Raw genomic sequence first — 50,576 nt, forward strand, 5'->3', positions numbered from 1 at the left:
TGTACTATCCAGTTAGGGGGGGTCTTTCAATGGTGGAGGTGTTCCACTTTTACATACATGTTTTTAAAGACTTTATACATATATTTTGATAAAAAATAGTAATGTTTTGAAACAGTGAAAATTTGTAATTTTCAAAAAATAAAACACACTATCATCAGCTATGTTTGCAAATTCAAAGAGTTTATTAGGGCTTTGCATCTGAGAAAATACTATTTAAAAATCAATAGTGATCCCTTAGCTTGGGATTCCTAAAATCAAGTCTACAGCTGCACAAATCTGACTAAATAATATTGACTTGATTCTCCTTTTTTGCCCCCCATATCGAGTGAACTGGACTCTACAGTTTTATAATAAAGGATAACAGGAATGCCTATTAAAAGGATTTTCATTGCCTTGCCTTCACATCAAGGCAGTACAGCATAACTGAACAGCTTCACAACTGAGGGTTGGGGCTTTTTATAAATTAATGGCTATTCTATTTTTTTTATTTTTTCAAGTGAACGGAAATTGACCTTCATTGTCTCTTTAGTCAATCCAGCTCAGAATCAAAGAGCAAGTTAATTATTACCATTTAAAACTTAACAGTTGAAGCCTTTTGATGTAATATCACATTCATTTCTAATTAACTGTACATATGTCTTGCTGAGTTATCCAGTAACTCTTGATATCTGTCAGTATAAAGCTTTAATAAAAGCACGAACACTTCAGGATGAAAATTAGACAACCCTTATATAAGAAGGAACAGAAGATGACAGGGAACAAGACTGAGTATAGGAAGAAATGTCTGTCTGTCTGCTTTCCCTAATATTCTTTAAAAGATGGCTACTGCTGCATAGTGGCTCAGTGTCCTGAGAGCCTGGGTTGTCATTTTTAGTTTCATAAGCAAAACCAAAATAGCAGGAGCTTTATATTTCAGTCTTTTTTATGTCCCACTGCATAAAGTTTTAATTTAGTCTAGCATAAACATTTCCTTTCTGTGGCCATTTACTACCCTCTGTTCCAGGACTTGGTCATCAAGTCATCCCAGTATTTCACTGGACTGAGCTGAAGTCAAGGAGGCTCTGCCTCTCCACATAGCAATTGCTTGATACAACACTCTCCCAGTGAAATTGTTCTCTCCAGTAACCAGATTCACTGAACATGGAGTATGAGTTGGTTGTTGATTTTGCAACAAGGAGCCAGGAGTGTACTAGAAAATTTTAGGATCTTAGTTTTGTTTCTCTGAAAATAAAGCTTCACTGTTTCTTAGTTCATCAAGTCATTTTTCTTAACACCTTTACTCCCAAGAATGACTCTTCTTGAAGAAAGACTTCACAACTTGGACCTAAATATGATTTCCATTTCCGATGACCCTCAAAATGGCAATGATCTTCTAAATAGTAGGGCTCAGAAAAAGAACCAAAGTCACAGTGTGACTTTCTTTGAGCTGCTTTCATAAGCTCAGAGGTTATGAAGTTTTTTTCTATTTGGTATGATGATAGGAGGACATTGATCATCTACTCTGCTACTTCAGCTTTGAATCCGGTAATGGGTTAGGAAAGCCCAAACCAAACCAAACAGCACTGTCCTCAGAGCTCTGCTAACACCACATGGCACGTGTTCAGGGCTGAGGGATATAAGACGGAGTGCAATCTCTCTATTCACCGTAGTGAAACTCGGGGCATAAAGGTCTTCATCAACAGTGGTCACTGTAAATCAGAATAAGAAAGACCTTCATGTGGATGGATATTAGAAACCGGAATCAAATGGCTGGAAACCACTGCTGAATCGTTTCTTCATTTCTGATGAAAAGCAGAGGGAGGATGCTGGAAAGATCAAAATATCAAAACCAGGGGGAGAAGAAACTGTGTTTAGGGATTTTTTTTATTATTTAAGTGTTATTTGGAAGATACTGTGGGAGAAAAGTTTACAACACATAGCTCTGAAGAAGGTCTAAGATAACTGAAAAAAAGATTATGAATCCACACACAATTTATTATGGGTTCTCGTTACCTTCGAAAGGATGAAAATGAATATGTACTGGATACATATTCAGGAAACGAAGCAAGGCTAGGCTGACAGTAGGCAATGTTGGAGGAAATCAGTGTATTACAACATTTTCATGTACAAAAGTGTGACACATCCTACTCTGCCAAGCTCTGCTGAAATCTGTGAAGAGACAGGAGCAAAGAAATGTGAAATACACTCAAAGTGTTTCCATCTTTTTTCCCCAGAAAGGGGCCTTTCTTTATTTTATTTATTATTAATCTATTGTGCTAAGTAGATAGGTGCAGCATTTTGTTTTTACTTCATTGAATTCACTGAAAAATTGTAACCAGCAAATTTATGCTTGCCAAGGTCTGGGAAGAATCAGACAGAAGGACTTCTGTTGCATAATTCTGTATCCAGTTAGACTTAAAATAAAAGTATATAATTGACCACAAAACTTCGTTTTGTCCTCATAAAATCCTTCAAAAAATACTGAAAGGAAATTATGTCACTGAGAATATTTTGTATTCAGATGTTTTTGTTTAGCTTCTCATCACAGCCAGCTAGTTGTCATGAAAAGGTTTTTATGTTTACAATGTGTTCTCAGCTTGAATGATCCCCATTTTTTCTCTCAAATGGGAAAATATTCATGACTGAAATGCAGCCCCTCTGGCATGGAAGGAAGCAGGCTGCTAAACAAATAGGATATGAAAAGGCAAATGAGATGGAGGAAATTATGGCCGGCACTTGTAAAAAAGCTATACACTATGAAAGAGTAACCAGAACAACTTTAATATCCATATGCTGTTCCTATTTCAAGGGTCTCTGCTGAATGAGGTCTGTATCCTGAAACAAAACTTAATGTAAATTCACCTGGGAAACTTGAAGCTGTTGGTCTAGGGCTCTGGGATATATGAAACCTGATTTATCAGCCTTTGAGTTCTCATTGCTCTTGGCTTAAGCAGATGCAAGTTGAACTAGGGATAAATTAGAATGTAATCCTCCAACTTGTACTACTTGTAGTGCAGGAAATAATTATAATTCAGCAACATATTGGCCATTTCCTCAGTGTAGCTATACTAGATATCTGGCAAATGGACGGTATAATTTAGGTTTCCTGGATCCAAGAGAGTGCACTAATGGCTGAATCAGCTGGACTTTTAGGTTCTTTCCAGCCTTCCAGCTCTGACAACAGAAGCCAAAACACTAACTCTTCATGTCCGACCTATAGCCTTTTATAGACATATCTAATTTCATTTTCTTCTTGCTTCTAATAGATTTAAATCTCCACTAGAAATATTCCACTCAACATGAGCAGAAAAGCAGGCCCTATTATTTACAGTGTCCAGGTTTAGCCCAGTCCACCTTAAAGGACAGACACATCAATCACTTGTGAAATGCAGTGGTCACTTTATTGAACAACTAAAAGCTGCATCCAGCAAGCGCTACATGAAATCCTATTCACAACTGAAATGAAGCAGGGATCATCAGCTTTCATGATCAGGAACTTTCTGCACAGAAACAAGCTCTACACAACAACCCAGCAAATGCTCATTATGAAAATCTGGACCATCATGATGACAGAAATGAAAATCCAAAACAGGAAGAAACTTCTTTTGGAGAGGAGTTATCTGGATAGTCTTTATATCCAATGACTATGAAAACTCCACTTTGTAGAAAAGAGCTGTGAGATGTTCCTTCAACTCCTAGTCTTTTTAAGGCAATAAAAGGCAAAACTGGTAAAGCAAGCCTTGGATCTAACCATCTGCTATGACACCCTGCCATATTATTCTTTTCAGAAACTCAGTCTTAAACATTAATGTGTCTTTTGGTCTTTGTTTTTTGTACTAACAGGTTATTTCAGAGCCTCATGGTTCTGCTGGTTTGAAGCCTCCTTCTGAATTCCTGGCTGAACGTGTCAGTGGCCAGTGAACACATACTTGTTTCTCTACACTCTGGCATTTATCTCACACAGTTCCTTTCTCTTCTTAGCATTTACTGCCTTGTTGTCTTTTTAGGCAACATACCTACCCCCCTCATCCTTTTTTTCCTGAGAAAAGCAAGCCTAACTCTTTTTGTCTATGGAGTTAGCTCTGCTGCAACTACAATAACACAGGTCACAGGCGCCTTCCCTGAAGGCAAGGGAACAATAGCACTTCAAAACTGAGAGGAGAACCATGTTTCCTAACTTTCAAAAACTCCATATATGTTTTTTCAGAATGATGCGGTGAACTCAACCCCAGGAGATACAAACTGGCCTGAAATGGACACTTGTGATGTCCCAGGAATCTGTTAATCTGTTAACAGCTTCTTTGACAGGACACTGCCTCATTTGGGATAGCATTTATCTCACTGAGTTCTACACAGCTACATTAGTCAGATGGGCCCATCAGGATCTAATATAATCAAGATCTACTTCTGAAGAAAAAATAACCTTCCCCAATCGTCTTTAAGAAAGTTCAGTTGAAGATCTAAACATTTCACCCTTAGCTTCCTATTTGCATCTGCCTGTCAAAGGCCTGGAAGAATTTCTGTTTTCTACAAAAGGAAATACAGAAGACCCTAGGGACCAAGATTAATTCAAGTCTCTGTTTTGGGAACTGAACGTTATACACCTAGCAAGGAAGTCTCCTTATCCAAAAGCTTATAAATGCACAATAGAAACAAAGCAAAGGACAGATAACAGAGGAACTTAAAGACAATATTTCTTATACAAAATTGTAGGGCAGACAGTGTCAAAGTTAGCAATACTGCTCAAGAATGACTCTTGATGAAGTGTCCATCAAATCAGAGACACCACAGATCTAAAAGAGCTTACAAGCCTCAAAATAAGAAAGAAGGCAGCAAAGGAAAAAAATAGCCTCAAAATAGTGTTCATTCAACTTAGATCTTTTCAAATTTGGGTGGCCTTATAAAGTTCATTCTAAGATGCCAACAGAAAAGGCTATTTCAGTATGTTAGAAGTTATTTCTAAGAACTTGTAAAGGTATGGTAAAGTACCAGAAGTCTGGAAAAGAAGAAAATAAGGCCTATCTTTACAGAGGAGATAAAAGACCAAGTCAATATAACTTCAAATCTGTTTCAGACATCAGACAATAATGGATAACAATTAACTACCTGGAAGAAAAGAAAGAGAGCAGGAATTTGTCAAGAACACCTTGTTTCAAATGAATATAGTTTCTTTCTAGGACAACGTAATAACTGATATTTTATATCTTGACTTTATCAAAGCTTTTGATTCCTACCTGTTCCTGCTGAACATATTATATCTATAACTGTCTATAGAATGGAAAAAAAACTGGTTAGATAACCATACCTAAATAGTATTTATTTGTGTGACCCTGGGAGACTGGAAAGATGTAGTGACTGAAGCTCTATAAGAGTCTTCCTTGGGTGCAATATTAATCACAACCTGAATGATGGAATAGAGAGTACACGTATGACAAATACAAGCAGCACAAAGCTGGAAGGTACTGAAATTATGTTAGCAGAAAAATAAAAATTCAAAATGATCTTGACAAAATTGGAAAACTGTTCAGAGAGAAATGTTATTCAGGTAGGAAAATGCAAGGAATAATTTATTGTAAACAGACAATAGGAAGACCTCCTAGGTAGCAGGTCTGCTGAAACTGACGGGAAGGTTACAAAGAATCACAAGCTCAATACAAGTTAAGAATGACATGCCTTTGCAACAAAAAGGCAAATGATACACTGGATTTCTAATTAAGATTATAGACTGCAAGATTTATAAAGGGATCCTTCTGTTTTGCCCAGCATCAATAGGAGTTCGGGTATGAAGTACAGTTCTTAACCATACTTCAAGGGAGATGCAAAACAATCAGAGGAAGTCAAGAGAAGAGCAACAAGAACAATGAGGGAGCTAGAAAACACACTCAGCCTGGACAGATGGGCAACATCAGAAGAGAAACTGTTGGGAGACAGAGTAAAAGTTTTCAAAAACAGAATATGCTAACACAAACAAGAAAGGATTAATTCATTCTGTAGTGTCATTTTGGATGTCCTAGTGTATCCCACTCGCCCTCAGCTGCCTCTCCAGGATAGCATCCTCTAGGACTTATTCCATACCTGCCAAGCCTCCAGAGATGCCTTAGGGCATCTGAAACATCACCAGGAACCTCTGTTTAAGCCTATCTATCCTATGTGAGGGGAAGATGACTGGCACATTAGGTTATGCTATGGCCAAGAAACTTCACAGCTTACTACTGGGCGGTGTGCCTTCTGTCTAAGCTCCAGTCATGTTTGGGCATGACTCATTTCATCCTAAAGTCTACATCTAAAATAAATTAGATTACTTGCACTCTAGAAGTGTTTATTTGTCTCCGTTCTCCACAAAGGGAGAGTGACTAGGTCAAATGTAGATGTTTATATTGTAAATATCTAAAGTTATATGAGATGAAATTTCCACACACTGTACAAAAACTGACTCCCAGATCATCCAGTATTTTCACTCAAACATAAATAATGGTCTCAACAAAGGAAATAGAGACTGAAGTTCTATGACCCATGCTAAAAAGACAGTCAGATCATAAAGCACCTCTTTATTCTTATAACGGACTTCCTATGAGCAACCACTATTCTTCTGTACAGTGTTCCACTAAACTTCCTGAACTCTGGTAAAAAACACCATTACAAACTGCAGAGGCTATAATTCATGAAAATAGCATGCCTGCTCTGAAGGTAGTATAATTTCTTAAAACAAAAGAAAGGGAAATTTTAGCTGGTTATTCATTCAACAGAGAAGTCAACCACTGCACTGTAATATGGTTATACTTGGTATTTTATCTCTATAATGTGTTTTTAATCCTCATTGTGAAATGTATCCAAGAAGATCAAATGAAGATCATATTTCAGCCTCAGTAAAAGGCAAAATGTTTTCCATCTCTGAAAATGGACAAATTCATCCTCAGTAATTGGCTGTCCACCTAGCAAGAAGTAATCCTAAGTATTCCCAATGGGTATCTTTCAGTTTCACCTTTATTCTGAAGGAGGGAGGAGAGTATAGAAGAGAAAACCATTCATTGCTTCTCTGCAGAAACCTGTTTTCTACCTTCTGTCTCTCTTTATTCAGACAGTGGAGTAAAGGAATGGTGAGACCATAGCCATGACCTTTTTCTTGTCTTCTGCAATTAAAGGAAATAAAAACTAGAACATCTGGCAAACCCAAACTGCTACAGGCAACAACTTTTTCAAAAAAATTCTTGAAGTAATCTACTGTAAAAGCGTAATTATCTGTGACCCTGATTTGCTTAAGCAGGACTTTGGTAATAAAATAATAGCCTTTATTTACATGAAATTTTCACTTTCCTTAAGCAAAACAACACAAAGCATCTCTAGAACAGATAGCACTACAAACTTGTCCTGGATAAAGAAGCTGTATAAGTCTGCAGGCTATTAACTTGCTTGGTCCCCTACCCTGTGACTGCTTGAGAAGTCTTTAGTAGAGACTCACTTATTAAGGAAATAAATTGATGTTTTAGCTTGCATCTTCAGTTTCTGACATGTTAAATGGTGGAGTTTACAATGTTTTGATGATTCTTGTAGCATAAATGCATTATGAAAAATACAAGCAAAGAAATTAAAAGGAACCAAACGGATTACACATGCATATCCCTATCCAAATATGCAACAGATATATTCAAGATCTAGATCTTCAGAGCCTAAATTGAATTTTGCACTTCCACCCACTACATGAGCTGCTTCAGCAACATGCTATATGCAATGTGATATTCAAAGATAACTTATGTTTGACATGAAAAATAGCTGAAAAGTTCAGACCAGTATTTACAAAGCTCACTTCATATGTTGGAAAAATTCACGCACAAATAACTGTGAATGCTGGTTTGTGCCCTTCCTTTATATTACATGGCTATCGATATTTCCAAGCACAGCCACAGTGTAGGCAACTTTTTGCAATATTCTGGTTGCACAAAGCTCAATGTGAAACTGTATAGAAGGTGATGGTAATTTAAACAAAACTGATTTCACTAGCACACCTTCTCTCATGCTAACATGCTCATAGTCACACCAAGACGTGTGTGTCCAGGCAGTCTGTCCAGGGTTACTTCAGTGACAAGGAGGACAAGGGACACTGGTTATTGAGTATTCATCACATCAGCCAAGTTCTTCTTAAATTGGCAACCATGTGCTGTTTTTCTGATGTACCTTTTGGACCCTATAGGACTTGACAGTAATATTTTGTCTCTTCATCCTGTCCCACCCCTGTAAGTCATTTGGCAGCATTGATGATTTCCTCATTGCTCTTTTGACTCCTTTTCTTTGTGTAGTCTGATCTTTATCTTAGCCTGTCCTTTGTTTTACTGATGTCTTGAGAAGATGCAGGTAAATGTGCTCTGATCTTGATAAGCTGCTATCTGAGTGCCATCAACACATGCCATTCTTTTATCCCTTCTTTTTGTTTTTTTTTTCCTGTTGCTTTCACATCTAGATATTCTCATTCATACCAATTTTAACATTTCTGTTAAAAATATCTACATCCTTAATGTTGGAAACTAGTAGGAAAAGGTAAGTAAGAGTAATCTAGCCTTTTCACTGGCAAAAATTCTTTCCTCACCTGAATGCATAATCCAAAGAGCATGCTATAGTCTAAAAACAAAAAATATTCATTGAATAACAGGATCAGAATGAGAGTAAAATTCAGTTCAACTTCATATTTGGAAATTCTTTTGACATTAAGTGGAAAACACAGGGGAGTTAATTCTGAAATGTTCATCACAATCATTAACTGAACAGCAGTTCAAAATCTAGGATAAACAAACTTAAAAAATAAAACATCAATGACAGTGATCAGAATGTCTTTACAAAAGCCATTACCACTCAATCAGGCATGGTCATAATACAACCACTTTTAGTATGACCACCATCACTTGCCTGATATACCAAAATGAGATCAGGCAAGCACACACAAAACAAAAGCCAGGACACCTTGGCTAATTTTACTACTTCTGACACAATACTACTGAAAACACAATGAGCATAGTCTTGAAAGACAGGTTTTCTGCCTGTGGCTAGTAATTCACAGCATCTCGCAATTGGCCGAGTGCATTATGATATGAATTTCACTACTTCTGCACATCAAATCAACAGCCATTTTCAAAGGTAATAGACTAATGATGGCCAATGGTCTGATATGAACTAACAAATCTTATGAGGCTTTTTCCCATTCTCCATTAACCCTTTTTGAAAGGCGCTTTTGTGCTACCGCTACGGCTTAGTTACAATGCATGTACCATTTCAGTATCTAGAAATCTTCAAAGATATTCGCAAATCGTGACTTAAGAGAAAGCATGCTGCTTTTCAGAGTACGACTATTTTTCAAGTAATGACATATTTGAGATAATTATGCCTCCTGTTTCACAAGCCCAAAGGTGGGAGTTTCAAAACAGCCCATAATGAATTTCAGTGGGTTCCAGTTCCCATAGGTTCTTTGGAGAATCCCAGTCTAAAATCTCTCAAGAAATTTTTCTTTATGTATCAATTTCTTTTCTGAAAAGGGATAAGTATATATAAAAAAATTATGTTTGTTGGTTTAATTGCTACTCTTATCCTATAAAAAACATAACCTTAAGGGAAAAAAATTTCATGAAGTAACTAAATCATCCTAATAATTTATAAAATGTCCTTCATTCAGAAGGATCACAAAATGCCTTAAAAACTGTGTGTACCAAAAAGCTGAATTCTCCATTGAAATAGATCTACTTACAGTCATATTCAGGCAATATACAGAACAGAAAGATGTTTCAAATGAGTTTCTGCATAATTCTGTCTTGCCTCTGGTATTATTCAATAATACCATTAATATTTTGGCTGATGGAGAATATGCTTACTACATTCAGAGGCAGCATAAAGCTAAAAGGATTGCAAATATATCTGAGGAAAGGTTAAATTTCAAAATGTTCCTGACAAATTGAACAAGAAAAATCAGAAAAAGTAGAATATTGTTCAACAGAACAAGCGTAAATTGCTATAATGCAGCAGGAATAATCAATTGCACAAATTCCTGAAGTGGAAAAACTGTCTCTCTCCTGAGCAGCAGATCTGGAAGATACAACAGATCACAGGCTGATCATGAGTCAAAGGTGTCATACTGCTGACTGGAAACATGAATAAGAATATCAGTTGCAAGACCCGTTATGTAATTTTTCAGTTGCATTCAGCATTCGTAGCAAATGGGATACTGTGTTCAGATTTAGAAGATGTTTAAGGAAGAACATTAACAAACTGATGACAGGCTAAGGGAGAGCAAAGAGAATAGGTGGAAGTCTATAAAATATCTTTTATGATTAAAAACTGGAAGAACTAAAGGGAGAAGAGGGGAGAGGAGAGGAGAGGAGAGGAGAGGAGAGGAGAGGAGAGGAGAGGAGAGGAGAGGAGAGGAGAGGAGAGGAGAGGAGAGGAGAGGACTCGTACTCAACTACAGAAAATGACTATAAATAAGATGCCCATGGTGAAAACAACCATGACCTTATGGAAGTTCTTAGTGAATATAATAAACAGCAAAAGGTTTACATAACAAAGAAGAATCAGATGAGACATTAAGGAGAAGGAAAAAAATGACAATGCAGTGGAACAAAGAAATGTTTTTTCAGGGCAGACTGCATTTTCCATCACTAAAAGTCCATCAGGTATGGCACAGATGTATGCCATGTATCTTGAGGAAGCATGGTCTTGGTGATTGGAGATGGACTGTATTCTCTCCTTCCTTTTCCCAGCTGTCAGTGCTACTCTTTTCTTTCTACTAAAATGCTAGAACAGGGCTAGAGAAAGTCTGCTATGTATGGGATCAGTGGAGGGAGAAAAGGTGCTGATTTTGAGAAAGTGAGGGAAAGGGTCTGCTGGCATAGGGTGTCCTATAGCATAGAAGGGCCATAGGGTGGCCTTGTTGCAAGTGTTCATATTCCAGCAGGGAGTATAAGGGGGGTGGTGCAGAAGGAGAGAAACCTACTTCCTTTAGGGATGACGGGAAAGAATGAAGTCCCGGCAAGCCCAGCATCACTGTGAGCTGCTGTCTCCACCGTGGTGTGAAGTTCTAAGAAAACAGGACCTGACTGCCCAGAAAGCCTTAAGGACCTTGGCCACCAGGGACATGGTGTAGCTTGCAATACTTGGTGTAGCTATATACTTTTCTTCATCATTATTGCAGAAGATTCAAGTGGTATTGTACATCTTTTTTCTCTTTTTTCTTTTTTTTCTTTCTTTTTTTTTTTTTTTTTTTTTTTGCACCCATGTGTACAAGAATGAGCTGATACAAGAGATACAGGTTACCCTTTCTAGAACATTATGAGCAAAATATGAAATGAGATAACTTGAGAAAACACAAGCGTTAAGAAAATTCTTTATTTTTGAAAAATAAAAGAAGGCATAAAACTGTAAAGTGTCAGAATCTAAGTTTTAGATCTTACCTAAAATTTATCCCAGTACTAAAACTTGCATCAGGAACAGGTACATGGTCTTCAAAGGCATACTCTTTGTACTCCTTATCCCTCATAGAGATAGGTATCCTTGGTTCCTTGAAGTGACAGCTGGCATTCACGTGGAAGGAAGGAGTTTCTTTTTTCGCTGTTACCTCATTGTATATACAAAAATGTTGTTCTGAGATAAGATGTGATTTGACATAAAGTGAGGCAACAGTAAAAAGAATTCTTAGAAGTTTCTTTCAGCTTGGGTGATTCCTGTCAGCTTATGAAACCACCACAGAGCAAAATGTTTTGTGAATAATTAGCAGGTTAATTACCCATAAGCAGTGAGTAATTTGTATTACCTGTGTGGTTAGATCACCACACAAAGACCCATGCTGATTACACATGTCTGTGTTGCCTTGCAAATTAAAGGATCAATCCTACAGGGCACTATTTGTCCCCAAGCCCTACTGTCGTTCAACAGTGCACAACAGCTAAGCCAGGAGAGATTCCTAATGTATGACAAATGTTTTACGGATTTCAGACTGGATGCCCTAGGATAATGTACTTTAGGATCCCTGGAAAATAAATCAGTCAAGAAAGGCAAAGAAAGAGGGAAGTTTAAATAACTGAGCCCCCTCTCCTTCCCCCCCCCCCCCCCAAGCAATGAAATATTTATCAGTTGTAATGTCCCTTTATTGTCTGTTCAGTATTCAGGAAATGACAAGAATTATCTGCTGTTGGAGGAGCTGAGACAAATATTACTGCAGGAGTGGCCAATGCTGATGATCCTAGGACGCATCTGTATGCCCAGTCTGGACCCGTCCCATAGTGGGACTCTTGGAGAAATATCTCATCTCCTTCCAGAGAAATATTCCCAGAGCTGCCATCAGCTCTCTTTGTATGTATCCATAGTTTTTAGCAATACAAAGGCTTCAACATGCAACTTGTAGCTCAGCAAAGCTGGCTACCCCTTATTAAATAGACCTCTCTGATTAAACTTTGAGAAATTTGTGGAGTTTTACCACTGACCACAGTGAAACCAAGATTTTCCCTGCATCACTGTACCTTCAAGTCCCAGAAGAACCCATGAACGACAGTTCTGTGTGAAGGGGAAGCTCCCTTGATGTTCACCCTGATCTAAACCAGTTGTAGTACAGCACCCCACATAAAACAGACGTCCAGGCAGGAGCAGGTTCACAACCTGTCACCTGTCCCTGCTACCCACAGTCCTGCAAGGCCTCCTGACCCATTGCTCCAAGGAAGCTCTAAGGAAGCATCAAGGAAGCTCTCCTCGGCCAGCCACTTTGGCGCAGGGGCTTTTGCACAGAGTAACCCTGGCAGGAGGTCCCTAGGGAGAGCTGAGCAAGCCGGCCAGCAGGGACACGCCAGCGGTCTGATGTGTGGGTGCCAGGGGACAGGAGCCGGGCTGTCCATGCATCCCGTCACCTATCCTGCTCCAGCCTGCCCCACTGCACCAGACCAGGCAGAGTACAGAGGACGAACTCCTTCCTGGGATGCTAAACACGGCAAGTTTAAGGCCCATCTTTACCATCCAGCTGCCTCTTCTCTCACAAGACTGTGCAGCCCAGCTATCATCTCATAAATATGCCGCTGCTTGGAATATGTCTCCTTTTAATTTAATAAAGATATCAGGTGAACTGCAGGAAAACCTACTGGGCTGTGCCTCAACTGGATCTTACAATGCTAAAAAGAAAATTATCAGTCAGCAACAATGATGCAGAAGTGAATTTCAGCTTTTCTGCATCTGAAAGTTAGTAAGCATCAGAATGCCAAGCAGCCTAGGCTGCCAAACGAAGTATGTACGAATAAGGCAGGAGGAAGAAAACACATTCTAGATTATGTAGAAATCTTATACCGCAGTCCAAAATCTTACATGCAGTACATGGCTGGATGAATAATCATTTTTTCTTTAATATCAAAGAACAGATACTGTTTTACAGTGAGCATAAAATAATGCCAGTTCCTTGCATTTTCTGCAAATTATACAAAAAAACTCTTTCAGTAGAAAGTTTTGGGCTGTTTTCTCACCAAAATACTCAACTAAAGGCTTACACTTCCTGTCATAAAGAGAATTGTTGGTAAACAGAACTATGACTCTAGTGTTATGGATACTACAATATGAGAATTACAATATGCTATATATAGGTAAAGCAAAAATTACAAGCTGTAACATTATAAATATCAGCTCAGTCATTATATTAGTAGTTGTGTAAGATGATGCTCCAAGTAGTGAGTAAACTAATATCCAACATGCCACAACTCTTTGACTCAACACTTGCTTAAAGATGGTTTTTCAAACCCATTTCTGAAATGATTAGCTTCTGTGGGTTTGAACAAGACCTTTAAATGTTATTTGAACATAGATTTATGGGTGATTCATTTACCAGAAATTAAGTGTGTGAATTCTCTTCATTTGCAGATCACCAACATGAGGTCTGTTGAATAAATGTGACTCCCAGAACTCAAAAGCTGTGCACAAAATGCTTTCACTGCTATTTGAAATATTTCTTAAAACTATAATTTTGACCACTGAAATAACATTAGCACCACCTAGAGGCATACATTAAAACTGTGCTTATATTTTACCGAGAAAGATTTAATTTGAAAATGTCTGTATGTTATACCACCTTAGTTCAAGGAGCTTCCCTTTAGCCTATGTCTTTGGGGAATATTTCTGACATAAGATTACACTCCAATGTCTTCATCCAACACAAGATCTTTAATTCCAAAAAGCACATTTTATTTGCTTGTTTTCAGCCTGCAAAGAAAGAAACAAGGAAAGAAAATCAATTGAAAAGTTTATTTCTCATATTACTGAAATGGACAAAATTTCCTCAGCAATGAAGGAACAGGAAGAAACAGAAAGAACAGGAAGAAACAGCACAAATGGTAAAATCAACTCCTTTTAATTATTTTTAAACAAATTAATAAATTCCTATTAAAACTCTAATCTTAGTACATCTGATTTTGAACACAGCTCATCCGTCTACAAAATGAGCTCATTCCCTTGAGAATACTCCCTTCTATAACCAGCATCAGCATTTCTTGAAGCCTCAGAAATACCTTGTCTGATTGCATCTGTCTTTTTCTTGGCTCACATCACGTCAGTGACTCATAGCTGTCCTGTGCTTGCCTAGTATATCTAGGTCCTTCACTTCTTACAGATGATCTCAAATGTTGTAGGAGACTTTTGTAGCTGATCCCTCAATATATGAACTTGCATTTTGTGTTATTACTTTTTCCTCATTTCTATCATCTCATTTTTCAAGGCTAATTTTTCTTGTACAATATTTCAATTCTACCTCCTCTTGAAAAACCTTGCAAACTTATTTCATCAGATATGTCATTAGCAGATGACTAACAGGTTTACATCTCAACTTTGAATAGTTTCCTACATTTCTCAAAATGTACCCTTTTGAAGACAAGACCCTAAATATTTGTCTGTTTCCTTTTTATATTTTAAACTGAATAAATTCATAGCTACTGTATTCAGCTCTTCCATAGTGTCCTAACTGCTTATCAAAATCTAGTTTAATAAAATATATTATTTTTGTTGAACTAGAAACTCTTCAGTGAAGAACTCTGTTAACTTTCACACCTAGGAGTAATTAATAATTTGTTCTTCAACTTGTACCTCGGAAATGAAATTGAGCCATTGTGAGAAAGTACCTCACAGAATTTATCTTTCTAATAATATTATGTACTCAAGACACCCCTAACCAATTAGACTGTAATTAGACTAATATGATTGCTCTGTAAGCAATACTGTCTTTTAAATTTCTGCTACAAAGTGAATTTGAACCAACTCTATTCTATTATTTTATTTATTCTAGTTGGCAATACCATTGTTCTAGTGTTCTGCAAAAAGTTAAAATCCTTTTGGTTACACATGATTTGAGTCATCATAGGAGTTTAAGCCTCAGGACAATGTCCAGATTTTAGTTGTCTAGAACCAACTCCTCTTCCTTTCAAGTATGCCATCTACTCAGTATTCAGTAGTATCTCACCATCATGCAGAGTCTTTATTTCTGACTTCCTTGCACAGCAAATGATTTTCAGTTGATGTTTTGTGATCCAAGATTTAATATTGCTATTCCACCATTTTATTTCTAGAAGATCCACTTTCATAACCTACAACAGTAATTCCTAGTCCTTTGCATTAGTGTGAAAAAATGCCAGTTGTTTTTCTCTCTCATACAATATTCCAACATTAGATTAGGTATAAACCCTTTCATTACATGTATCATCTGACTGCTACCAGTGTAATTTTCTTTTTCCTTGCTACCTTACTTTTTCTAGTAGATATTTATATATAGCTTGAGTCTACTGTGTATCCTTTTTGATACATGAATGCTTCTTTACATAGTCATACCAGATTACAGGTATTGCTCATTCTGGGCCCCTGTCTCTGCATTCTTGTGCTGGTGTTTATCTGAATTGACTGAAGCAGAAAAGCACACATTAGGTAAATATTTTATCCAGGTTCCAGGTTGGATAGTTATTCTTCATTGAAGAACTTGCCTTAGAAGCTGTCCCTTTGTGCAAAAATCTAGTTTGGAGGCAGAGAAAGGAGGAGCATGATTTTGCGTATCGCAGTTAACTCAAAAAGTCTAGCTCTACGGAAATATATATTCTATTTAACTAAAGGTGGGAATGTGAAAGTGGGATTCCTGATCCTGAGAAAATTAATTCGTAGAATCAGGGAGGTCATCCAGTCCAACCTTCTGCTCAAAGAAGGGCCAGCTTCAAAATCAGAGCAGATTACTCAGGGCTGTGTGCAGCTGAGTCTTGAATATCTCCACGGCAGAGATTCCACAACGTTTCTGGGCAACCCGCCCCAGTGTCTCATCACCTTCATTGTGAACTATTTTTCCATATGTACAATTGAAATTTTTAAAATACAATTTTATACTGTTCTTAAGGCTAAGATTGCAAACCAGGTCTTCCTCTCTCCATCCATTCAAGCCATCCTTTGGTTTTCTCTGGCCCTATTAACATTGAATTAGTCCATGCAAAGTGGAATAATTTTCACAGAAGAGAAATTTCATTCTCTAAATATCCTACAGTCTGCTGGTCTCTGCACTTGTGAAATGGACTAATACAAGATGACATTTTAGCTAAAGGAGGCCAATCCATATGCGTGAGTGCACATGATGAAGTGGGAAGACGACAAAGAAAACAGTACACTACCCTCTTCTCCTTCACCATCATCATCACCACATCCACCAGGCTGTGCTCTGTGAAAACAGAACAGGGTGGATTCTTATTTCCAAAAAAGCTTAAAGACTGCAAGTCCTGATCAGTATACTGAGGTAGCTTAATCTGCCATATAAAAGTGTTTAAAATCAATAAAATAGTGGCATTTAACACACAGTTTTCCTACCGGCTAGATTACGTAGCTCTTTGCTTAGCATGTTGTCTTTTATAGTGCCATTCACAAGTGTTTACTTCTTAATACAACCTTGGCAAATAACTTCGACTATTAGCTTTACTATGTGGCAGGATGCTGAAAGATGACACAATCAAAACTCTGTCCATTATCTGGGGCAGCACAGGCTGAGAAAGACAATGTGCTTCCTTTCTTTTTTTTTTTTTTGCCATGCATCCACATCGTCAACCCAACTCTTGTAACACGTGCAGCACCACCAAACACCGCAAGCTGAGACATCCTAGCAACCCCACAGCCCTGGTAGCACTGGCCCATCTCAGGAGGGAATCTGCTGGCAATTTGTTGTTTCTGTATCGTGTGTTTAAGTTTATGGGATAAACAACGGAGAACTTGTGCCAGGTATTCACGTACCTCAGGTCACCCCACCTGCACGTGTGAGCATGCGATTGCCCACTACCAGCTGAAACAAGAGGCAAGTTTGGGCTTCCTGCCTCTGCCACACGACTCCCACAAACAGCAAACGAAGAGAGCTGCATTATCCAAGGCTTTCTGTGGGATTTTCTTTTATTCATTTTTAGCATCAAACAATTGCATACATACTTATGGTCACTGATATGCGGAGGATGCAAGAGCCATGCAAGTCCCACACTTGCCAGAAAAGGAAAAGGCAATGGGGGATAAATTGAGAGCAATCTCTTAAGTAATCAGCCACAGAAAGGATATAGGAATAAAGGAAAACGAATGTATCAGTTAAAATAAATGGCCGGGGGGGGCAATAGTAAGGACTTCTTTAAAGAAATTGGAAACTAAAGAAATTACAGCAATTGCGTGTACCCGTGAGCACGCAGAGATTGGGGGAAATACCTACACAGAAATAAAGCAGACGAGCTCCACACCGCCTACGGCGGCGCCATCTTAGTTACGGGCAACAACCGTCCCTTCCCTCGGGGAATGAGGGAAGAGGCGGATGCTACGGAAGTCCCGCCCTAGCCCGACATGTCTGACTTCCTCTCCTTCGCTGGGGGCGCTCTACCCTCGGTTCGCGCTCGCGTCTATGGCGCGGGAGGCCGCCAGGGCGCGGTCACGTGCGGCGGAGCGGGCAGCGGGCAGCGGGCGCGGCATGAAGCCGGGCGGCGGGGCGGTCGTGCCCCAGTTCCTCAGCAAGATCTGGGCGCTGGTGGAGGATCCCCAAACCAACGAGTTCATCTGCTGGAGCGCGGTGAGTGCGGGCGGAGCCCGGCAGCGGGGGCGGCTCGATGAGGCGCAGCGGCCCGGCCCGGCGGGCGCCGTCCCCCGCGCGCGGCGGCCGTTGGCCGCGGCGCTGCTGCGGCTGCCGGAGGTGACGGGGGCTCGGCCCGCTTCGTCCCTCTCCTAGGACGGGCAGAGCTTCAACGTGCTGGACGAGGAGAGCTTCGCTAAGAAGATCCTCCCCAAGCACTTCAAGCACAACAACATGGCGAGCTTCGTGAGGCAGCTCAACTCCTGTAAGTGCTCCTCGCTGGCGGGGCGGCGGGAGGCTGTGCACCCCGCACAGCCCAGGGCTCCGTGCCGTCTCTGCGCTGAGCCCCTGCAGGGCCTCTGGGCATGACAGCTGGTGTTTCAGCCTTGTTTTCCTGTGGGTAAAACTACTCCTGCCCGTCGGAGGGTGGCTGTCACACAGGTGGGTCCAGAGCGCTGTCCTGTTGTGGCCGTGTGTGGCTTACCTGTGGGAGCAGCGTGCTGGAGGCCTTGAAGATGATTCATCGGTACTTGGGTTCGATGCTACCACAGGCAAAGTCTTTTCTCTGCGTTGTGCTGAGGTTTTCATGGTTACCGCAAGAGTAGTCCTAGTGATACCTGGCTGAATTAGTGTAACCTGTTGGGCTTTAAATTTGGGTGTGAATGTAGGAGGGCCTGGAGCTAAATCCTTACCTACACTACTATGAGGATTGCTAATGGTTTAAAGTTAGAACACATCTGTGCAGGTCAAGAAAGAGCCACTTTTCAAGGCCTGCCCTTGCAGAGTTGTGGTTTTGGTTAAGAAGGCTATACCAGGGTATTACAGTCTGTGTTCAGGTAATACTGTGAATTCTGTATTTCCCTATGTCTCAGAATAAGCAGATGCTTTAAAACATCACAAAGAGCAGTTAAGTTCTCTTGCAAAGTTCTGGTGATTCTGGTTGGGACTCACAAAGAACAGCTTTGGGAAAGGCATATTTCAGCTCTTCGCGATGAATTTCCTGTGCTCTTGGAAGAGCTTAAAGCTACCAGAAAGGAATTACTACTATTTTCTCATAAATCATGATGTCTAACATGGAAACGAGAGTCTTCTGAGGCTATTGGTTTCCAGAGGGGTATATAGTTGCTTCTTCATTTTTTTTAAAAAGCATATGAATATTATTCTCTAACGCCTTAATTAGGTTAGGGTTGTTTGTATTGTTGAGTGACTACTTATTTAGGTGAAAAGATATAGCTTTACAAGTCAACTGTAATTCAGATGTCCAGGTTTAAGTGTAGGAGAGAAAATGCACCAATTGGTGCTTTATCTTTTTATGTAAAATACTGTGTTTTTCCTCAATCAGATTTTTTTTAAGAGCTTCCTTTCATAGTGCGGATTTTAAGGTTTCTATGATTGACCAGTTTTGCTGACAATCCTGGGTAACAGTTGACCTGGAACAGTCCTGTGCCTTTGTGAAGTTTATACAGTTATGCTGTCTGTGTGTTCCTTTGTTTTCCCAATAACTTTCCCCTGGCTGGCCAACTCCAGTGAAATCTGAAAAGGAGTAGAAGCCCTCAAGGTCCTCTGAGTGTTATGACATCTAGTGACCCGGCGGAAGAGAAAGACACAGATTAATGGTTGGACACAGGGAAAGAATTCAGTTTCTTAGCTGTTGCTAGAGGCTGCTGTAAGTTGGGCCGTCATCATGAGCTCACTGCTCAGTCTTCCAGCGTCTGAGTACCAAGTCAGTTGCAGCACATCCTTCCCCTAACCAAGATGAATAAATAAGGGAAAGTAAGAAGTTTGGAGGGAGGAATTTTGGCAAAATAAAGGGGAGAAAGAAAGAGCAGGAATGTGCAAAGGATTTTCTTCTAAGAGGCTTCATCAAGAGAAGTGTGGATTCTGTTTGATTTGTTGATGTTAAATGTATCTTGAGAAATGAAGAAGAGATGGCATATTTGTGAGGCACAGTTGGTTTTTTGGGTTTTTTTTTTTTTTTTTTTTTTTTTTTTTTTTTTTTTTTGCACATGTAGCTTGAGCACTGCAATACAATGGACAGCCTCAGCTGAGGGTTCACTTCAGAAAGACTGTAGTCTTGGTGACAGGTTATGGGAGTTACTGAAAGCTTTATGTGAAGCCAGTGTCTTGCAGGCTCATGTTATATCCAGGCTGTTAAGTGATAATGGACAGTTCTGGCTGACAGCAGCTTTTTATTCCATGTCTTGCAGGTACATGACAAGGGGATCAATAAATGGATCTCACTGTGGTCTATCACTATTTTGTGACTTGCATGCATTATGTTCAGTTCATGCGAACTCGAACTCATGGCTCACTAAGCAAGACTGCAAACAGGGAACCTGCTGATCATGGTTCTCTCTGGCTGCTCATAAGATTATTAGGTTCTTTTTTAATTATTTTTGATGGTTTTGATGGATATTTTTGACTTCACATGTCAGGGTTTGAGACTTTTGATTCTTTTCTTAATATTAAGAAAATAAATGCGTCTCAGTATAAAAGATTACTATTTGGGTGTCTTTGAGGCAGAGTGAGTTAGGAGAGTACCTTGTATATAAGGTTACAGATGTTATGTGTCTGTGGGTTTTTTTGTTAGTTTTTTAATTTGATTTGATCACTTTCAGAAATGTCACTTTGAACTCAGAAGTAGTCTGGCTATTTTAGTCTGGTCTGTTTTTTAACTATTATCCTATCTCCTTTGTCTTTACAGCCCTTTGTGTACTGAGGAGGTGAGAGGAGTCAAAAGTATTTAGGCTTTTTGTTTGTTGTTTTGTTTTTTGTTATTGTTTTGTTCTGCTTTCTCTTTTTGTAAGAGGCTGTTTACTTGTGAACTGCTGATGAAGGTTTCTCTGACCAGTGGGTTTTTCATGGAACATAGCTGTTGAATTATTCTGATTCCAGAAACCACGCCACATGATGGCAAATGTATTGTGTAGGTTTTAATCATATTAAGTGTTCCATTAAATCAAGTGAGATCAGGAAATTCAATTCCAAAAGACTTCTGAAAAATAATTCATGGTATTAATCACTGAAATGCTAGGGTCATTAAATCTTAAGTCATAAGAGCTTCTAATATATTGAGTTTGTGGCTCATTCTATAACTGAAATGTATTTGGGACCCTCTGTGGGGTGTGGTGGGTTTTTTGTTCTTTTTTATTAAAAAAAAGTCTGTTACAAGTTAGTGGTGTTTACAAGTTCTTGTCTGATGTGGTGCTGTGGTAGTTTTAGTGCAACATAGAAATATATGGCTAATATGACAAGTATAGAACATTATTATCTATGGCAGATCCGCTGGATAAATACAAATCCTCTTTTTGAAAAGAACATGGAGAAGTTGCCTAGAACATCCTTTTTGTATTGGCATCTCTTTTAGTGTTTGTCCTGCATCTCTCATGCCTTCTCTCTTGCTCCATTCTGCCTTCTGTGCTGTTTTCAGTGGAGTGTCCCTCCTAGATAAACTTCAGGGACCAGGCTTAACTTTCCTATTACTTCCCTATTAGTGATGATGGGATCAGTTAAGGCTTTGTCCCTTAACCTGCTTAGCTCCTCTTAGTGACAGAACTAGCCCCTGAGACTCTCTCTGGCTGTGGACAGGTACTGATGATGAGCTGAGAAACAGGTGAGAGCGAGCAAACTGACTTGCTGTATGTTTTGGTGCCCCTGTGCTGCCTTCCAGGGTGTGCCAGCACAGCTCTTGGTAGAGCTGTGCAATGAACTGGGCCAGGGAATTAATATGGATTAATGATTGCTTTGTGGCTGGGTTGTCTTCCTTGAGTGGAAAATTGTGTTATAAGAATGCATTCAAAAAGACAATACAGAAAGCAGCCATTGTGATGTAATAACAAGTATTTCTATGGAGGTTTAAAATACTAAAACTGAGTTACAAAACCAAGATATCTGTAGTGAGCTTCCTGCAGAAGCATTAACTAACACGTTTATTCACCTCGACAGTTTTTTAAATACTGTTGTGTTACTGATAACATTAAAAATAGATCTTCAGTTTGATACAGTCTCTCCACTTTCTGTGCATAATAGCTCCTCGAACAGTGCAAGACTAACAGGATGTCCTAGTATTGACTGACTTTCCTGCATAGGAAGAAATGTAGCTAAAGCATGCTCTAACTTGCTTTTACACCGTAATTCATAATGTCAAGAACACTGAAAGCATAGCCTAGTAATTTAGCCTCTGTATTGGGAAGGGGAGAATTAGTCTTCCCATGTCTCCTTTTAAGAAGTGATAGCCTGTCCCAAGAGAAATTTTCCATAGAAAACTTATGCCTGTAATATCAATGTGACTGTAAGCCAAGGGGTAGGAATGAAAAAGCAAACATAATTGCCTATTGGATTGAGTGATTGTAACACATCTTTTAAGTAACTAAAGTGCAGAAGCCTAAACCTGTTCTTGTGACTCAAAAGACTGAAAACTGAGTGTGTTTATTAAAACAAATGTGAGATAAAGGCCCAAGATGTTGCATTAGCAGTGTGCCATTTTGGGTATTTGTAGTAGTAGTCCAGCAATTTCACTGACACGTAGAGCAGAGGAGTGTTCAGAAAGCTGTTTAAGCTTCCTAGCAGGTGGAGAACATGAACGAAAGTGCAAATTTACTTAATTTTGCAAATTGCTTAGCAAAGTATTGACGGATTTTAATACGGCTATTTCAAACAATTTCTATCAAAGGAGTGTTACTTAAAATTTATTCTCTTTACCCCATCTCACATATATGTTAGCCTTCACTCAGCTACTTTTTCTACTTCTCTTTTTCCTGCTGAGGTTTTTTGTTTTTTTTCCCCCACCCTTTCTCTTTAAACTTTAAGCTCATACTTGCTGAAATCTGGGATGTGGGAATTTGTAAGAGTCTATGCCCATAGACCAAAAAATACATTGGGCCTTACAAGTTGTGTTTCTATCAGATTTGCTGTGGTTTAATAATATCTGTCTGATTCTGTTTTCCAGTAGAGTATCTTAGAACGTAGCAACATTAGATAATTAGAAGCAAAGACTGGATTAATCTTTCCAGCTTTAGTACAGCCTTAAGAACAAAACAAATTTTTTTTTAGTTAGATAACTGTTTATCTTATTTCTTTTGCAGAAAAAATGTACTGCTTCCCAATTTAGGGTACAACATACCTACTGTTTATTTTATTAATGCACTATAGGACATTTTGCATCTTTTGAGATCTAGCTTATCAATTCTTTGAATTTATTAAATTTTTTAATCCTATTTTTTTTATCCTTGTATATTTCTTTTCCCTTTCTGAAGATGGTAACTTCATCATTTTATGATTGCTCACCAGAGTTTCCTTCCATTTTAGTTCTCCTGGCTAGTTTCTGTACTGGTTAGAGTGAAATTTAGAAGCATCTCCATGAATGTGTAAGTTATTAGTCAACCCAGCAAAACTGTTTTGCCTTTATTTTTTTTCTTCTTTTGGATAGATGTATTCCAAGAACTTGCTGAACATTCTTATTTTCTTTTTGTAGGGATTGTCTAAGTAGTTAGTCTGTCATGTCCTAGTGTGATGCTTTTGAAGTTTTCAAAAACACAATTCCAAATATATGACAAGTTTCATATTAGATTTTTAATTGTCCTAAGAGAGTAACAGTGTTAGGATTTTTTTTGTTTTTGTTTAGATACTCAAATAGTTCTGCCTTGAGTCTTATATTCGTCTTAGCTCCATATGCATTTTAGGAACATCTCTTAGTGGGAAAAATTGTTTCATTTCAGTTAAGTGGAAACCTTCAGGGAAAAAAAAAAACTATAAAAATTTTTAGCAAACATGCCAAAAATTTGAATTTATGGAAAAATGAGATTTTTGGGGGAGTGAGGAAAAGGAATGTATACATGTTTGCATTACTTAACATAAGCTCTTCCAGTCTTGACAGAGCAGTGTAGTCATGCACTCCTCTTTCACATTTAACTTTCTTCTCCTCTCATAGCTTTCTGCCACCAAATTTATCACTCTGTAACTTTGCTTTGCACTGCCGTGCTTTTCAGTTGCATCAGAATCTGTTCTTGTTTGTACAGTTTATTTGCTGTTTGTTTGTGGGCTTGGGCTTTTGAGTTTTTGGGAGTTTTTGTTTGTTTCTATTTTTGGTAAGAGAGTTTTTTTTCAAGTATTGAATTGCTTATCCTCATGCCAAAGAACTTTATGTATTAGAGACTGTGTTTATGGTAGTTTCACAATGGGTGTTAAGATGTGTAGTGCAGTTTGCTTTGCCTGGGCAGTATCTGCTGAAGCAAGCTGAGAATATGGCCTGATGGGGGATTATTTGTTTTTTGTTTGTTTGTTTTTGTTTGGGTGGTTGGTTTGGCTTTTTATGGACTCTGTGGTTTTTTTGTCTCAAAGTGAAAAACTCAGTTGTCATTTAAAGTATTTGTCAAGGAGTATCAAGTTTTAAAGGGAGGAAGACTTTCCTTCTCTTCCCCTCTGCTCCCTCTCCATCCCCTTTGGGGCAAAAAGTTCACCGTTTGTTTATTTTTTTCCTTGAAGGTCATGCTTGGCCATGTCCATGTCTGAATTTTGTCAGATAAGCGTACTGTTGTTCTTGTTATTGCAAATCTTAAAACTGTTTTGTTTGCCCTTTTATTTGGACACAAGGAAATGCCGTGTAACTCAAACTTTGCTGTGTTTGTTTTTCCTTCTAGATGGCTTTCATAAAGTTATGCAATATGAATCAGGCTCAGCTAAGCAAGAACAATATGGTTCTGGAAAATATCAACATCCTTTTTTCAGAAAAGGCCAAGAAGAGTTGTTGTCAAGGATAAAGAGGAAAGTAAGTAACTTATGTTTGTCTACAGGTAATATTCCCTGAGTTTGGTGATTAATTTTGGATATTATACTTCCACAGTGTCTCAGGAAAACTCATATACAGATCACAGATATGGATATATTCTAGCCTTGGGCTGTTGGTTAGTCATATTCATCTTTTTAAGATGAGGGAAGCCCTTATCAAGTGTTGCTGAAGAGCACCATTTAGTACCATTATTATGAAGTTATTCTGGTTACAAACAATATGTTGTATAATTCAGCTTCTGTATTTGCACTGTGGTACAAGAAGACTTTTCATGGTGAGTATCCTAACACAGTATCATCAGTTAAAAATGTCAGAAGACTCAAAAGGTACAAATTGTACGTGGTCCTGAAGTGCTGGCAATTCTTGGAAATCTAATGTGTGTCTAAAGAGCTATATGAAAAGTGCTCTAATTTTAGAATTTAAACCTCCTATCCTAGTTAGCCTGAGTGTTACAAGTGCACATTTGTCATGCTCCTTAACCTCTCTTTCCTTCTTCTCCTATATGTGCTTCTTGCCTTTATGTGAACCTTCTGATAACTTGAGGAGGAAGCTAGAGTAAAATGAGTTCTAATCATTCATTTCGTCTCTTTCTCACTGCTTTTGTTCAGTGCTCATATCTTGGTTGTTATAGGTGCCTTTACCTCGTATAGAAAATGGTAAGATTGATCCAGAGGAGATCCACAAAATGTTAGCAATTATTCATCAGGTGCAAGGAAAACAGGATGTAATAGATTCTACGCTTGAATCATTAAAACGGTACGTTGAATCCTTCTAACGATAATGTGTATCAGGATTCCGAGGATGCTTTTTTGCCACACCACCATCCTCAATAGGCAAAGTTTTGTTTGGGTTCTGTTAGGAAATAGTCATTCCAATGTTTCTTTTGATTGTGCAAAATTATTCCATTAGGAAACATCACATCCATCAGTTGCTTTAGGGGCCCGGATAACTGAATTGAGCTGATACAACCACTAAATGTGGTGGTCAGCAGCCTGCTACATACTGCACTCCCTATGTTCTGCCACTGCATCTGTTATGGGGAGCAACACTGTTTTTTAGATAGTGTTGAACCACATTCCTAAGCAATGTGTTTAGGATCCCAATCCTTAGCCGATTATTAGATTTTATGTTCTTTGTATACTGTTTAAAATAACGTATCTGGTATGTGTCCCGATCCAGTATCGGGAAGGTTTCGTTACAATCCCAAGGACGAGATTAAGACCCTAAAACCAGTCAAATATCGTACAACCTTTTAACTTTATTTTCAACAGAGTGGGGAGAAAAGGTGGGGAAAGGCGAAGGGGAGAGGGGAAGAAGGGTAAGGGGAAAAGATAGAGAAAGTTGGAAAAGGAGAAAAGAAACTAGGTACCGCCACTCCGAGTCCAATGATGTTCTGCTGCCTCCGTTCGAGATCTTCAGTTGTCGCAAGCAAGCCGCCCCCCTTCACGCAATCTGCAGTTTTTATAGGTTCTTGCCCGACCTCTGAGAGGTGCTTCCTTACTTCCCATGCAGATTAGCTGTTGTGCGCAGTCCGCCCTCTTGGGAACCTTCCAGAAACGTGCTAGGGGCATCTGGGGGTCTCCTGCTCATGCGCAGATGACAAATGAGTACGTGCGGTTCGTGCCAGACGTGCTGTTCCCCTAAAGGCAGCCTGCTGCCCTATTCACGCCATTTTTCCCCCATGCAGGTGCATGAGGTTGTTTACCTCGCGGACGGCTCCCGGGGGTGCTGGCGTGGCATTGCCCGATGCACCTTGGCAGCGGCGGCTCTGCAGCAGCAGCGGCTCTGCAGCAGCAGCAGCAATGTCGAGACAAAACCGCATTTAGTACCGGTTCTCTACAGTATATTAGCATCTAGCTGAGAGAGTTCTACAGATATTTTTCTGTAAAAAGAAGCTAGGCAATTTTCTGGTAGAGTAGAGAACTGAAGTAAGCTTTATGCTAAACTGAGGGACTCCAGTCTGAAAATTAGATATCTTCTATCTAGTCACCTCCTTTCAGAATAGGATAAGTCTCCCTGTGGACATGCATGGCTTGCTGACTGTAAACAATATAGAGTAGAATATAGAGACTTGAAATTCCATGTCAGCTTTTTAGATGCTTGAAGTTGGCTGGAATGTATTCTGCCTGGAGTGGCTCATGCTTATTGGAGAGTTACTCAAAGTTGTATCTGGTGTGCAACCGAATCATGTGAACATGTTTCTTAAGCAAAGGTTTACATCCTAGGTTGTAAAAGAAAGCAGGAAAACTTAAAATGGCTGACATGTTCTTGTGTGATTTGAGGCTTTTCTGAGACAACTCTTGAAAGTGAAAGTTAGGGAGGCAGCTGAAGGCTGGTACCTCACTGAGACTTTTGGGGGCTTTTGAGTACTTCCCTGAAGGACCTTTAAAGCTGATTTTGGGGTCTGAGAAAGTGACTAACTTGGACTTGCATAAACTCTGCCTCTTCAGGTAGAGTAACATCTCTTTTTATCTGTTCAAGATAGATTGCTGGTTCACTTTCATTCCCATGTCAGTTCTTTTCTCTCCTTTTAACTCCTTTTAACAGATACCACTGTCATAATTTTAAGTTCTTCTTTCCTATTCTCAGGTTTGAATTTCCTCCTGCTGTCTTTTCCTTAGCATTGCATTACAAACTTTAAACGTTCAAATAGGATGGTTTTTGTTTGTTTGGCATAGCTTTCCTTGCCCCTCATGACATTTTGATGATGTCACAGTCTTGAAAAACTATATACCACCATGAAGAGTGTTCAATGTACATGACTTACTGAACTCATATCCTCATCTGGTCAGCTCTTCTCAGAGACAGCACATAGTATAATAATACATATGACACAATGCTTGTGGGGAGAGGTAATATCTTTTATTAGACTGACTTATAATGGGAGAGGGTGTCAGGCAAGCTTTCAAGCACACAGTGACCTCAAAAGGCTTGTGTGCCCAGACACATATCAGTTCTTTTTTCCAACTATATTAGTTAGCCTAATAAAAGGTATTACCTCCTTTTACAAACACGGCCTGAACACTGTGGTGATCTGAGCCTGCAACAACACTGAAACCGTTATCGAAGCTGACAGACATGCTATTCTGTGTACTGTTTCCAGTTCTTCCAGTCTTGTTCCCCACATGCACTTTTTCCTGTCAGTTCTGGGGTTTTTATACTCAAGATGCGATGAGGTGGTCTTAATGAATGTGGCCTTTTTCTTTAAGGATACTGTGGAACCAAATGTAATTTATCTGAGCTGAATGGAAATTTTCACTTTGGAATGCCTCGGGCATTTTTCCGTCTTTCAGCATTACTTTAGCACATGGTTCTAATAAATGAGATCTAGGTTAGTAATTCTGGGAGCCTAAAGGCCATCCATGCTTTGCAAATAAGCATGTACAATTTATCATTAGTATATGTTTCAGTCACATTTGTTTGTTTGCTTTGAAGCTTATTTGTGTTCACAAGCAACAAGCTCATCCGGGTGAACTTTATTCTTGCCTTTCTGTTACTAGGTGAAGGATACTGGCAGCTTGTTTGTGATGCTTACTTTATGTGGGATGTGTGTCCCACTTGAGATGAATAACTAGACTGGAGGGCAGATTAACTGATAAGGTGTTACGGTGTGTCAGAAATGGTGCCTTAGCTTGTCACGTTTTATCTCCATAGAGCTTCTCTGTTTTCATGAAAATAGGTTTTATTTCATTATGAAGGAAGTTTTAAGTAACTATTTTGAGGAATTTGGTGTTTACAAAACCCCAGTTTCTCCCTATCCTTCTCCTGTTAGTTTTTTTTAGATGGGAATGTTAGGCTTCTTTAAGAGCTACTGAAATGTTTCCCTTGAATTTTCAGGGAAAACAAAGCCCTTTGGAAGGAAGTTCTTGATCTTAAACGGAAGCAAATCCAGCATCGACAGCTCTATGAGGCAGTGAGTAGCCACAGCTGCTGAGTCACTTTAAAACATAAAACTTTAGATAGTTTAAAATTGTGTGATTATGTCCAGTTTGCTTAATGCCTTTGACACTGAGAAGAGTACTGGTACCACCCTGTAGTTGCTAGCTCTGTGGACTTCTAGAAGATATTCTGGTTTAAGTAAATGTGAACATCAAGCAGTAGTTTAAATTACTACTTTGAGGAATTTCTTGCTTATATCTGGTTACTATAAAGAATTTCAGGTGAAATACTTATTATCTTTCTCTTCCCATAAAAGAGGGTATCTGTCTTGTATGAATATGACACGTCTATCTAGGCAGCTAAAATGATCAAGGATGGAGCCAGCTGCCTTATAAGGGGAGACTGAAAAGTCTGGGTTTCCTTTGTTTGGAGAGGAAAAGGTGGAGGGAGAGGATATAGTTGAGGCTTGCAGAATCACCGTGGCAATCAACAAACTGAACACAAACTGTTTTTCACCAAATTCTGCCATATAGGCTGGCACTCAGTGCTTTGGTCACTAGTTTAATTTAAAACGGATAAAAAGCAGTTCTTCATGCAGCAAATAGTGAAATCCTGGAACTTGCCACCACAGGAGGCTGCAGAGGCAGTGTGTGTCAGCAGTTTGAGATGAATGAAACAAGTTCATTAATGGCTGGTCCGTGAATGAACGCTGACAGGGCTGCCATGTACACTCTCACATTCCTACAATAATTCTGTGTGCTGGGATGGTGTTAGTGGAACAGATTGAATAAAGTGGCTAGCCTCACATGCTCTCCATAAATAGGCATCTTTTACAGCTGCTGTTTTACAGGCCATTAGCCTGCTCTGTTGCATCATTTCTTATGCACTTGCCAAGTGCCTTGGCTGGGATGACCAGGATGGGGCAGTCGGGATCAAAATCCGTGGATCCCAATTCCATGCTGGAGCTACCCAGATCCATCTCTGCTTCGAGTACCCAAAGCAGGGATGTTTGCCATGATGGTTAACCATCCCTGCAGTACAGCTGTTCCGCTAGCAATAGAATGTTTTGTGCTACTAAGGCAATGGCTTTTCTGTATGTAACTTGATTTCTGACTGTGATCCAATTGGTGACTGAGCAAATTGCTTCTAACATTTTTAAGAGCAGAAAATGTAGTCATAGTGCCCCAACATGTTTAAATTTTCAGAAACTGTATGCATATAATTTTCCTCTGGCAAAGTATACAAATTCTTCTCACGATTATCTGGAAAAGGAAGCCAGATTTCAGTAGGCTTATTAAAACTGCTATTCTTACACAAGTAATTAATATAAGAATGGGAAAGTACTTGACATCTCTCTAGCTGTGGTTTTCTCCAAACACTGCAGGCTTTTATTATGGCTCTTGGGGATGAAACACAAAAGTGTATCTTGGTCAGTTACCAGTAGATTATCCTTAGCTTCACTGAATATCAGTATTTTTACTCGTCCTTCACTTAGTAGCATCTTCAAGGTTTTTGTGCTTTATTTTGGAAGCTAGAGCATCCTTAATCTTAGGAACTTGATATAATTAATGCCACATAGGGATTCTGAGTTTTTTTTGTTCTATGATTACTGACAATAGCTTTGAGGTATTACTGGTCTTGATTATGGACAAAAATCTAGAATTAGGATGATGGAGGAAGAATCATTATTTTTCATTAATTATTGACTGGCAAATGGTCTGTTCTCCAATTCATGCCTGCATTGTTTTTTTGCCCTTTTTTTTCCCCCCTCAGAATGTTGCATCACAGTGTTATAACCAAACTATGGGCCTGCCACAAAAACAGTAAGTGAAACAGACTGTAAAACTAACTCTGTTTAGTGTTATAACTCTATTTTTATGCTGGTCGTGAAACAACATCCTCCACTAGCTTTCAGATAACAACTGACCTGGATGTGGGTATGGCTTTTTTTTTTCTTTAATTAATCTGCATCATTAAAATGGTATCTCCTAGAGGTGTCTCTAGGAATTTTTTACCTTCTCTTTTTGTCAGATCCAGTCCAGGAAAAATTTTCCTGTTTCTTTGTGTTGTTCCCCACCCCGCTGAGTTCCAAGCCAGTAAATGATCTACCACGAATGCCAAGAACTATCTTGACACAGATCAGTAGTAATAGCTTTAAATTTAAAAAGACTCTGTATAACCTAAACTGTATTAGAGGAAAAGTCTACTGTGACATAGCCATTACTGATACTGAAAGTCAGGAAGGGGATTTCCTTTCCGTCTGGAAGAAGAAACTTCCATTGCCCCTGTTGTCTGCCTTTAATTAAAGAGAGCATCCCTCACTGGTACTGAATTTTATTTTATTTTATTTTACTGGCATATCTTTAAACATCTGTTTTTTTTCATTTTAGTGGGGCCAGTCGCAAACTAATCATTTGGGATTGGGAATGGGGGTGAAATAGGTATCATAGAGAGCTGTAAACTCACAAATCCTGCCAATATAGGCTAAATAATGTATTCTGTCTAATGAACTCTAGGATTTATTTATGTTCACCAAGGAAAGGAAGACGACCCTCAGCAAAATTAGGAGTTCTGCAGTGAAAATGCTTGCTCTGTAAGGACTTCACATCAAAATAAGGCCACTTTATCCTGATTCTGACATAGAGTTTTGTGAAGCTAATCTCTTCATGTGTACATATATTGTAGTTCAAAGATCTTGTACCATCACAAGATAAAGGCAGAATTTTAGAAAGCTGAGGTTTCACTTGACCAGTGGGAAACCTAAGTTGTTACAAGTATATTAAGTAGCTATGCTTCTTCTGAAGCTGCTGCTGCCTTGTATTTTTCTGTATTAAGATTTATACTGTTCCTTGTGATTCTTTGATACCTGCCTTGTGAGCAAAGTTAGCATTGCAAACACTTTAAATGATCTGTTCTAGGCCCCTTATGATAGATAGCACAAGAGACTACAATCAACAGTCTGCTCAAGAACTAGTTGACCAGAGCCAGGTAAACCATTATCTTTAATTCTTCTTTCTTCTCTACAATAACTATTGTTATTCAGCACAGATATTTGCTGTGTCATGGCTGGAGCTACACTTGATCTTTGCTTGAATTTATAGGTTACGTATAGATGCTATGTGGCATACTAAAGAGTATAGTAGGATAATTGCTCTAGAGCCAGTACTGCACAGTGCTTCCTAAAGGAGTTCTTTCTCTATACCCTTACAAATTTTTCTTCTTCCCTTGAGCTCTAATTCTTGCTAGCTTCATGTTTTTGCTTGGTAATCATCATCACATTACAAAGTCTTAAAGTAATATCACTGATGCAGATAATGTAGCTCTTGCAGTATGTTTTTCTTATTACCAATGTGAGATGTAAATAACTTTATATGCGTACAATAAGGAATGCATACAGCTGAAAGAAGTACGGGGTAACTTCTAGGACCTCATCCGAAGAGGCAGTGAATGCTCTGGCCTGGTTCTGCAGAGTAGCAGTACATTTGTTTGGATAGTATTGTGTTAAAGTTTTGGTTGGTTGGATCAGTTCTAATGAGTTCTAATGTATCTTGCAGGGTCACAGAATTTGATTGGAAAAAAAGCATATTCTTCATGATATTCACAAACACTGTGTCATGTTTGTCACTAATTCTTACTACTAGCTTATGGTCATTCTAAATGTTTTGGGGAAATCTGTTTATTTTTAAGCATTCAAATTAGTATTGTGCAGCATTGGAATGACACTTTTTAGTCTTGAGTACAGAGAACTTCAGAAAGTACTAGAAAAATATTTTAGTGAATACACTAAACTATTACCATACTAATATCACCACATAAAATCTGAGGAGTTGTCTTCTTTTATTAGACTCATTTGGAAAATGCTCATTTTCTGAAAGAAATATTAGATTAAATGTTGCTTTACTGCTTAGTGTTTTACCTGAACTATTAGGGAAGAATGTTGTATAATTTAAAGTTCAATCTCTTCTGTAGAAGTTATATGGGGCTGTCCTTCAGCAAGCAAGGAGAGAATGTACCTAAATGAAAATTTGCCTTCTATGTTCTTGGGATTATCATTTAATTCTCCAGTGAATTTTAAAATGTCTGGTCTGTTTTTTGGATTAGCTTGAAAAGCTTTATTTATTAATAACTAGTGGCACAATTAAAATATATAGATTGAAATGGAGCTTGGAAGCCTTCGGGGATGAGAGGGTTCTGAGGGGCTGTAGAAAAATTGTGCCTTGCAGGCAGGGCAGTGGTAAAGGAGCAGAAAAAGAACTTGAAGGGCTTACAGCTCTGTTCATCAGAGATGCACAATCCTGTCCACGACTGATACTAAGCTATTGTCTTCTGCTCAAGCTGTTTGATTAAGGAGGCTTCATTTTTTTTTCCAGCAGTATTCTGTTTGTTGATAGTTTGCCTACAAAGGCTGCAATACAATCACTAAACAAATAAAAAAAAAAAAAGAAAAAAAGGACAAAAATGGTTGAATCAAATTTAGTAATTTTAATTGAAATGTCACAGAAAGCTTCCTCTTGCATAGGAATTGTGATAAATTCAAGCTCTGAAGTTCAAAGCCCTCTTGTACTGTGTAATACCAACACTTCGAGGGAGCAAACTACTGAAGGTTCACCCACTTTGCTGTCTCCTTAGCCATGCACTCAGGAGCTCCTTTGGAGCCTCTAAAAAAGTTGAAGCAAGGGTATCTTAGAGATTATTCTGTGTTGCCTTTATGTATTTTCATTTCTGTGGTTGAGCCCATGGCAGTTGCCTTTTTGCATTCATTGAATAAGCTGAACTTATCTTGGAGAATTCCTTGCATGATAAATAAAACCAAACAATTTTATGAATTTTATTTTATATCGGATGAAGACTCTCTTATCCCAAAGAAAAAAGAAGCTTGAAATAGGGCAAGGTTTCCCCTCCTCCCCCCCCCCCCCCCGCCAAAGCAATCAACAAGGCGTTTGTGTTCTGTTTTTTCCAGACTGCAGAAAATCAGTGTGATAGGACAGGAAGTAGAAACAAGTCTGAAGTTAGCATCAATGACCTTGAAGGAGATCAACTAAGAGTTCAAGCAGACACATCTCGGATGTGGACAAGGGTGGCTGAAAAGTAAGAGCAACACATTTCATTTTGAGGGGAAAACAGTACCGGAATTTTTAGGCCTGTCTAAGCAAGGAAAAAGATCTCCTTGGGAGTTGAGCACTACTTGTGTGTAGATGTAACGATGAAGGGATTCCTTTCCATCCTCTCTGCCCCCCCTTCCATTTCACCTGGTTCATTTCCTGCTTGAATTCAGCTCTGACTGAAGTTATTCTGGTTCATGGTGGTTGGCTCAACATGTTCTAGCTCTTGGTCATAACTGGCTTGTGTTAACCTTCCCCCCCCCTCCCCCTTTTTTTTTAATTGGGTGAAGAGGTAGGAGAAAGGAAGAGGAGATGAGGGGCAGGGCTGTAGGTTAGGAAGGACTTATATATGTTTGAATGTGGGAAAAGAGGGATGAGATTGATGGGAAAGTGTGCCATCTGGCTTCCCCATCTGACCTACTCATGAATTTTGAGAAAGGAAATGGAGGTTCTAGACAATACATATATGAGGGGGCCAGCTTATTGTTTTTGGGGGAAAGGGGAGAGGATGAGAAAAGGGACTCTCTTTCTTTCTCTTTGGAGACTCTTCTTCCTTATAGACCTTCCACTTTCCCAGCTATTCCCATTCACTTAACAGGGTATGAGTTGAAAAGTGAGTCTCGATTTTTGTTTGTTTCCGTTCTAAGTGGGGCTGAAGCAGAAGCAGAGAGTGGTGAGGGAAGGTTGTTCACTGAAGGTAAGTCACTGTGGTGCCATGGTTACTCTGAAGGAGTAGCAAGAGATTTGTATATTTTAGTTGTTGCTGTTGAATCTGAGTGAAGCTCTGCCATGTACAGAAACAAAGACTCTCAAGTGACAGCTTGCGTTTAGTTCTATTTTGAGGGAGGGATGTTCTTTTTGTTTCGGCTCCTTTTCTGATTAGAATGCAAATGCTAATTCTTAGTGCAACTCTTCTGTTGCATTAAGAACAAATGTTTCATGGCCAGTTACATTGTTAAAAGAGAATTTAATTAGTATTCAGCAGATGGGCATACTAGAATGAACATACCAAACATTGTGGACTCTGAAACTTCTGTCTGAAATGGTTATGAAATTTATCTTCTGGAACAAAAGACAGACATGTGGAGTTACTATTTGCTGCTTCAAATCAATTGTAGTTCTAATCCAGTAGTACTTGAGACCTAACAAGTAAAATCTAACTAACTTGAACCACATGTATTTTAAATACATCTTTCTGTAATATGAGCAAAAGGCTTTTTGTTTGTTTGTTTGTTTTTTATCCTTGACATACAACTTCATATGTTCTGTTAACGTTAGGTCACCTCGCAGGCTAAACTGCAGAATGGTAATTTACTGATGCTTTTTAGGATGGATTAAATCTACTGCATTTCTCTCCTCATTTACTGGTGGGCTGGGTTAGAGAGCTGTTTATAAAGCATGGAAGCAAAACAGAACACCTTTAACTATTTTACTACAAAAGGGAAAAGACCAGGTAAGTTAATAGGAAGACCTGTGCTGTATTTTGACACCAGAAAACAGAACAAAAACCTAGGAAAATGCAGTAATTGCCTTCACATGTACACTCCAGTAATTGGAGGTGATTACCTTAACAGTAAGAATGAGCACTTCTGCAAAGCTGAGATTGTTTGCTGCCAGTCCTGAAGAACTTTTACCTCTCTGCTACAGAATATGTGAAACTATCACCATTTTATAAACTGGAAGTGAAAATTAAAATGGACTCAGATTTGCCCAAGGATGTGGTGTTATTAAATTTTAGAAGTCCTTCAGCCAGTTCTGTGCTACAGTCAGTAGACCAAACTTGCATGGCACTTTGAAGTCTTTCTGTTGCTTAAAATATTTACCTCTCAAGTCATGTAAACCTTTTCCACAGTCACAAGATCATTAACTGACACATTCTGAGAAATAATCCAGTAGTAGTTGCTATTTGCAGTTTGGAGGTATGGAAAAAATTACTCATTGATTGAATATTCACTATGCGCGCACACACACACAGAGGCTACGTTCTTGCGCATACGTTGCATGTAGTGTACAAAACGCTGAAATTAGAATTTTACTTCCAAGAAAATACTTTGTTTTAGTAAAGAGCTTGCCTTTTTTTTCCTGCTTTTTTCATGCAGCTTGAGAGAGAATGCATCTGCATGGTATTATTAGTACAGAGGTTAAAATAGAGCTTACTGTACAGAAAAATATTACAACTGAGGTGCAAGACAAGTCAGCCCTAAAGAAAATGACATTGGCTGTATACAAATCAAAATTTGCTTCACTGGTTGTATTTAGTCTCTGTTGTTCTGCTCACTTTGTTACAAGGAGAAATCTGTAATTGGATACATGCTATCCTACAGTTTATGTAAAATGTATGAAACTAAATTGTTAGATAAAATTCTTCCATCTATTTATGCAGTGAAGCACGTGACTGTCAGAAGTGGCTGACTTAAGTGGGCTTACCCCCTCCCCCCTCCAGTAGGTCTGAACTTTTACCAGCGAGCTTTGTTTGATTGGAACATTTCTAAATAACGCTATTTGCTGTTGCACAGCATATGGTGTGTTAATGCTTTCTTTTTATTTTTAGCATACCAGAACTATGTGTTCCTCCCTACAGCATGAGCTGGCTTTCCTTGTTCACATTCCTTGCAGTCCATCTGCCTATAAATGTTTTTAGAGTACATAGAATTAATGATGCTAAGATACTGGTATGTTAAGTCATTAACAGTAAAAATGAAACACAAAATTTTGTAGTGTATTTGGCCAGAACCGTTCTTGATTTCTTCTCCCTGCCTTGTGCTGCCCCACGCACACGCTGTCCTATCAAGTAGCTTTCGGTTTTTAACTAAAATCTTCATGGCAGCTTTTCATGTAAAATCAACACTTGCTTATCCACTGGGAGCATCTTTGGGAACAAATGTGAAATTTTCTCCTGTGGAATGCCTAGTGTGTTGTGGAAAGGAAAATTTCAGAAGATGATTTGAGATTAGGGCAGGCTGCGTAAAACCTATCCTTTCAGGCTTAGGAAGAATCACAGAGTCATTGAAGTGAAGAGGCCTAAAAGAGGATATATGCCCATCAGGCATAATTTAGCTAGTAAGTTACATTTTCTGAGGTGTGATTCTCACTGGATAATCCTGGTCCAAAAATAAACTATTATGTTGGGAGGTTGTGGTATAAAATGATCAGTATTTGCAGACATTGCTGTGTTTTGTTGCTCGTACCTCAGTGGTTACTGATACAAAAATACTAATAAATTTATAGTTGTCTGCAGTTCACAAGTTGCATTTTGAGCACTGGACCCCTCAAGATTACTAGCCATACTTCAGGAGTAGCGCTTGCTCTGATAGAACCTTGAATTTAAACTGCTGTTACGCAACAGAGTCCCAGAGCTTGTGATCTGATAGTGAAAAAGGGAGGACAGCAGATGATAGAAAGAGCCATTATCTCTAGCTCTATTTATACCACTGCTCTGACAGCGTGGCTTAGGAAGTATTATCTTTAGAAAAGAGAGAAAATTGCAAATAGAACTGGCCAAATGTGCCCAGTGTCTGTCAGCCTTTGACTCCTGCCATCTGTGGTGTAAACTGCTCTGCCTAAAAGATAGCCCTTCATTCATATATGTAGCAATAAGTAATTTATTTCTTTGTTGAATTAAATTTTATTTTGCTGTTATTATATGGCATACTTGATTTTAATTAATATGCTATAGTCAAATAGGTATTTGTCAATGACCATGTCTAATTTTAAAAAATTCCTCCGTAAACAGTTGGATCATAACTATATCTCAGTCTTTACCAGTTTCGAATCAATATCTAACTAGAAGTAGAGCAGCGTACACCCACAATCTTCTGTGTAATACTTATTTAATTAGTCTTTGCATTTTCTAACACAGTGCATTTTTTCCCCAGTGTAGAAATGGTTTTGAGGTTATAATTCTGTTCTGTGTTTGAATCAACATAGATTTAAACTGATAAATGACATATTGTTCTTGTCAGCAGCTGCTCAAAAAACTTTTGTATCAGTGGCACAAGCCTAGACTCCATCAAGAAAGAAGAAGGCAGAACTGATGCTGCTTCTGACTTCGTCTGGATCAGCAAGGCAGACATTAAGTTGGAACCCTTTGACACTTCAGTGAGTGTTGTATCCAGGCTTGGATCCTCTTTGGCAGAATGCTCAGGAAAGTAAGTCTAAAAAATGGTTTGCTTGCTTAGTCTATGGTAGGCTACTTGTGCATAACATTCTGTTTCGGACATGTCAGTGCCCAAAATTTGATATAGAAGCATGTCCTTCTTGCACCCATTATATTAATTTTTCCTCTGTGACACAGCCTTTTCTTCCAAACCTTCATGCAAGTGAGTAAATGCAGCAGTGTGCAACTTACGTGAGTTACTTCAAATGAGTGTTTAAAGGGTTAGGTTCTAATTAAAAGCACACTGGTTCTATGGTTTTAGTAGTAGGGTGACTCAAAATAACCTTTGTCAGATGTCTTTAACCTCTCCAGCTGTCTGAATATGATTCAGAAGCTGAAGTCCTACCACTGACATCCACAAAATCTGGAGGGCTCAACTGTTAGGCTAACTGCCTTGGCAGCTTGGAGGCAGGCTGTGGACTGATGCATTACTGTGGCGACAGCAGCCTTTCTGGGATGCTGTCTCATCTTTCAGAGAAGAAAGTCTCTTGGTCCCTTGTCTTCCTGTACACTGGCATTAAAAACAGTATTTTCCCAGATAACTGATCTTACTGTGGGCTCATAATAAAATCAGTATTTAAGGGAACCTCTTGGGGCCATTATGCATATATGAATGCTTTGTCCGTAATCTAGGCAGAAACAATCTGGTATCTGTGGGGAGGTGAACTTGCAGCATTTGCATGATACAGGAGGTTGATGGTCTGTAGTCCCCTGAGCCTGAAAGAAGGTAGGTGACTGCCCCTGTCAGATCAGATGTATAATAAATGAGGAATAAAGAGGTTGAAATCTTTCCTACTCTATGAATGGATAGTATTAATCTGATAGCCAATTATTGTGACCATCTACAGAGCACTCTAGCAGACCATGTAAATTCCGTTGTAAAAACTCTCAAGAATTCTTCTGTCTTTTAAAAGCTGATGGGACAGGAGTCCTTGAGCCAGTTTTACTTCCAAAACCAACCTGTTGTGGGATTGCAGCCACTTAGACCTCTCTCTGGTTCAGGGCTACTCTGTAATGTTTCACGCTGAAGAGCTGAAATCTTTTTTTTATATGTGAGTGAACCTGGAACCTCATGTTAGTCTTTGGATTCATGGTTTTTCCCTTTGATTCTCTGGACAGCTTCTTGTTTCACCCCTTGTAGACCTTTTTATAATAAAGCTGGGTTGTACTTTGACTTTATTCCTGAAGAGTAAAGTCTGTTTCCACTGTAGCTGATCTAGCTATCTCTAGGCATCTGTCACAATGAAACAGGTCTCTCTTTGAGGGAGATGAATGAAAAATATCCTTTCATTTAGGTGAAAGAAATCTCTGTATTCCCTTCATGGTTTACACAAAAGGTGTAGAGTGATGCATAGCTCCACCTATAGATTATCAGAATGGGTTTCAAGCTATCAGGAGTTCTGCTTGGGGAGCAGGGGGAAGAATCTTACGGGTTGTGCTCCAGCCTGCTCCTTTGAGGCTCAGCCATCCTTACTGTTTAGTAGAGATGCATATATCTAGGGTGTATATACAAATCATATATACAAATATATACAAATATACAATGTATATACAAATCCTAATGGTTCCAAACAAGATACTGTTTTGTGCTGTCCGGTAGTGTTGTCCTGCAGAAGTAGAACACCTTGTCACAGTTAGGATAAAAAGGACTTTACAAAACAGCTGCATAGCCATCCTGTGCAAAACCTGATTAAAGTGTGTATGTCTGATTTGTAGCCTTCCCTGCCTTTGAATCTTTGAAAAGAGAGCTTTGCAGTGGTCACCTAGCAACCATACACACAAGAGATTGGTTTCCTTCCCCTGCTTCTTTTTCAAGTTGCAATATCTTGATTTATCCTGGGTTATAAACTGTTGTTGACTGCCAAGCTGTAGATAGTTTTCCTTTTCCAGAGAAAGTCCACAGATCTAACAGCAAGTTATTGTGAATTTAAAATGAAATAACAATAGACTTGACCTCTTTTTGTAATTTTAGGTCTGTACACATAGAAAAACATTGCTTATTTGTATATTTCATTGCTGTTTATCCTGGCTGTGTCTGAGTATGTTTGTGTTTTGTTTTGTTTTTAAGAGTTGTGTAGAATTAAAACTATTGCACAAACTATGCTTGGGGAGGTGGGGGGGGGGTTGTTTTTTGTTAACTTCTGCAATATCTCCTACAGACTTGAATAGAATTACTTAGACGTGTAAAGGAGGCAGGATTTAGTCCTAAATCTACAATATCTGTGTAATTGTCCTCTTAAGAATACAGCTTATTCTACAACAGTAATGGGAAAATTTTCAACTGCTTTTGAAGATTTTGAAGCCCGCAGGATTTGGAGTATTGTGCTGAATGGCTGTGAAAAGAAACTAGTCTGCATAATGAAGTTATTAAACCTGAGATCACCTTTAGTAAGGATGAGAATAGACTAGACTGTAATAAAAATGTTCAAGTTCACTAACTAGAAAAAAAGAGTATCTTGACAAAGGTAACTTGAAAAGGTAGGGAAGCTGGCAAGCAAAAAGGTCAGAAAATCTTGAATTGTAAAGAATCTCTGAAGAGACAACTTATGGTTTAGGGTGGATCTATTAAAAAGTAATTTCTCTCTGACCTTGGAACATGCAATTTCACTGGAAATGATAGGGGAAGAGGTATGTATAAAGCTAGAATAAGGCAGCTGAAAAGACAGTGGTGCCAGTGTATTTCCTCACACCACTTCCTGTCAGTTTCACACACATGGCTGAAGGCATTTTAAGATGGGGCAAGGATGTGCTCTAAAGAAAGCACTCCAATTGTTTTCCACAACTTGTAAAGTGTTTTCTAACATTAGTGATAGAGTTGCTATGTGTTTGAATTTAATTCCTATATTTGTTTTTAATAGTGGGGAAAAAAATCTGGAGGAAACTGTTCTAAAATATTTTTTTATGACCGAAATTTTGCAGCATGTTATTACACATAGCTTATGTTAAAGTTTACATTCTCTTTGCAGAATACATCCATCTGATACAGACTGGGTACTCGAACATCACAATAGAAGTTGTGAAATTCAAGAACATTTAGTAAGAAAAATACTGTTTTCTTCTGCATTCCCTTTATTTACATAAAGGAATTTATTATAACCTAAGGCTATATTGTTTCTAATACTTTATTTCTTGTTTACATGAATTTTGTTTTGGCAGTTGTCTGTGTTGATCAGAAAAATACTAGACACTTAGAAAATCATTTAGCCTGTGCTTTCTCCTTTGATTTTTATAGTAGTAAAAAACAGAAATGTCTTACTTCTCTTGCACCCCGCTGCTTCTCACAAATCCATCACAGGGAGGAGAGAATCATAAGGCATAGTTTGCATGACTTTTTGTTCTGCTTGAACTATCATGCTTCCTAGCTGTTCATTTCCTCTCCTAGACCATTCTCTGAGTTTGGCTCATGCAACTGCTTTTGCATTTGAATGGTAAACTGAATTATAGAATTGATCCGAGTTAAAAACGTATTTCTCTGCTGAAGGTGATGATGTAATACGGTTATTGCAGCACACTGGAAGAGGTGGCACAGGAGGGAGGAAGTGGAAGGGATTGAATAACATGGTAATGTTGTGGGGGGAAGAGTATGGAGGGAAATACTTATCAAACTACAGCCTTTTGCGTTCTGAGGTCATCCACAGTGTTCTCTCTGTGTATTTTTGAAGAAGCAGCACCTAGCTGAAGGGAACTAGAGGACAGCTGTTTCTGAACGGTAGCACGGGGAAAAGATCTGGTTTTCTGTAAAAAAGATAATTATGTTTATGGAGCTTCTTTAGTAGTATCACTAGTGTACCTGCAAGTGGTATGTCCTCGTGGTCCCGTGTGTGTGTGTGAGACAGACAGACAGACAGGCTTGGTAAAAGAAAAACTCAGTAGAGAGCTTTAGAGTACAGAATTTGGTTCATAGTATTTATCAGTGTCTTGTTTCTGAGCACTGAGTGGAGGACCTTAATGATCATTATGGAAACAAAAGAAACCATAATCTGCTACTTGTAATGTCCCTAAAGAAGGTAACTCTGGGATCTGGTTTTGGTTCTTATCTAAATAGAGGACGGGAGAGGAAAAAGTGATACATTGCCAGAACTGTGAAGGCCTAATGCTGTATCTGTATTTAATACTTATGTCTGCAAAATATAGAAAACTACTAGATACTGGATTTTGTCTTGTTTTTTAACATATACTCTGAACATAATGGCTAATACGAGTATGCAGCCTAACAAGGAAAAAATGCTGATAGTAAATTCAGGAGTAGCTTGATTTTTTTTTTTTTTGTTGATGTTTTTTGGTTTGCTAGATAAACAAAGATGACAGCTGCAATTGCAGTTGCAGCATAGATAGCATTTCAGTCTCCAACTGTCCATTGAATTGTGGTGTGTGGTTGCTACGGCAGTAGTTTAAACCAAACTAGGAAGGAAATAGTAGAAACCTGTGAAAACTACAGCAATCCATGACTTTCTGTAGTATATTTTATAACTACACACACATGCACACAGAGGTCAGGTTTTTAGATGTCAAATAAACTTTTTTTTTTTCACTCCCTTAATGAAAACATACAGGAATCTGCACAAGCAACAGACAACAGTGGATTAGATACAGAAGCAGAAGATTACAATTCTACCTGTTCAGATTCAGGTAAAAGTCTTAGATTGAGATTAACCAGTCTCAGTTGGCCTGTTTTCAGTTCTGGGGTTTTTCTGTTCAAACAGACTTAGAGTTGTTAAATAGCCATTAGCGTGTGGGGAGGAGGCAAGCCATGAATGACTCCTCAAACACTTAATGTATTTTGCCTATACTGGAATCATATCTTTGAATGGCCTGAAGGGGTGGACTAATTTAACATAGTATAACTTATTTTTGAGAATGAATTTATTGCTGTTAACTTTGTCTGTCAAATATATAGTTAAAACTGCTCACTGGTGCTTTGTGGAGAGTTTCTACTGTGCAGTGGGTAAAAGTAAATCAATGCCAGAGCTATTCCTCTATGAAGAAAGTTCAGGAGTTGAACTCTTCTGCAGCTGGCAGAACAGTTATTTTGTGGAAGTCCTAACGCTTGGAACATGAAATAACATGAAATACAGGCCTTTGAATAACTTAATTGTTGATGTAGTATGTGTTTGCTAAGCTAGCTTCAGGTTAGATAAAAGCTGCTTTTCATGCCTTACTGTGTTTGATTTTTGAGCCCTTTGGTGCCATAATGACCATAAATACTGTGTTATGAAATCCTACTTGAGGAAACAAAATCTTGAACAGTTGTCTATGTTAACAGAACTTACCATATTTTGTCAATTTTTCTTTTTGGAATAAAACAGTGTTTGGATGGCCAAATGAGCATATATACTTAGGGTTTTTTTTTGCAGTAGGAACTATTTTTCAGTTACCAACACATGACCACAGCAAAATGCTCTAAAACTTCTGTAAAGTTTCCTCTCAGGCATGCAGTTCATCAAGCTGCTTTCCCTTTTCTGCTAAATCTGCCATCCTTCCAAAAGCCTCAATAAAAAGATTATCTTTGCAGAAAGCCCTGAAGATCAAATTATCTGGCCTGAATTTGGAACTTGTTCTTACCACAGCATGTTAAGAATCAGGCTTAGACTCTGATTCTTGGTCTCCTTTTAACTTTCTTTTTCTTTAATGGCTTTGAGCATTTAAGACTGTATTTTTCTTTTTAAAGAAACTGCTTTAACTGCTCTCTGAGCTTGTTTAAAACATGCCTCTTTTGAAATGTATGTGTATATATATATTTTTTTCCTCCTAGTAAAAGCAAAATAGTCTTTTGAGGGTACACTGAACATTTTCATGGAGTGTAAAAGACTTTTTTGGGTTTTTTCTAATAAGGAAAAGCCCAAAAGGAGTTTCTCATACCAAAGCAGATAAGAAATGGATACTGCTTCTGTGCCGTTTTTATTTAAAAAAATGTGTGTGTGTGTGTGTGTGTGTGTGTGTGTGTGTGTGTGTGTGTGTGTGTATCATGAAGGGTTGGAAATAAATATGAAAGAATGTAGGTCAGAATTTTCCTTTAAAAAAAAAAGATCATGAATGGAAATGGATTTCTTGGAACAGTTATCATAGTCTAATTTTAAAACTCATTGTGCAGTCTTTATTTCCTCATTGTCCATTAGATATCTTGAGTGCTGACTGACATCTGCTTTTTTTTTTTTTCTTTTTTAAGGGCATATTGAGAAGAGAAGGAAAATGAATCACTTTGGAATCCAAAAAACTGAGCAGCACTTGTATCAGATGCACAATGACAGCATAAAACTAACTGAAGGAGTATTGGCTTTGGAAGAAAAGTCTCTTCGGAAGCTCTCTGAAATTTCATCTATCTTGTCTACTCTAGCCAGTTACATCATGAACACAGAGAAATCTCAAAGGCTGTCCCAACTTCAAGGAGAATTAACTGAAAGCTAGGCCTCTTAGGGCCACTTTTAATTTAAGGAGATCCTAATATGTGCAGAGTTCGGACTCCTAGGAAGGAACAGTCTTTCAGATATTTAAATGGCATAATACCTTTCTTTCTTTCTTTAAGGTAGCAGATATGCTTCAAACTTGACTGAAGTGCTGTGCACAGCATTTGATACTATAAGCATTCCAGGATGGTTTACCTGTGGTCTTCCATGCTTGTTCCAGAGGCAGTATACATGCAAGCTCTGTGACTCATTTGTCTTTTGCCTTCATAGTGATTGATATAGACAAATCAATAAAGATAATTGGATTTGAAATGCAAATCATAGAGTGTTTGAGATTTGTGGGACCCATGTCTATTTACCTACCTTACTATTGCAAGACCCTCTAAATGTCATGCCCTTTAGTCAGGGCAAATAGTGGTTGCAAAGAGAATCAGAGTATTGTGTTGAAAACTCTGTCATCCTGCCTCTGGCTACCCCGGGTCATTTTTAGTTGCTTGTTTTGTATCATGTCGTTTGTCTTAAGGAAAATCTGTAGACTGGTGTCTCTTGGGCTTTGGCTTTACTTGGGGTGTGACATAATAGGAATTTACATAGATTGCATTTCGGACTTGCGAGGGATGGCCCATAAGGAAGCAACAGCCCATTAGGAAGGCTTTGCACAAGTAATGCATCTAGATCCTTGCTATTTATTCCACTATGGCGTAAGAAAATTGGATGTCAGAGAAGATAGGTGAAGAGTGTTACATGAGGGCTGTTCTCCATGACATCTATTTGTAAGTATATGCAAGTATGCTGTTATCACAAAGAATGCACCCGACATTAGTTCTCTTTAAACCACTTCAGAACTGGGCTATCAAGTGGCCAAAACTCACTTAAGAGAATATAGGACTGCTATGGGGTGACCTCTTATGCTAGTGCAGTGGGTAAATGGGTAAGAGACCAGTGCTATTGTGATTCTAACCATACATGATACCAAAATAACAAGGTAGTGATATGAATAGGTATCTAGCTTTATCCCCTTGGCTTCTTGCCCAGGCTTGAGGTGGTGCTACTTACATAGCCCCTGTGAAAGCTCTAAGAAGGAGGAAATGGCTGGAAATGAGGCTGTTTTCCCTGTCTGTTCCCTGTTGGCAGCACTCTCCCAGTCCCCAGAGCAGCTAGGTCTTGGGCTGGAATGCCAACATATGTGGGGTCTGTGGGCCCTGGGGAGGGGAAACGAGGTTTGGGAGGAACAGAAAAGGATGCCATGTGCCTGGGAATAAGGGTACCCCCTAAGCCTTAGTACCACTTCTTGTTGCAATATGAAATCTGGTGGGGCTTGTGGGGTTAGTGAAGGTATGGCGAGAGATCTGTTTCTTTTCTTCCCAGTTTCCTCAAATTTCATGATACTCAGTTTTACAGTGTTATGATGCTGTTCTGGTGAAGGGAGAGTGAGAACAGTATTGTGAAAGATGTAAATAGCTTGACCCGTCTCAGAACTGAGATCATTATCAGACTTCTGCAAATTAAATGGAGGAGAATTTTATTGCAGAGTGGAAAAAGATGACAGCACTATTCATAAAAAATACTGGGAAGTAAAATAGTCCTAGATTAAAAACTGGCGAGCTCTGCTGAGCACAGGCTTGTAAAACGGTACAACATGAAGCTTTATGAAACACAGGCAAGCAATTACCTTGTGCTCAGAACTATTTGTAATACAGTAAAACCAACTGAGGGGTTGCTTGATTTGTACATTACTAACATTTCATGCTAGTTATTAAATTAATAACTTCCAATTCTTCAGCCTTAATCCCTCACAAAACCTTTTCTTTTCCTAAACTGAGGCCAAGCAAGGAAGACTAAAAGACGTCTTCAGCTCTTGAAGGCTGGAAATCAAATTATACAGCCTGGTTTTTCTCACAAAGGTGATGTTCAATGTACTAATGAAATGTACAAAAATAAGGGCACTGTTCCACTTCTGTGCAAGGAAAAGAGATATTTGATATAGCATTTTACCTCTTCAAATAACTTAAATTTAGACACACCATTTGAAACATTGTAGAATTCTGCAAATCAACTCCTATTTTCAAATGTATGTCATAAACATATTAAAGTGTAAGATGGAAAACAATACTGTGTCCAGATAAAATCAGAATCATAGTCTTTCTGCTTATAATGCATTTGTAGCTAGACAAATGCAACCTGGCAGGAGCTTGCTTACATGCATGTCAGGATGAAAAAATTGTCTGGACAGTTACTATAACCGTATGTGCTTATATCTTCTTTTGACCCTGAAAGGCTAAGCCATAACCTTAATAACCATAATATCTCTTCCCAGGAATGATCTAATGCATGACAACTAGTTTGATGCAGTAAGCTGTAGCCTGATAATGTTACAAAAAAAGAAGAGCTGTATAATGCATCTTGAAATTGAAATACTTCAACTTATTTTCCTTCAAACTACCAGACTAATAGTTCTCAATGTCTTCTTTTTTCTGTGCCATTGTACTTTGCATACAGAATATGTTCTTACTGTAAGTTGAAACAGATCCAGCTGACTTTGACTCTTGCAGGAAGACTTTGAGATTTGATTTGCAATATCTCTTAACAAAGAAGACATCAATAGCACTGTCATTTGCTGTGAAAATTGTGGAACATTTGTGAAGCATTCATATTGTTGGCAACATACTAATTTTGTTCCAAATAGCTTCTTAAGGCACAAATTCCATTGAAGATGATTTTGAAGTTGTTCAGCATACTTGGTAGAGTACAGAAGGAGATTGATTTTACTGAATTTTTACAATTCTAGCTAGCAGTTTTCCTTGAAATCTCCTTTCTGTTGGAATCAACTTCTGCTGAGTGACTCTATAGCTTATAGGTCTGAAGTCTAAAGACTTTGCTTTGGAAAGAGGTCTCCTTAGGGACTGCCTGACCTTATTCTTCAGAATTAGTCTGATTTTGTTGTTGTTGTGTATATGCTTATATTATGTTCTTTTTCTGAGATCATATACATAACAAACAACATATTATGTGTGCCCATGTTTTTTCAGCTAACTAGCTATTTCTTAGTCTTTCTACTAAAATAAAGAGATTTCTGATAGGATAGGATTGGGTAAAAGAACATGCTCTCTGCACCTGTAAATTGCTCCTTAGACTTTGCTAACCTTTTCTCTCCTCTGTGGATTCCAGTCACAGGTGTGAACAGACTGAGGGCAAAGTGGTAGCAGTTTAAACTGGCATAGCTTTGAAAAGCTGAATAACTTTGTACTTGAATTATCTCAGTTGGAAAGCTCATCAGAAATTGAGGAACTCAAACTGAAAAGTCAGTTTGAGCTAGATGTTTGTTTTGTTACAGTCATTAGCAGCTCTTAATATGGTAGAGGAGGCAAGTGTCTCTAGCTATGTCTCTAGCTATGTCTGTTACACCTATATTAGCAAGTAATTTGTTAAAATGGAAGTGGAACAGTAGATCGAAGTGGACAGTGTTGAGGCTTCTTCCCATCTGTTATGCTTTGTGTAGGGATGATGGTGCTTCAGATACAGTCTACATATGTTGTTTGATGCTTTCTGAAGGGAAGGAGTCACATAATCTCTTCAAAAGAAGGTCCTCCAAAGAAGCACTATGCTGTCCTTAATCTGTTTTATACAATCGATATTAACAGTGTCTATTGTACAGTGGCCATGACTATATAAAAAGGGCCACTGCTTCTTGTCTTGAGTGTATTGTTGGGCCATTAAGGGATGTTTGTGAACATCTTGGTAGGCTTTATCACTATGACTCTGACACCTGTAAGTCTAGCCTTGGCATCTATGGAGATAATGGAATTTTCTTTACAAGAAGGGACAGGTTTATTTGGCATATTTGGGTATCCATCTGCACCATCAGAGCTGTGGCAGACCACCTGTGTTGCTGCATCTTCTGACAGTGATGATGCCCTTTTTAAATGCAGGGTAGAGGTAGAAATTATGTCTGGTTATCTACTGATAGAGGGTGAGCCCTGAGCAACAGTCCTGATACCAACATTCCCAGTACCCTCTGAATTATAGTTGCCTGCTTTGTCCTTCATGACCTGTCTCAGGATACAGGAAGGCCATTCCGTAACAGGGACCAGTTTCTGTAGCACCTGTAACATGCAGTTCTCTGCAAGTGTTCAGGACAGCAAGGATTGTGCTTATGTTACCTCCTCTCTTTATGAAGGATACAAACAGGCTGCATCTCTGCAAGTGGACTGAATGGCATGGGGAAGGATAATGTGCCTTTCCATGAAATAACCGTATGTGAGCACTAAAAGAGATGAGCTTCCCAAAACTTCTGTGTTGCGTTCCTTATCCTCACTGTATAAGAAAGAGGTGTCTTTGAATCCTCATTTATCTCCTTAAGGCTTTCCTGCTTCACTTGTTCTCTGGACATGCATGGTTAGTCTGTCTTCCCTGCCATCTTTACCTATTTTGCCCTTTCCTGTGCATTGAGTGGTATCTTTTATGCTACCACCATAGCTCTGAGGAAATCCCTTCTCCTGAGGTATTGTTATTTCCCTCACAGGCCTTGTCTGGGAACGTAGTGGCTGGCGCAGCAGGTCCCACTCAGGAGGATTGGGCAGTGCCAAACCTAGAACTTCCAAAATGAGTCTGGGGAAGAGAAATAGGGAAAAGAGAAAGAGAGGGATAATGCAGCCAACAACTTTCCTCTAGGGGCTGATGTGCCTTATTGGGAGCTCAGGTTGACAGAACCAGGCCAATGTGGCATAAGGACAAGCACAACCCTGTGGGCGTGGGGAAAAAATAGGAGAAAGCCTGGCAGTCCTGAGGCTGTCTAGGCTGATGCTGCATGCCAGCCATCAGATGGTGCTGAGGTCCTGTTTCTGTATCAAACTGAGCTTCTTCCTTCCACATTTTCCAACAGCTGCCTTCCAACCTGGGCCTGGGAGCAGGATGATGGCTCTGGATTCCTTTAGCAGCTGTTACTCCAGCCTCTTGCTGCCAGTCTGCAGGTGGGCCAACACCCAATGTCAACACCACTGAGGAGACTTTTTACCCAAAACACTGCATTGCTCCTGAGGGCTGCAACACTGCCTCCAGGACAGCCTCCTCTCATTGTCATTCTTGTGGTTGTGGGCTTGTGGTGCAATGTTGTTTTATGTGGTGTCACAATTACTTCATAATCTTATAACAGCTAAATTTAAGGAAAGGAAGGGGCTCTATCATCAGGTCCCATCCCATGCAAGATTTGCTGAGATGCTGGGACTGAGCTAGGTGCATGTAGCTATGCCCACTGGAGACTGGGGTTAGTGTTTTGACACAGGTGGTTGCTATGCAGATTTCTCCCGTAGCTCATTGGCCCAAAGGAGTATCTTTTAAAAGTACAGTGGGCTCTGGCTAGACTGGCAAAATACACTGCTTCTGTGCAGATCTGAGCTGTCTTTTCATGAGAAGATTTGTACATCTGCCTTCCCCCCCCCGCCTTTCACCCTAGAGACCATTATGGAAAGGCCTTAACCTTACCAGGGTTGGAAGCAGGAGCTCTAGCACAGGGGGATGCTGAGGCTGGCTGTGGTGGACAGTGGTTTGGAGAGGTGTCCCTGGATGTGTCTGTGTGGAGTCAAAGATGCAAAACTAGAGGGCTTGTTCTCCTCCAAACTCTCCTGCATGGTGACCCACAGCCAGAGTGAGTTGCTGCCAGGTGGCAAACTCCCCTCCAAATGGATGCTTCAGGCACCATGTAAGGTGCCGTGCCACCCAGAACTGCAGGTCTTATTATGCCAGGTCTTCAAGAACGCTGCCTTCATCAGCTTAAACTTGATGCAATGCAGCAGTGCACCTGTCCTCTCACACTTGGCAGCAGACATCAGATGAGCAACTTCATGCTCCTGCCAGTAGAGAAACTCTCCAACCTCACAAGGTGTGCCACTTCTTCTGGGCCCCAGGTTGTGCTGCTCTGAACTTCCTGGGAGTGGAAGAGCTAGTAATCAACATGGCAGAAAAGACCTGAAGAAATAACAAACCCCAAAAAGAAAAGCAATAGGAGAGAAAAACAGGCAAGACATGACAACAGTAGAGCAGCTAAAGAAGAGATTTCAAGTCAGAAATGTGCAAGGAACTGCGAAGAGATAGATCACTGTTGCAATACAGGAGATTGGCAGTCAATAGCAAGTAAATAGAAGCGTGCCCAAGATGTTTAGCTATTTGTGTTGCATTTGAACCACAGCAGAGCAGGAATGTCTCAAGGGTTCAA

At 39.1% G+C, this 50,576-nt stretch overlaps 1 protein-coding gene and 1 long non-coding RNA gene across 6 annotated transcripts; one reads left to right on the top strand and one right to left on the bottom strand.

Annotated features, from left to right (window-relative positions):
- Positions 1 to 14,133: 14,133 nt before the first annotated feature.
- LOC112986033 (uncharacterized) lies at positions 14,134 to 17,928 on the bottom strand. The gene is made up of 2 exons (XR_003259901.2): positions 17,687 to 17,928; positions 14,134 to 16,666 (listed from the first exon to the last, which is right to left on the bottom strand). It is a non-coding gene; the product is annotated as an uncharacterized LOC112986033 (long non-coding RNA).
- Positions 17,790 to 44,683, top strand: LOC112986032 (heat shock factor protein 2-like). 5 transcript variants are annotated; one of them, XM_026105082.2, is made up of 12 exons: positions 17,832 to 18,037; positions 18,194 to 18,302; positions 24,676 to 24,803; positions 25,456 to 25,580; positions 28,662 to 28,737; positions 30,477 to 30,526; positions 31,622 to 31,691; positions 33,664 to 33,791; positions 37,768 to 37,953; positions 40,928 to 40,997; positions 42,515 to 42,590; positions 44,128 to 44,683. In XM_026105082.2, the coding sequence occupies exons 1-12, from the start codon at positions 17,873 to 17,875 to the stop codon at positions 44,364 to 44,366; spliced, it is 1,422 nt and encodes a 473-aa protein (XP_025960867.2). In that variant the 5' UTR covers positions 17,832 to 17,872; the 3' UTR covers positions 44,367 to 44,683. The 5 variants fall into 5 exon arrangements, with proteins under 5 accessions (XP_025960863.1, XP_025960867.2, XP_064365000.1 ...); XM_064508930.1 differs by having other exon boundaries at positions 17,833 to 18,037; positions 37,771 to 37,953; XM_026105078.2 differs by lacking the exon at positions 18,194 to 18,302 and having other exon boundaries at positions 17,790 to 18,037.
- The last annotated feature ends 5,893 nt before the right edge of the window (positions 44,684 to 50,576 follow it).

Source organism: Dromaius novaehollandiae, chromosome 3 (genome assembly GCF_036370855.1).
Source record: "Dromaius novaehollandiae isolate bDroNov1 chromosome 3, bDroNov1.hap1, whole genome shotgun sequence".
Taxonomy (NCBI): Eukaryota; Metazoa; Chordata; class Aves; order Casuariiformes; family Dromaiidae; genus Dromaius; species Dromaius novaehollandiae.

Excerpts from the sequence above, each read along its gene's own strand:
- LOC112986032 (XM_026105082.2), top strand. The coding sequence starts at position 17,873 with ATGGCGCGGGAGGCCGCCAGGGCGCGGTCACGTGCGGCGGAGCGGGCA. Across the intron at positions 30,527-31,621 it reads ATGGGCCTGCCACAAAAACA|GCCCCTTATGATAGATAGCA; the intron begins GTAAGTGAAACA and ends GATCTGTTCTAG. Across the intron at positions 37,954-40,927 it reads TTGGCAGAATGCTCAGGAAA|AATACATCCATCTGATACAG; the intron begins GTAAGTCTAAAA and ends TTCTCTTTGCAG.